General features: G+C 43.0%; 1 long non-coding RNA gene across 1 annotated transcript; it reads right to left on the minus strand.

Moving 5' to 3' along the window:
* Nucleotides 1-21394: 21394 nt before the first annotated feature.
* Nucleotides 21395-24743, minus strand: LOC146895823 (uncharacterized). The gene is made up of 2 exons (XR_015001636.2): nucleotides 24542-24743; nucleotides 21395-22532 (listed from the first exon to the last, which is right to left on the minus strand). It is a non-coding gene; the product is annotated as an uncharacterized LOC146895823 (long non-coding RNA).
* Between the last annotated feature and the right edge of the window lie 47346 nt (nucleotides 24744-72089).

The raw sequence follows: 72089 nt of genomic DNA on the forward strand, positions 1-72089 counted from the left end.
CCCTTGTTGAATTAAAAGCATAGAGACACGTCTGACCCAGGCTAGTATTTTCTTATAGTTACAGTAAATAGGTTTTCCAGTTGCTTTGCAGCTATGTCAAAATGTCTTGAAATGCACCACTATTTTTTCAGCCACGTAATAAACAAGCATGTAATAATGTTCTCTGTGGTAGTAGAAGAAAAATTATCTGTAGCATCTTAGCTCTTTCCCTCCCTCCCTTCCTTTGGAAATGTACCCGTAAGTGACAGTTGTCATCGAAAGATAGCAGTAAGTTTGGTGTCCAGGTTTCTTAACACTGGAGACACATCTGAATGCTTACATTTGGTTAAGTCCCAGAAAAGAGGCAAAAGTACCTCCGGGATTAGGACTAGAATCTTGACTGCAGTGCAAAGTCTGCCTGCTGCACAGAGGATAACACATTCCTAAGCATGTCTGGGCGGGATGCTCATTTGCTGTGAGAGACTGGATGTTTGTGCTCAACTCTCCACTCTTCACAATTGCTGTGTTGATGCCCCATCAACCATGCCATGAGGTTCTCAGACCCAGATGAGGTTTCAAGATGAACCCATCCACGTCCTTAGGAGGAGAAGAGCGAATGCTCACTCTCTCAGGCTCAAAAGGACACAACAGGAAGGCAGAGCCGTTCAGAAGGCAAGAAAAGGACTGGAGTGGAGGACTGAATAGGCAGCCACCTTGATCTTAGACTTGCCTGCCTCCAGAACTGTGAAAAACACATCCCTGTTGTTTAAGATACTGGGCTAAGGGTATTTCGTTACCGCAGCCTAATCTAACTCAATTCTTCAACACCGCTCAGCCGCTGAGATGACAATTCACCAGTTGAGCCGGTTACTCAGTGTGACTGTTTGCCTTGACGGGAGGATGTCTTGATTGTGATCTAGAGATCTCATCAAGGCCAATGCTCTTGTTGTTCAGTGAGACAGTCGGTGATCCAACACTTCTAAGTTCAAAAGCGATAGAGCGATTCCCTAACTAGGAATTTTCAAGTTCTATATTACATTCATAGTATTGAATCACTACCACAATGTTAAAATCATTTCTGTTCTACGTTATGCTGTGAGAACATGACCTCTAGGAAGGCTGAGATATGTCATCTTTTCTCATCCTCATATTTATTTAATTCAACAGATGATAAACTGCGCAAGGAACTTGTCTAAGATATGATGATGGCTAAAATATACAAGGACCTCAAATTCATTGCTAGTTTACACTTTGAGATGAGCTAAGTAAGCGCCACATATAGCCCTAAAAACAGATATTTATAGCGGCTTTAATCCTAAGTCCCAGAGTTGGAGGCAACAAAGAGGTTCTTCAGTAGATGGATAGATAAGCTGTGGCATGTCCAGACAGTGGAATACTATTCAGCACCAAAAAGAGACGTTCATTGATCTATGGAAAAACACAATAGGAACTAAAATACAGACAGAGTAGTAAGAGTTTGCTGTATGATTCCAACCATGCAACATTCCGGAAAAGGAAGTCAGAGAGACGTAAAGCAGATCAGTGGCTGCGGGGCACAGAGGAAGAGAAGAGTGAACAAGCGGAGCACTGACAACCCAAAGAGCCCTAGATGCTGCTGCAGTGAGGACATGGTATCATGCATGCATCTGACCAGATCTCCAGAATATAGAAACTGGAGTGATGAGCCCTTGTGAGCTCTGGATAGGGCAATAATGATGCTCAGTCTAGGTTTATGGATTGTGAGTAAAGTGTACCAATCTGAATGGCTATGTTGACAGCAGCAGGAGGATGGGTGAGACATCTCAGCAATCTGTACATTTCCTCTCAATCACCTCTGAAGTTAAAGATGATCTCAAAGTTAAAAAAAAAAAGTTAAGGAGTCCTTTGATATTCTTTTCCCGAGTGTCTTTTTCATTTTCCTCTCTATTCTTTGTTTAAATGTTATACAAATTTGTTTCATTGCTCTGTCTGAAGCTGACCAGCCACAAGAAGGCTGAACTAGCAAGGCGGACTCCTTAGAGATCTCAAGGAGCTCATGGAGGTCGCAGGAGAACTTAGTGGCTAGATTTGTAGTTTCACATAAGGTGGAATTGGTACCAAGAATTCAGACTCAGAACCAAGACTAAGTCCTGCTTAGATCCAGGAAACTTAGAATCTGATTATCCCATTTAAGATCATTGAAACACTATGTAGAGAAGAGAAAGAAAGGATTTCTTTATTAAATACTTACTAGCTTCAAATACCTTATGATATTTGTAAATTTGTTTGCAGATAGAGAGAGAAGTAGGGGTAATATATATATAATTTTATATTGTATAAATATATATATATATATGTATTTATATACATATATATATATAAAATTTTATATTGTATTTGATAGTTCAATTTTCCATGGAGTATCTTGGGGAATTTCTCATTTCTTCTGGGAAAGGAGGCTAACTACTCACAGTTGGGGAAGTGAACTTAGATACAGGGATGAAAGTTAGGGAAGGGGGATGGCTTCATTGTGGAGAAACAAAAGGAACAACAGCCAAACTCTAGGTTTAACCACACTCTCTATAAATGACTTTTGGCTATTAGGAAATGGACATTCCCTAAACTTGTGATTGACACAAAATTTTCTGTGACCAGGAGACACACCAAAAGATAAATACAGGAAAGTTCTACATTTATACAAGTGGGGCCAAGAGTGCTGCTCAGGAGGTTTGAGGGAATAGTAAAAACTGATGTTCATTAACACAATCCCATCTACCACCTTTTGTTTTAAGTGTTTGGCTTTGGTTGGATGTTGTAGTACATGCTTTAAATGCCATCACCCAGGAGAAAGAAGTAGGTGGATTTCTGCCTTGAAGGACAGGTTGGTCTACATAGTGAGTTCTAGGTCACCTAAGGTCTACTCAGTGAGACAATATCTCAAAACATCAATAAGAACAACAACAACAATAAAAAGCCTTTAGTACTTGGCATCCATTTTTTTTTTACTTAGCTTTGTAACCACCATATGAAATTGAAGCCCGTTAAATCTTCCTTTAGTAAGTGATAAAACTGATACCACAAAAGGGTAACTTCATCAAGTGTTGAACAACAGAGTCTGATTTAAACCTAGGGAGCCTGACTCAGAACTTGTGTGCCTCCTGACTCCCCATGGGGCTTGGTGAAACCCAGAGAAGATGAAGGGAATGGAAACCAAGAAATAAACTAAAAATCCAGAACATGGTTCAATAAGGGAACATGAATCAATGAGGAAACCCTTCTAGGAAAAGCCAAAACACAGCAAAGTAACACTGAATACCGGGAAGAATGTAGAAAAAAAATATAAACATTGTCCTGCTGGGGTATAATTAGGATGCCTTTTACATTCTTTACATTTACATTTATGGGTTGTTCAGGTCAAAATATTTAGAAAGAACCTAGAGAGAGGACTAAGCTGCACAAATGACAGAGCAGGTGAAAACAGGTTTGGGAGAAAGTCTTGCAGAATAAAAGTTAGTTGATAGAATAAGGAAGTTAAGAGTCAGTGTAACTAACGTGGATGTAAAAGTTACTCACTATTCATGAAAAATAACAACCAAGATGCAAAAAGGAGATAATGCTGAGCTCACACAGTAATGAATTTGGTGCGGGAGAATTGTCTGTATTCTGTCAATCATGTTTTAAATAAATGCTTATTGGCTGGGCAGGAAGTATAAGTGGGTCAACCAGACAGGAAGTAGAGGCAGAGCGATGAGAACAGGAGTATTCTGGGAGGAAGGAAGCTCTCTCCCGAGTCCTGCCCAGACCACCAAAGAATTAGGATGTGACCTGCCTTGCTGAAAAAGGTACTGAGCCATGTGGCTAACATAGATAAGAATAATGGGTTAATATAAGCTACAAGAGCTAATAAGAAGCCTGAGCTAATGGGTCAATACGTTTATAATCTTATGGAGATCTCTGTGTGATTTTCTCTGGGACTAAATGGCTGGGGCACCAGGCCGGGGCAGAAACTTCAATGAGCCCAGCCCTCATGTTACATGGACTCATGGCCCCACCCCCTCAAGAGTGACTGTGGAAAGAATTTATATCTTCCTGTGTTTAGCAAGTTCTTAGGAATGAGGATGAGTAACTCTTAGATACATAGAACGAACCTGACCCACCATAGCAGTCCCGGTGATGGTGGTCATGGCCTTGCCCAGATCAGTGTGTTTATAGAGGAACTATGTGGAAGTAACTTCTTCTGGTCTTAAAGTCAGATCCAGGTCCAAATTCCAGCTCTATGGTTCATAGACTAGTTACTTCATCTCTGTGAGCTGCAGTTTTGTCAGCTGCCAACTGCAGGAAACCATTCTTCCCTGGGCAATTGGGCCTGGCACATAATTGGCACTGGAGGAGAAGTTGACTGTTATTATAATGAAGATGACCCGGCGTGTGTCTGCTGGGCGAGCTCAAAAAAGCTGAAGGATGTGGAAGGGTTCAATTTGATTTTGCCCATGAGCTGCGCTCCTCAGACATGACCCTGAGATGTGTTTTTATCTCTGTGTACACAATGAGAGAGGGCTGTGACCTCTTCTTGTCTACAGAAAACACATACTTCTGTAGCAGCTTGCGTATTATTTCTGGGTTACCTTTTGAAATGACTTACAATTATCTAGTGATCTCCTCTGTATTCCTTTTGAATTCTCTCTCTCTCTCTCTCTCTCTCTCTCTCTCTCTCTGTCTCTCTCTCTCCTCTTCTTGGTTGCTTGGTTTGTTTATGAAGAGCCCTCTGTGCCTATGACTGACTGTTTCCCTTTCTTCTGGAGTAGGTTCGTTTTGGACTCAGTTGAGAATCCCTGAGTCCAGGGCCCAAGCATACCTTAAGTAATGACAGCTATGCAACGGTTCTCAGGCAGACCTTCTGCAAAGGAAATAACAAGTTGATAAGATTGGATATGTTTGTTATGACTCACATATTGCCTAGAACTCGAGTTCCTGTCCATTTCATCTCACCTAACACGTCAGATGGTCTGGTCACAGGGGCTGGCTGTGACACTGGTGTCTATTTTGGTGCAGTAAAGGCCAACAGTTGTATCTGTAGAGCTCACCCTGGTGAACGTGGCTACGAGATACACCCTAGTGAACTCAGCTGTCATGGTCCCCCAAAACCTACTGCTCCAGAAATTATTATCCTTCTTTTCTTTTGTATTTTGAAACAAAGTATCTGTATATAGCCCTGGCTATCCCAGAACTCACTATGTAGACCAGAAATTATTATCTTTTTTTTTCTCTGTATTTTGAGGCAAGGTCTCTCAGCATAGCCCTGACTGTCCCAGAATTCACTCTGTAGACCAGAAATTATTATCCTTTTTTTTTTCTTTTGTATTTCGAGGTAAGGTCTCTCTATATAATCCTGGCTCTCCCAGGGATCTCTCACTATGTAGACCAGACTGTCCAGGAACTCCCAGGGATCCGTCTGCCTTTGCCTACTGAGTGCTGGGTTTAAAGGTGTGCTCTGGAGAAAGCTCTGGAAGGGAGCACAGAGAACAAGCAGTCGGATGGCATCTGACATTGTAAAAGAGCAGGCTAAATCCAGATCCCCTCCCCTAGCAGGAAGAGCAGAGTCAAAAATCTAGGTTGGTCGGTTCAATGACTTTGTTCCAGGAACTGGGTGACCACAAAGTTAGTTTATAATCTTAAAGAACAGTCTTGAGAAATAGAGAGTTACCCCCTTGTGATTATTGCTGGTATTTTCGGAATCTTCCAATAACGCCCTCCCTACCCCCTTTGGATTGTGATTTTTTTTTTCCCTTAAATACCCCTTCTCCCAGCTACTCGGGGTCGAACTCCTCTACCCCTGTGTGGGATATGAGTCTCAACCCCAGCACTCTGGTTCCTGTCAATAAACCTCGCGTGCTTACAGCAAGGATGGTCTCTCGTGAGTACTTGGCGGGGGGCGGTTGTGTTATCCCAAGACTTGGGTGAGAGTCTCCCAACTCCGGGGGTCTTCCAATTGTGTCACTCTTATTTTTATAAATCGTCATTCAACTTAAAGACCTTGATTGCAGGGAGATTGTGTAATACAGATCAACAGCAAAATGTGCTCTCTTTACCATCCTTCCCTTCAGTTTTTCTGGCTTCAGTATCAAAAAAGGAATGGAAGGCCGATCTAACTTCATCTTTAAAAACCTGGCCAGAAGGATCTTAGCTGGCTTCTCAGCAGTGCTTAGGCCCCTGACATGTGGGTGTCTTTGAGTTACATGGGCTGAGGTGGGATCTACTCAAACATGTCGTCAGTGTCCAACCAGGTACATGAATCACAGTGCATTTCAGTTACAAATGAAGATGTGTTTTGAAAAAGACACATGACAGGGACAGAGTGAGCTAAATTTCAGTCAGGTGACCACCTTCCCGTCACAGTCCCCTCCACAAACTTGAATATGCGAATTTGCCTTTTCTTATTCTTCCCAGTTATCAGTGAAATAGCAAAGGTCATCTGTTTGTCGTTCTTTCTTTGACAGTTAGCCCTGTCTGGTTAAAGTTGGTTGGGAGGCATTTTTGGAGTGAGAGAAAGGGGAAATGTGGAGAAAAAGGAAAAAGGACTAGCATTCCCAGTTGAGTCTAGCTTCACCTGAGTTGTTCATTATGGGGGAAACCTTTGTAAATGGGGACAATTGTACGATTTACAAATAAATGGTTAGGCATTTGTCTTAAAATGTTCTATATTTATTGACAAAACTGACTTTGAATTTGGAGGAGATAAAATTATTAATAATAACTCAGCAGTGAAGGGAGTTTTCAGAAGTGTGGCTAGCTGCTTCTACCAAGCACACACTGGCTTAGGATGGTATGCTGGTTCCTGTAACTTCAGTCCAAAGTCCCTCCTTTCTCAATAACACACAAGGCTTGGCTGCTAAGGCTATTCTCTGTTTTGTTTTGCTTTTAGCCACCTAATTAAGAATTCTGGATATAGATTAACTCTCTCCCACTCCTTCCCTTAGCTCTTTTAACTGACAGGTTCTAAGCACCCTGCGCTTTGAAGGGTTTCCTATTTTGATGGTTAAAAAAAAAATCCTTGTTTATCTTACAAAAAACCATTTTCTCTGTATCTGTCAAGGCTCTAATCTTGCCCTTCTGACTCCCGAGGCCGACATCCTTTTCTTCCACGGTTCAGGAAGGAACAATTAAGCAATCCAGCAATGTTTCTTCTGAAAGTAGGAAAAAAAAAAAAGCCAAACCCTTCAAGAGCCCTTGTGCTGAGTCATTACCAACCCAGATACTCAGGCTGCACTTCCCCGGGACAGTCAAAGCAGAAAGCCTTTGTCTAAACTGGGAGAAGTAAAAGAGAGAGTGGAGAGAAGGTTGAAAGGAAACCTTTTTCTGAGCATAGCTTTATGGCCTTTAAATTGTGGACTTTGTTGGAATGAATTTAGGATTAGCTTGCAATTTGCCTGTAGTCGATTGTGGGATAAACTCATCTAATAAACCCCTTTAAACCCGAGTGACAGGCAAGTAGGATTGAACAGTTTTCGTTCTTCCATAATAATCATTGTTGATTGGTCCTTTTGCATCCCCCCCACCCCACTCGCAACTCCCAACTTCAAGCTCATGGACGGCTGTGTGGGTTGCACGTTTCCCTGTTTTGTGCCCGGGTGTACTGGGATGGGCAATATGGTATGTCCAGGGAAAGCTGTGTTCCAGTGAGTGCCAGGTCACACACTCAGACTGCATCTTCCCAGCCCAGTGAAGCCAGAGGGAGGTAGAGACAGGAACACCAAATCCAAAAAGAAACTTGTGCCTTCACCGGCGTCATCTTCCTCAGAAGTGCAGTTGAGGAGCTGACCATTTTCTATCAAGAGGAGCTTGACCATCCGCTACTGTCTCTTTCATGACTCACACAACAGGGATGGGAGAAGAAGTTTCTTCACATTCCTTCCTATCTAAACTCTGATTTCCCAACTTCCTCCCCAGTGGCTACTTTTTGTTTTATTCTTCTGTGGCCCCTAAAACTCTTTGGTGTCACATCTTCATCAACGCCTCCTTCACAATGCCAGACCCCGGCGAGTCTTGGCGCTCTCTCTAACTTCCTGTTCAGTGCTTAGTGGTAGACACCTATCCAGCAACCGAGGAAAACTCTGGCTTCTGATTCTGTAGAATGACACTTTTATGTTGCTGTTGATGGGTCAGACCCAACAGTCTCAGTGGAGCAAGACTTTGAGGTGGGGGTTGGGGAGGAAACCCGTGGTAGAAGCCTGGTAAACAGAACTCGGAGCCCGTGAAAGATCTGCACGTTGAAGAGCAGCCTGGAATCTGTTTTGCTGCACCCTGGAGCCCTCTGACCTCCTTATCAGTGCGGGCTAGTCACAAATCCAGTTGTGTGGGTTTCTGCATGGAGCTGGGTTTTTTTTTTCTTCTTCCATTTCTGTGGTACAGTTGAAGCCATCGAAATTCTAGTGGGTTTTGTTTTGTTTTGAGGTGGTTGTTTTGGCCCTGTTGCTGAGGGAATCAAGCTCAGGGCTTTACACATGCTTGGAGAAGTCTTTAGCTTTGCATTCTTAGTACAAGATATAAATTATCTGCATATATACATGATAACAACTAATGGGAAAAAAAAGGCCCTGAGTTTGAAGGAGTATGTGAAAAACCGGAAGAAGGAAAGGGAAGGGAGAAATGTAATTGAATTGTAATCTCAAAAATAAACACTTTTTTTTTGAAGTTACCTGCTCCCCTCTCTTTCTGTATAGCTGTCAATCACATTCGTGGGCAACTCTCACAATGCATTATGCACAATACAAAGTAATGCACATACAAATAAAAATGGTGTAGATTATTAATAGAAATTAAAGTATTTTCTCCAGTGCCTGAGTAGGTCTTTACTGTTCGCTAAGGCTTGGCGACCGCTGTTACAGGGATAGTTTCTCTTACTAGACTTAAGAATTGGGGGGAAATCAGCTCTCTTTCTTGAGTTCTCGGTGGGGCCATGGGTGAGGGAGATGCAGTGATGGACTATTTACTGTTTTTCTCTGCTCGAATTTACCTTTCTGATAATAGAGCCTTTTTCACTTTCCAGGGAACTGTATTATATCATTCAATCGTTTTGATTCTAGCATACAGGGGAGGTGACTTGCTACCTTTGAATTACAGAGTTTGGATGTCGGAGGGGATCTCTAGTCTAGCTCTATGACGTGAGGCTGCTGAGTCAGGAAGAAGACAGTAGACTTCTTGACGTGGAGGGTAATGGTTGTTTTCCACAAAACTGACCTCTTACCTCCTCTGATTTGTTTATCCCCTTTAGAATGCCCACAGGCTTGAAGACAGCCCCTGGGGCTGTGTGTCCTGAAGTGAGCTAGGCTGAATCCATCTGCCAGCCCTGCTAAATGGTTGGGCTCACACTTTGGCTTGTGATGGTTTGGCCAAGCCCTTTAGAAAACTGACTTTCTCTCTCTTTCTTTCTTTCTTTCTTTCTTTCTTTCTTTCTTTCTTTCTTCCTTCCTTCCTTCCTTCCTTCCTTCCTTCCTTCCTTCCTTCCTTCCTTCCTCCCTCCCTCCCTCCTTCCCTCCCTCCCTCTCCTCCTCAGATACAAATGTTAGACATTTTCTTCTGTGTCCTGGACCTTATCCTTCATGTGCCACAGACACTTTAGGAGCCATTTAAGGGCCACAGGAGAAGCAGACTCCAAGGTCTGGCAAAGTACAAAGATGGTCAGAAGGCATGGAGTGAAATTTTAACCACGGTGGAACTTTTGAGACTTGGCTTCAAGCTGCACACCATAGAACGTGCGTTTATTGTTCCAGCCACTTTCCCATGTGTTTTCTGTTGTTTTCAGCTAAACACTTCCTAACCTATGTACGGATACGAAGGCAGTGGGAGTGGCAGAAATGAAGCAAGAACCTAGAACTTTCGAATAACAGATACTCTGTGACAAGTGGTTCTCAACCTTCCTAATGCTGTGACCTTTTGATACAGTTCTGAAGGCTGTAGTGACCCCCAACCGTAAAATTATTTTCGTTGCTACTTTATAGCTATAATTTTGCTACTGTTGTAAATCAAATGTAAATATCTGTGTTTTCTGATGCTTTTAGGTGACCCCCGTGAAAGGGTCATTTGACCTCTAAAGGGTCATGACCCACAGGTTGAGGACCATTCTTAGTTGGCTTGGTTTCTAGTTGCAAATAATGGTTTCAAAGCTGCCATCTGCTCAGTAGCAGGAGCTTGTTTCTGCCAGGAACTTCAGCCCCTGTGCATCTAGAAGGCTCCAAAGGAATAAAAATACTTGATTGTGAGAATCTTTTGCTTCCTCACTTCTGTCGAGTCTTTAGCTATAATGCCGTCTCTTCGGGGAGCACGTATTTCCCTTTTAGTGTGAAGTGCCTCAAACAGGCATAGTCAGTAATGTTCTGCTTTTCTCCTTTTGTATATATTTTTTTTGCCAACACAGGCCTGAGTCAACATTTGTGAATCAGAGGTAAAGAACCTGTGTGTAGAATCAGGGTGGTCCTGTGTTCAAACCCAGGCCTCTCCACTTTCAGTTTAGGTCGTCTCTGAGCTGGGACACTCAGCAATAACCTAGGAGTGTATAAAGGTAATGAGTGGTTTCAAATAACCCATAGACACCCATAGTAAATGGAAAAGCTTTTGTCAACATCTTTAATGGTTTCAGTTGGTAAATTATTAACAGACTAAGTGTGATGTCCTCAGCATTTCAAACATGTTGTTTTCTGAGCAAGAACACTGAAGAAAACTATCTCCTGCCAATTCCCAAGCTGTAGATGGTTCCTTACCTACCCTGCTTTCTTCCCTGATCACCTCCCCTCCTCCCTCTCTCCCAGGGCTGTGCTAAGAGCCGCTCCTTACGAAGGAACCTTTTCCACATGACTGAAGGCTCCTGGTGCCTTATGTAGGCCCTGCCATGTGACTGTCTTGATTCAATTCTATTCCTCCTCTCCTAGCATGAGGGAAAAAAAATGAACAAAATAACAAGACTCTTGATTCTGCTAAGTGCTCTAGCACTAACTAACTTATTAACCTTGGGTAAATTCCCGGACTTCCCTCCGTCGGACAGCCACACTATTTACATTGTGTGTATGAGGGGTTTTAAGAGAATCAAGTGACATAAGCCTTGTGGATAGATTGTGAGGCTTGTAGTTCACACCATTGGGTATTGTTTGCATTGGCATTTCTCCTTCATAGGAGACAGACACACATCCATTCACGTGTTCCAGTTCTGACTGACTCAGAAGGCCAGAAGAACAAGTCTTCATACCAGTGAGTAGAATGACTAGCGGGGCACACTGACTGGGGAACCATGTGGTATTTTCATGTTAACACCAGATGGTAGAGCCTGTCATTATTTCCGATATCTGTAGATCATCAATATATTCCAGTGTACTATTGGCGATAGTATTTAAGGGAGGAAGGACAGAGTTCAGAGGGGCCAAGGAGAATGGAGAAACAGGCTCTTTGAAAAGAGCAGGAACTGTTGGATTGTTAGGATTACATCTGTAGCATTTGCACTGTCCTGTGTTAGTGACAGGGAAGGCTCCGACCTCATGTTCCCACTAGCGCAACCACCCTGGGAAAATATGTAACATGAATTTTCTGCATTGGTTTAAAGGAAGTGAGGTGGGAACCTACCTTCCATGGTTACTGTGATTTTTCAACGATACCCAAAGTAACCATTCCATGGTGGTGGCTCTGGTGCTGTTGGTGGTGGCTGTGGTGCTAGTGCTAGAGTGTGTATGCACACATGTCACTACATGTCTGCTTCACTACTACTCTGTTTCTGCCCCTTGTAGTGGCAATGTATTTCACTTACCACCCGCTGAATACCTGAAAATCACAGCACCGGGCTGCAGAGCAATGAGGTCTCAATGAGCTCAGAGGCCAGACCAAAGAACAGAAGACAATTCACAAAGAGTTTCCAGTTGCAGAGGAAGTCACCTAAGATGCCAGGGACAGATCAGTTATCCTAGTGGGTGCTGAGGGAACCTGAGGGAACTGTGAGCTCAGAGAGACCAGTAGAAGTTGCGTTTCACAGGTTGTGTTGTGAAGAATAACTTTGTTTGAAGTAGGGGGAAAAACTTTCACCATAGAATAGGCAAGAGTAGTGCCATGCCGAGAAAGTAGGAAGACACTGGGACTGGTTCAGACTGGCCAGCCAATGGGAACCGGCTTGGTAGTGAGAGAGAGTCAGACATCCTCTTCGTGATTGCCGCCCTGGCTCCAGATAGAGTCAGTCCATCAGTCATCCCTCAGGAATTCTTGCTACTTCAGAGAGCAGCTGTGATGAGCTTGCCTGGGGATACTTCACTAACTCCTGATAAACAGTGCGACTTGTTTTTCCTCTTCCTGAAGAATTGCCCCTTGGTCAACATTTACTCAAATGGCTAAATGTGCTAGGATTTAACAAAGATCATGAAGGAGTGGGGATCAGAGGGTTGGAAATGGCTCAGCCGGTAAAGTAGGTGTCTCATAAACACAAAGTTTTCTTAAGTCCAGTCCCCAGAACCTACGTAAAAGGAGAGCATGGTGATATGCAAGTACGCACGTACGCACGTCTAATCTCAGCTCTGGAACAGTGAAGACAGGTGGTCCCCCGAGGCTTGCTGTCCACTCACTGAGGGCAAATCAGCAAGCTCCCGCTCAGAGACTCCATTTCAAGAAATAAGGTGCATGGCTCCTGGCGCCTAGATTGATACCTCTTACCTCAAAACATGAAGCTTGTGAGGAACACAGAGACCGTGAAAGACACCAGGCTAGCAGCTGGTTCTAGGTTTGGAAAGGTGATGAGATACATATATGAAGATAAGAAATGGGCACAGAAAAGGAGGACTGCACATGCATGTAAAGAAAGAGTGAAAAACCAGTACCCTGCAAATAGGCAAGAGAAACATGCGCTGTCCCTGACAGAGGCGGGGTTGCCATGGTGTGTGCAGAGCAACGTTCAGATGACCCGAAATCACGGTTTGACTGTGCTTTGCCTGACATACCAGAGGCCCTTTTAGCTGTGGAGAGCACTCAGCATGCCACAGGGTTTCCTGTTTGCCTGCCATGGTACCCATCACATTTTGTTCTCACTCCATCAAGGCACCAGTGACAAGTTTAGCACCCCCACCGCCCTGTTTTTAAGCTTAATTCTCTTCTTCCTTCATCATGTGGCTTCAGGTATTTGTCTCAGCCTCCGTGTAAGTTAAACATGCCCTCCACCTTCACTGTTGTGCACAGTACCTACAATTCTCTCTCTCTCTCTCCCCCTTCCTTTCTTCTCTTTCTTCTTCTTCTTCTTCTTCTTCTTCTTCTTCTTCTTCTTCTTCTTCTTCTTCTTCTTCTTCTTCTTCTTCTTTTTCTTTTGTTCTAGACAGGGCTTTTTTGTGTAGTCCTGTCTGTTCTGGAACTCACTCTTTATAGACCAGGTTGGCCTTGAGCTCACAGAGATCCGCCAGCCTCTGCCTGGGATTAAAGGCATGTGCCACCACTGCCCAGTGACAATTCTTTCTTGACCTGGGATTTTTCTTTTTTTTAAGAATTTTCTAGAGAAGGCCTCTTGGCTGCTCCCTGCTCTGGGGTGAGTATTGGACTAGTGAGAGCCTGAGGGGTCAGTTAGTTGTACTTGCAGTTTAGAACTAGGATGAGAGAAAATGTCCAACGGGTGCTGGTGGCGCACACCTTCAATCCCAGCACTAAGGAGGCAGAGGCCGGTGGAGCTCTGTGGGTTTGATGCCAGCCTGGGCTACAGAGAGGGAGTTCTAGGACAGGCTCTAAAGCTAAACAGAGAAAAGAGAAATTCTGTCTCAAAAAACAAATGAACAACAACAACAACAAAAAAAAACAACAACCAAACAAATTAAGACTCCCCCAAAACCAAAAAAGAATGAGGAAAATCGTTAATACAGATACAAAAGGATGCTGTTAGTCTTGGAAAATGAGGTTAAATCAGAACTAGAAAGAAGGCTTTTTTTTTTTTAAAGATATAAAAAATTGTGTGTGTATGCTCGTGTGTACACATGTATGGTACATGTGTGCGGGTGTCTCTGTAGGCCCCTATAGGGCACTGGATCTTCTGGACTGGAGTTCCAGGCAGTTGTGAGCTACCTGATGTGGGTGCTGGGAATTGAACTCTGGTCCTCCGTAGGAGCAGCAAGCAATCTTAACCACGGAGCCATCTCTCCATCACCTTATTTAACGTTTTTTGTATCTCAAAAGCATAACTGATAAAAAATAATAAGAGCCGACAGTATTGAGTCAGATGCCTATCAGGTTTTTGAGAAGCTGAAAATAAATAAATAAATAAATAAGCAAACAAACAAACAAATAGGAAAATAAATAAGTAAATTGTAAGTCCATGGTGAGAGCTCTCAGCAACCTGAGCTGCAGGGGAGCAGGGACCAAGACCCTTGTTCTTCTGAACAATGCAGAACTGAATGAACACACTCATCTAAAGTTTTGCGTGTGTACACAAACTCCCCAAAGGTTTCCTGATGAGAAGTTGCTTTAAGAGGACACAGCCCGATAGTGTGGAGGGCCTAGGTTTGGCAAGAATCACGCTCACTCCATATTGTCCTTCGGCTGATCCCAGGTGTTGGTAATTATTATTTATTATTATAATTATTTTATTATTGTTTGACTAAAACAGTCTTTGAAGCTTGAGCTCGGTAAGTGCCCGTGCAGTATTTCTGAAGAATACTACTCACAGGTTTTGTTCCTGGAGCTTTCTTTCTCTGACCTCTTGCCATCATTATTCGTCTTAGTTTTTAAATAATTTTAAAGTTTCACTTGTATGGTACATATAACTTATAACATTAACATATAAGCACTCAAATTTTTACTTATTCACTTTATTGTTAAAATATACATAATAATTTCTCCTAGGTGGAACTATTACACCCAAAGTCTATGGTGTCGCTTTATCATAAACATATCCTTGCCCCATCCTTGTTTTCTTTAAAAAAAGATGCTTGGCTTACAGTCTGAGTGACAATGGGTGGGGAGTACAGATGTCTTTGGCAACAAAGGGATTAGATTTTGTGTCATTCATTCATCTTTTCCCGTCTCTTTTTTAATACCAAAGAAGAGAGTAGAACAAAACACAACCTCCGAAAAAAACAAAAACAAAAACCCAAAGCAACAGCTACAGCAATAACAACAAAAACAAACCGGGAGTCTTGGGTGAGCTGGTAAAACAATTAGATCTGCAAGGGAGATTTGGGGATGCGATGTGGTTTCTTTAATACAGCAGAACTGTGTTATTTGTTGTTATGAAGAAAGCAGGCATCAGCAGAGAGAGAGAAAGGGCGATGAAAAGGATGAAAAGCCCTGGGTTAGAAGCAGCTTCTCAGCAGGGCCCCATTAGCATGTGGGGCAAAGCGGTTAGCCACAATTCTATAAATACGGCAAAGAATTCTGATAGCGTTTCAATATGGGTCGGACTACTCTTAACTAATTGTACATTTTATTTCCTCTTCTAAAATTTAAAAAAAAATTTTTTAGACTTTTTTGAAAGAGGGTGTCTTCCTGCTATGGTTTATAAATGTCTCAAAGTGTGGGTGTCTGGCAAACCACTCCAAATTTACCCTCGAAGAAGCATCCTTTACTTCTGGACTGTTCTGGTTTTCCCTTTGACTTTTGCATAAGCATCCATAGCTCCTTCTCCTCTGTTGCCTTTAAACTCACTCTCTCAGGTGAGCTAATTAATTCTTGCAGCTCCGCTTGCTGTTGGCCTAGTTTCTACACCCATTACTGACATTCAACAACTCTTGGCCCTATGAGTTATGCAAGACCAGGGAACCTGCATTTAGATCTGTTTTTGTTATCTAAGAAAAATAGGCTAAAAACTGAACTTACCCAATTCACTTTTGCAGTACCAGTGGCATCGTCATTTATCGAGTTTCTTAATTTTATAAATATCTGAGGGGCCATTTATTCCTTCCTATGCTAGGTTATAGTTAGTGATACAAAGGTGATTGAGTAAAATACTTTGAACTGAATTGTTAATGTTTCATATGTAAGTGATAATAGCATTTAACATATAAGCCCTGAAAATTCATGGGATTTTTGTAGTGTAGGGTTAGAAAGATTTAGTAAAATAGGTACATAGTGACTAATAGGGATAATAACCATGACGAAAAACCTCAGATTCTTACAGCAATATGATATAAAATATTGCTCATTCAATCTGATTACTTAAAGTTAATCTTTCTTTCTTTTTTCTTTCTTTCTTTCTTTCTTTCTTTCTTTCTTTCTTTCTTTCTTTCTTTCTTTCTTTCTTTCTTTAATTCTGGGGATTGAACCCAGGGCCACATGCTTTATGCAAGTGCTAACCACCAAGATACATCGCCAGCCTTTGTTTTCTTTAACTTTCATATCCACTGGATTGCTAAGACCCAGCTGTACCCCATGTTGCAGCTCTAGTGGGAGGGGCCGCCACTTCTGAGATGGTCCAGCTGGATTCCTGGCCCATTAGCATATGGCCGTTGCATCAGTATTTGTAAGTGTTGCTTTATCTAATCACTCCTCTACTTAGAGATGCTCAGTGGTCCCCAATGGCAAGTGATCGGACTTTAGGCAGATTACTTTGTGCACATGCTCTCATTGTGCTAACTGAAAATCTAGCATTCAGGCCCTCATTCATCCTTACCCACGCTGTTCTCCATGCCAGAGTGCTGCCTGCCTTCCTTTTCGCACCCCACACCTTCTTTGTTTAAGTGGCTTTCACACTGTGGACACTTGGGTTGTACTGGACAATAGTGGAAGGACAGAAGAGACAGAAGGATGAATGGGGTTCCCCTCTCTTTTCTCACTGTATTCCGCATTGGATTTCCACATAACCTGTCACTCAAGCAAAGGGTGGGTTCAAGACAAGCAACCACAGCCACAGCAACAAAGGCCTTGAAAACCTATGTGTCATTGGAGCCTCTGATTAGGATGCCCCTCCCTGCCACAGTGACTGCTCTCCTACCTGCAGATTCTTGCTGGAGCATGCATTCTGCTTTGAATGCATTTGCCTCCTTGAGCCGTGGTTGTTTTCTTTCTAATTTCTTTTGCATTCCCTAAAGTGCTTTGCCTTTGCATAAATGAATGAATAAGTTGATGAACACATGAATTTCCTGTGTGGTGGAAAACTCCTGCTTATAAAATTATGTTTTAAACCTGCCCTTCTCCATTTCTCAGCAAGGAAATCACTGGAAATACTCAGCACATCCCTGTGACTGACCTTTTTTCTTTTCTTTTTCTTATTCTACCCTCTTCTTTTCTTCTAAGGTTTCCATTTGTTTATTTGGGGCACAGAGGTTCAAACCTGGTATCTCACATCTCTCGGGGCAGAATGGAAATCTCTTTTAGGAGCAAGGCCTATCGCCTATGCTAAGTTGTCATGATGTGAGTTTAATTGGATCACAAATATTGTTAATACTTATTATTCTAGCCTGTTCCCGAATGGTAATGGGACATTGTTTTTATCCCAAATATCCAACAGGGAACAAAGAACAGAGAGAGCAAGTCCCTGCAGTGGTTTCTCCACAGAGCCCAAAAAACCACATCTGATAAGCTATGTAATTTGCTGTAGCAATTTGTGCCAAAAATAAAGGCACACTTCTGCAGAGTCGCACATTTCTAAGAAAAACCAAGCCACGCCCCATGCTAATCTAGCTCCCTTTCTTTCCTTTTTGAATGTGATGTTTATGGACAGAAAACACCAGGCTGCATATTAGGTCCTGTATCGTTGCTGTCTCTTGGCCAAGTAGCTATGCCCATCACCCCCTGGTTCCTCCCTCCAGCCTCTCGGCTGGCACACTGAAGCCTACAGGGGAAGCGCCGGCAACAGCAGTGGTCTGTTTTACAATGCCCCATAACATGATGTCTTTAACAGCCCAGCAGATTCTTGGCTGAGGGCCCTGGTTAAGGAAGAATCTTCGAAGTCATCAATTTCACCGAGCCCTGCAAGTGTTCCAGTAAACTAGATCCCTTTATTTCTGTTTGCTTGACAAAGAAACTTGAGACATCCAAGACATTTACTCTTTTTCAGTTCAGCACCAGGACAGGAACTCACTTTTTCACTGACGATATTAGGCCCCCAATGGTGATAAAAATTCCCGGGGAGCCTTTAGCGCCAAATAGTCAAAGAGGCTACAAAGAGGGAAAGGCCCACACCACCGCAGCAAAACCTCAACTGCACAAACACAAACACAGCAAAACATCAGGCTGGGTTTTTTCCCCGCCTTAGAGGAAATAGTCAGTGGTCCCTTTCCAAGTCGACCTTAGCATGACTTCACATAGATGGCTTGCTCTGTAGAGGAGAGACAGAAATACGTTTCATCAGAAGTAATAAATTGTAACAAACGTAAACTGGATCTATGCTTTCAAGTGTAAGGAACACTAAGGTGGAGGGGCAGGCATACAGACAGATAGAGACAAAAGAGACGGATGTTTGGTTGTTTTCCAACGATGAAATAAAATTTGGGGGAGGACTATTTCTGAGCACTCAGAGAGAAGGCCACACTGGAGGTTGCTCGGTGAGGTCCAGGCTTCCGTGAGATAAACAGAGAGGAGTTGCTTGGAATGTTTCTGTACCGGACAACAGCAGCTCAGACTGCTTCTAATCTGTTCCATCTCCCGGCTACCTCCTTGAGCTCTGAAGGCAGGAGGCAGGCATTGGTTTTTGACTTTTGAAACAGGACAAAGAGCAGCTGGATCGGTGGTTGTGGGGTGCGCCGAGTCACTTATCAGATATTTGCATTACAATTCATAACAGGAGCAAAATTACAGTTGTGAAATAGCAATGAAAATAATCTCATATTTGGGGGGGGTCACCACAGCATGAGGAACTATACTAAAGGTCACAGTATTAGGAAGGTGGAAAACCACTGCACTAGATCACCTGCCTCACAGGAAGGATCTCCTAAACTCTGTCCTTGTTTTGTTTTGTTTTGTTTTTCAAGAGTTCTCTGTGTAGCCCTGCCTATCCTGGAACTCTGTAGACCAGGCTGGCCTTGAACTCAGAACTCAGGATCCATCTGCCTCTGCCCCGGAGTGCTAGGATTAAAGGCGTGTGTCAACCCTGCCCAGCAGACAGTGTCATTTCTAATGAACTTTTTAATTTGGAGAAATTCCTATTTGTTTTGGCTAATTCTTTTTACACGGAAAGAAAAGTACAACTCTCTTTTGTTTCTGTCACCCTGCACCCTCAAACAGCAGCCCCAACAGCAATCAACCCTGAGTCCGGGATTATGCCAATGGTAAGGTAGTGGCAGATCTTGGGAATCCCAAACTTTTAAGTGCCTTGAAAATATCACTGTTTAATCATGATTGGGTGGCGTTCAGAGGCTGCCGCACAGAGCTGAGGGAGAGCAGGGCTGCTAAAATGGCTTCAGGGGGCCCTTGCTTTGCCTCCTCATTGGTTTTTAAGTAAGCCATGAGCACAGTCAGATGAACGCTGTCGTTTTGAATTAGCTTGGCCTCTGTCAGGAAGGCTCTTCCATCTTTCCCTGTCAGTACTCAATTTGTCTTCATCAAGTCCCCAGCAGGAAGATTCGGCTCTTATGACTCTTTGTTTTACAGTTTGGTCTCTTACAGGAATTCCGGACACAGAAAGACAGTGAGGAATTTACCCAAGTTTTTAGTTAGTTCCATCGCTACTTGGGGCCCAAAGGAGCACGAACTCCTGGAACGTGGTGCCACTGTGCCGGGAAGAGTGGGGACTGGAATGCGCTAACCCTTCAGGCGTCTTTTTGTTTTTTTGTTTGTTTGTTTGTCATTTTTGCTTCTTTCAGAGCCCTGTAAAATATTCGCTCGTGGGCTGTGTAAATCTCAGACCGTGCACCTGGTGTTGTTATGAACCTGGATGAGAAAAACCAAACAAGTGAGGAAAAGCAGTCCCAGATTTGTAATGACTGGGTTAGATTTCAGGATGGCCAACTGTCACCTTCCAGGTCTTAAATTTCACTCTGTTTTCTGTCACTGTGAAGGCTAGAGGAAACGACAAGTTCGGTTTCCTCGAAGTCTAACCCAAATGTGCTTGAGTAAAAACATCACAAACACAGCCTTGTTGAGGTGAGACCCACAGCCTAAGCTAGAGAGCTTTTTTTTTTTTTTTTTTTTTTTTTTCCAAGACAGGGTTTCGCTGTAGCTTTGGAACCTGTCCTGGAGCTCGCTCTGTAGACCAGGTTGGTCTCGAATTCACAGAGATCCGCCTGCCTCTGCCTCCCCAGTGTGGGGCTAAAGGCGTGCCCACCACCACCACCACCACCACCACCACCACCGGGCCATTAGGGAGCTTCTTTATGGGCACAGAGGCCGAAAACAATCAACGTTCACACAGCTGGTCCTTTACTCGGAATCTTTCTGCTTCCTCCAACGCTCCACCTTCCTTCCACATCTTGCCCTGTGGGTCTTGCACTGCTGGGGGAACACCACTTGTTCTTATCATCCAGCAGTGGGCCCAAGTGGGAAGAGGAAGAGTTACGGAGCTTCAGTGAGGAAGCTTTCTGTTTGTTCCTTATTTCTTTATTTTTTTATTTAAAGGTAGACTTGCCGGCCTGAGTTACAGCCTGCCATTCTCTCTAATCATCCTTGTTCTTTCTGAATCTGCGTTTCCACGCACTGTAGATAATCTCCGTCAGCGTCCTCATTGGCTCAGCTCAGCGCCTGTTCCCTGAGGTCTTGCTAACTGTATAAACTTTCAGCTCCCCAGTCCAATGCTGGCTCAGTCAGGAAAGCAAAAAGCAAATTGAACAATTAAATTCAAGCTGTAGCTTCCGTCATGACTCAAGAGCAGAAGAAATGTTTTAATAGCCAGTGGCACATAAAGAACCATTAATCACTCAGAATTTATGATTTCCCATTGGAGGCTCCAAACAACATCATTTTGCCCAACTCTATTATGGTGCTGGGCTGGCACGCTTTTGAAAAGAAACCATTTGATTGACTCTACCCAGGGCTGAGCAGTTTGAGAAATCCTTTATTAAAAAACGAAAGAAGCGTGAACCCTCTTTCTTTTTCCCAGTCTTCCTCATGCCCACGCCTTGCTTCCCTGACTTGGCTTAGCTGCCCCTTTGCTGTGTCAGCATGCTGAGATCTGTGGAACCCTCCCACCTCAGGAATTTGAAGCCCTGTGCTGAGTCCTTTTCTTTCTTTGAGTTCAAGCTATCGATTTTTTGTATTCAGAAAGACTTGGAGGCTTATGCTATAGCCCCAGATGTTTATTCTTGGGGCTGTATGGGTAAATTAGGCCACTTTGGGGAAGTCCTTTGCAGTCTCATTACCATGGATACTTGATTAGAATATCCCCGGAAACATTAAGTATTATTTGGGTGTTCTCATAATACACAGAGAGGGTCCCATCCCCCATTCTCTCTCCCCCACCCGCCCATGTTTCCTATGGAGTAAGAAGTTGAAAGACTATTGTCAATTCATTTGTTGGTAATTCTAAGATGAACAGAATAATTGGTTTGAGTGCTCCAAGTAAATATTTATCATCCCAAATTCACATCTTTAATTTCCTAAGAAGAGTCCTCCATTTTCCCTGCTGCCTAGAAATCATTTCAAAAATCTATATGCAGTCAAGGCTTTCAAAATCTCTGCCGAGTCTTGGGGATGTAAGTTCTTGGGCTAGTTGTATTGGAGTTTAGTTAAAATAGCTAGAATGTAAGAATTATTAAAAGAATTTTTTTTTTCTCTGTTGGGAGTAAGGACGTTAGCTAATGCAGATGCTCCACATGAGTAAGAAACTGTCATGGAGAATGCTTTTGTTGTAAACTGCCCCTCGATGTTTTATCCACAGCCCCATGGTGTGAACAATATTGTCCCAATAATATTGTCGCCATTACACAGATGAAGAAACAGAGTCTTAGAGAGGTCGATGGTCTATAGAACGTGAAGAGTGCATCGTCATCATCATCGTCGTCGTCATCATCATCATTGTCATCAGCATCAGCATCAGCATCTTCATGATCAGTAGCATCATCTTCAGCATCCGCATCATCATTAGCGGCAGCAGCCCTAGGAAGGTAGGCGTGACTCTAAGCCTACCTTCCCTTCTGTTCTCATCTGTTGCTTCTGTGGGCAGCTGACTGAGGAAGCTCAGTTGACATACACCCTACTGCTCGCCCTGGCAGCTACAGTACCCCAGAGAAGTATCTCCTCTAGCAGTCTGCCAACAAGAGGGGTGTGGAGAGCCATGGCTCTTGACTCGAGCATCTCATCAGGAATTCTGATGATGAGCTTCTCACTGCTGTCTAAGGATGCTGGGAGGCTTAGAGAGGCCACTTCAACATTGCAGCCAATGGCCAAGTATTTGAATTGAGAGGAAGGCCGAGCACATCCTGGCATTGTTGTAGCCGGCGTGGGGAAACGGGCAGCACCGCTGGAGCTTTCCTGTGACTTTCCAGGTTGTAATCATTCCGCAGGCCGCTGAGAGTTAGCAGCTTCAGAACAAGATGGCTGGCGAGAGGTTCTAGACCTCTGTGTGCTTATAAAACAGAAAGGCTTGTCCTCTGGAGTTTGGTCCTTTCCTTCGGAGCTCCTGGCTCTGAGATGGGACTTATTCTTCCCTTAGGCATCGGGGAGCTTTATTCTCCGCCACTGGAGTTCCCTCTGGTGAGCTGTCACTAAGAAGGAATGTAGACAATTACTTCATCATTTACAGCAGTGACTCTGCCGATGGAATCTCAGGAATCAAGCAAGGCCAGCCTGGGAGGAAGAGGATTTACCTCAGAAAATGGAGGTTTCTCTGCCCCTCTCTTGATGTGTTGAACCCAGACTGTTAGGACAGGCTGCTCCTGAACAGAGCGGGTAGGGAGTGAGACACACGGACAGACGACAGTAGGGATGGCACACGACATTGAAAGAGATGGGAAAAGGGGCTGCACCAGAGTGTGTCTCCAGGAAAAAGCACCAGAACAAAACCAGGAGTTCCCTGATTGGCTCTCTCTCTCTCTCTCTCTCTCTCTCTCTCTCTCTCTCTCTCTCTCTCTCTCTTCTTCAACTGTACGTTTTCAGCGAGGTTGATGGGGTGTGTGTGTGTGGGGGGGTGTTGCTACCAGTAGGAATAGTTTCTTTTTTGTGTCTGGGTTCTCAGCCTCTTAGTGCTAGACTAGAATTATGCTTTTAACTGTTGCCTCTTGGTCAAACATCGTTTCTACGGAAGAGTAATCATAAATACTAGTATTTCAAATGCTGTTAGCCTAGGGAGTGCAACCTCCAAAGATGACATCTTTTTGAAAAGTCTGCTGACTGGCAGTAGTGCCAATAGAGTCTGGTGAAGTTTTACTAAACCTGTTTTCTGTGCCTGTTGTTTATGAGTAGCTTTTTTGAAGGGTCAAGTTGCACAACTTATTTAGGAAGCTTCCTGTAGTGTGTGCAATCTACTTCTCCCTTTATGTACAGTGGATATCCACTGGCGCACTCATCTCAGGATGGCTTGCCGGATTTGCAGATGCTTTGTGGAAAGGATGCTCCTTTCACAGATGGCTCAGAAACAGCGTGGATTATCCAGGGTTGCACAAAACACTGAACGTTGTTTTCTATGGTTGGATAGGTAGATGGCATGTTTTTTTCCCTCCTCCTCCTTCTTCTCTTCCCCCAGTCTCTATGTCTCTCTTTCTCTCTCCATGTATGTTCAAGAAATGGCCAAAGATATCTGCAGCTATTATAACTAGTTTCTCCACATTTTTCTCCAAAGGACAGGGTCAAAGGGCTTGAGAAAATACCTCTGAATAATTCATCTTTTCAGAAAGATATTCTGGAGAACATATTTGGGGTAAGTCAGAGTCCCCCCTTACACACACACACACACACACACACACACACACACACACATGAAAGAAAAGAAGCTCTGATTATCCTATTTATGTATTTTTTTCCTCCCCCTCTCCCTTCCTATTTACCTACTTCTTTATCATGTTGCTTTCTGGTAGTTCTAGAATTATTTCTCAAAGTCTGACTATACTCACTAGACTGTATACTACCTAAGGCACATACGTCTGCAGTTTTGTGTCCTTAGCATCAAGTGAGAAACTGGCTAGGTGTCAAATTTGATTATTGAATGACAAATTATTTCCATATTATGAATTTTTGATTGTTCAAGAAGTTGCTTCCCTGGGAATAGGATATCACTCTGAGTCATCTCCGATAATTTTAGGTGTAGTGGAGCCAATAATGCGATCCAAGTAAGGCTGGATTATGAACTAGGGTTAGATGTCAATTTTTCTTACTGTAAATTCATTGATCTGAGGCACAAATACAGTCAAAGATAGTACGAGAAGCACAAAGTTGAAGAGTATTAGAAGAAAGGCAGGTGCCTTAGCAGGCTCGCTTTCTGGGAAGGCGTACCTGTGTAATAACATCGGCTGCTGCATTTAGAAGGCCCATGTTTGGGTTAATGCCGTGATGTTGCTACTTTGAAATTCATGGTTTTGTTTTTTTTGTTTTTTTTTTTTTGTTTTTGAACAAAAGATCTGTGTTTTCATTTGTCCCTGGTCTTATGAGAGAAGGAGTGAAGTGGCTGATTAGCAGAGAACATAGGACAGTGGGAGCCACAAGGGCCAGAGAGACACTGCACACAGCGCCTACGGACAGAAGATCACTAGAGACAGGCTGGGCTGTTAGTAGGGCTCACCTGACTTGGCTGGATTGTGCGTCAGTCACGACATAGGGTTGTTTCTCCAGAACTGGAGAATGACAGGACCATGGTCTGAAGAGCAAGCTTTCTCAAGAGGAGTTTCCAGGGAGCAGAGAAAACAAGATCTTTTCCTTCTGAGGCTATGAGAGAAGATGTCTTACCAAGCTAGGAGACTGGGCAGGCTGGGGGAAGGGTGAGGACACACCTTCCTATTCAGAGTAGAATAACCTGAAGGGCAGGAAAGGAGACTTTAGGTATTTCTAATCGTGTCCTTAATTAGGGCCTTTATAGGACAGCCAGAAGCTATTCTATGAAGCTTTCCACATATTTTATTTTAACCAAGGTTGGAGAAGACACTACAGATTGACAAAACCTTACCCTGTTTCCCAACTAGACCACTAGATGAAAAAGGTGTCAATAACTATATATATATAACTATATATATATAAAACTATATATATAACTATATATATAAAACTATATATATAACTATATATATATATAATCAAGGACAATGATTAGAACAACATAAATGACTTCATTTTTTTTTTTTTGGATAGCTTTAACAGGTTTACTGTTACCCATTACATCTGATTCTCCACATTATCTTCAAACAAATGGGCCAGAATGCTTCTAGGGTGTAGAGGGAAGGGAGGAGGTGGGTGACTTACACTGCACCCTGACATTGACTGTGGGGACATGCCTGCCTTGGAGAGAAAAATAATTATAAAATGTAGAGGTAAGAGGGAAGAAATTCTCTTCAATGTTGAACATGTAGGGCCCATACAGACAAAGATCTTCCAGAGGGTTGTTTAAATGAACACCAGGAAGGAATTTTTTCCACATCCAATATATTTAACACTGATAAATTTGCCAAATGATGGAACTACGTTGTCCCAATAAATATATAGAAACAGTGCTTTCTCATGATGTACCCCTCTTAGTGGACTGGGTGAAGGAAGGTGCAGTCCCCACTCCCTGGAAGTAGGGCATACCTTGTCTCTAGATCTGATAGAGGACCATCTCCACTACTCTGATGGCTCCCGTTGAACCAACACCAGTCATCAGGAGGGTGGGCTACATCTCTAGGACTGAACAGGTAAGTGGGAAAGGTGGGTAGCTGGTCTAGGATGCTTTTTGCTGCTTCCAGTATGTCCCACAGAATGTGGAGGAGAAGGGAGAAAGGTAGACAATACTTCTGAGCTGAGCATGCCAGCACAGTCTTTATTTCCAGTTCTCAGGAGAGAGAGACAGGTAGATTTATGTGAGTTTGAGGCCAACCAAGTCTACTCAGTCAGGGCAGCTAGGGCTACATAGTGAGATTCTGTCTAGAAAAGAAAACACTGACAGAAAGAGAGAGAGAGAGAGAGAGAGAGAGAGAGAGAGAGAGAGAGAGAGAAGTATTTATGACATTAGCAAGCTACATATGTGATCATGGAATGAATGGTACCAGAATAAATTCAAAGAAAAAGTAAATTTAATATTGCGGAAAGCATTAATGAGATATAACTCAGTCTTGAAAAAGATATCAAGAGAAAAGTTTACTTGATTAAAAACATATCTGATTGGAGGGAAAACAGTAGTGTTGCGTGTAAGTAAGATGTACATCTCGGCGAAAGCAAAGGCAAGGGTGTAAAAGTCAGAAAGACATTAGGTGTTCTGCTGCATTGGTGTCTGTCACACTACTCAAGAAGGGGAACATAAGATATCGTGTTCCTGGGGTTAAATTGGGGTATAAAGTAACCCTTTGCAGACTTGGGAAAAATGACTGTCATTTGGAAAATGAAGTCTGCTAAAACTATAGTATTAGACAAACACATAACTTTTATGTTGACATTTTTATTCTAACCCCAGTCTGGGTCTGAATGAGCATGTGATCAAACTGGACTCTCTGATTGTGACTGACAATGGGGGCTGACTGAGAAGCCATTGATAAAGGCAGTGGGACTTGTTTTTACGGCATGTTTTGGCTTTTTGGGACCCTAGTCTATATGGATGCACAACTCCCTAGACCTGGATGTAGGGGAGAGGGCCTTGGACTTCTCAAGAACCCTGCCCTCTCTCAAGCAGGGTGGGAGAGGGAGGAGAGGGTATGGGGGAGTGGGAGGGGATTGGAAGGAGGGAAGGAAGTGTAAATAACTGAATGGAAAAGTAAAATATATAAAAAAGTAGAATATTAACCAAAAAAAATAAAATTAAAAAACCCAAAAACAAAAACAAAGAAATCTCCCCCACAAAAAGAAAACAAAACTCTCCCTCCCCAGAATATAAGAAAAGTAAATGTCAACGTGGCCATTCTAAGAGAGCGGTAGTTTTGGAGGCCCGGCTGCTAATAAAAGTCTTGTAAATGCCCTTGGCCATGGGCAGGAGGTTCCACAGATTTGTTCTTGGTTTGCAAGAAGATGAAAGCCAAGCATTGGAAACTTTCACCGCCACTCTTTATCGCCACGACAGTTTTGTTTTCTTTTACACAATTAACTCTTATCCTCCACCACAGGAGCTTCGATAAGCACTGTCCTCGTCTGGGACAAAGTGGAGTTAAACAAGTATGTTGTTCTTTGTCCTAAGCATGAATGCAGTGTGTGAGGAAAAGGCAATCTAAGGAGGAAATGAAAGAAATGGAGAATTTGAGTATGCATTTGAGAGTCATTCTAATAAAGAAAATAGTCTCAAAATGAGTGTGCTTGTCCTTGAAGCTCTCCTGAGGAGAAGGGAGAGAAAGGGGAGGGGGAAAACCCTCTTACTGACATTGGGATCACTTTTATTTAGATAATTTTGTTCAGTGTTCATCCTCAAGATAAATTATATTTTAAATTTCAGGGTGGGTAAACTGTGACTTGGGTTCAGAGGTTTCAGCAGATTGGACCGCGACTCTCAAAATATGTGCTCATATCCCAAACCCCAGAACCCAAAAGTATGACCCTATGTGGCCAAAGTTCTAGGTCCCAAGAAGAGAGGCTTGTCCTGCAGGAATAGTGCAACCACACACATCTTAGAGAAGAAGATGGAGGAGAAGACGTCTGGAAAAAGAGGGTGCTGTAGAAGACCAGGTTGCAGTGATGTGGTCCCAAACCAGGGATTTCTAGAACCCCCAGAAACTGAGGGACATAAAGTTCCAGTTCTCCCCTCTGATCTTCAGAGGGAGCGTGGTCTTCCTGACACCTTGACTTCAGCCTCTGCTTCCCAGAAGCATGAGAGCATCCGCATCTATTCTTTTAAGGCACCCAGTTTGTGGCAATGCAGTGATGTAAAGCGACCGCTGGACAGTGAGGATCTGGTATTTCAGTCTCTTACTACGCCCTACGACCTGTTTCCTAGCAGACGGATTGTATGGCTCATGCATCAGATGGTTGGAAATAAGCTGAAGGGCTAGGGAGAGCGCAGAAGAGGCGAGAGGGCTATGGTGTTGCCTCAGAGCCTAAGTTGGAAGCCCAGGTCCCCTCCCTACATTGCTCGATTTCTCAGAGTCTCAGACACCTCAGCTGTAGTTTGGCCACAAACCAAACTTAACGGGGTAATGACAAGACCCGAAGAAGATGCCATGGGTATAAACTTCTGGTAAATAGTCGAGCACTATTCAAATTACTAGTGACTGGGACTTTTCCTCCTAGAAGAGACTTCATGCAGGTGATATACTGGTGAGGTCGTCAGGCAAGTCTACCGTCCTGAAGCTACATGAGCCACCTCCTCTGCACGGAAGACAGCAAAACGAACATCCTCTTCATTCTCGCCGAACAGTCCTGAAATCACACGTCTGCAGAAGCAACAAGAAGCCCATGAACCTGTTGGGCAATTTCTGTTTGAAAGAAAAGCCTCAGCAGCTACGATGCCAAAACAAAATTGTTGATTTTGGCAGGCATTATTTTTTTTTCAGGGCTCAGACAGACAATACTAAATAACTCTATTCAACAGTCCAGTTCATTTTAACTTGTTTACTTATACCCAGCCTTGTTCCAGAAAGGATTTAAGGTGGATTACCTATTAATACCACACACGATAAAATAAAGCGAAGAATAAGTGGTGGTGGTGGGGGGAATAGGACAACAGGAAAATGAGATTCAGAAAAATGCACCAAACGGGGAGCAGGTTGGACACAATGTGATCTGTAAGCACTGTGTTCTTACCAGGCCTGGCTTCAAGTTTGTGGCGAAGTTTTCTTGCTATTCACACAAAAAGGCCTCCAGGACAAAACCCCCAGCAACATTCCCTTTTGGAAGTCATTTGTATCTTCCTTGATGTGGGAGACCTCTCCATTGACTATGGCTATGCTCCCTTAAGGTAGATAAAGGATAATGAACCTTCCAGCAAAGGATCCCTGATGTGCGGTAGACTAGCTGTCGCGTTTATGTTTACAGAACCAGTGATGGGCTCGGTGACCACGGCCGAGGAAACAGCTAGAGGGCTCGTCTTCCCAAAAGGAGGACTTTGGTTTCAAACCCGTGTTTACCTGTTGTTCTCTTTTGGCAGCTATCAGGACAAACTGAGGCGCATCTGCTTCCTGCTCCGAGCAATTAAGACAGCACTTGCCCATGAAAGAGTGTCTGTTTTCTTTAGAAGACTCTGAGTGTGTTCAGCTTGTGTGTGGGGGTGGGGGAGAGTGTCATGGAATTCTTAAGATTCAAGTTCAAAGTGTAAATGGAACACAGGAGTCTCTAGGGCAGCACGTCCCGCTACATCAATGCCTGCACACTTGCTTACTCAGCTTTTCAGACGATGTTTTGGTAACTTATTAATAATGAAAATTGGTGGGGAAGTAACTGTGACCATCCAGACTCTATAGGATTAAATGAGCTTCTTCTCTTGGCTCTCTGGTAAGAGTTGGCAAACTTCTTCTATGCAGCAGTAGATAGTTGAAGTTTTCCAGGCCACGAGTTCTCCACCGTAACGGTTCGACTCTACCACGGTGAAGTAACGCTGGTGTACAGACAGTTGATAAGCTACCAAGGACATACAGTTACATTCTGCTGAAACTTTACTTACAAAAAACAGTGGCAAGTGAATTTGGCCTCAAAAGAATAGTGTGTCCACCTCTGCCCATGATGCACAGTTGCTTAAAATTTCCTTGTATCCAAAACTGCTTATAATGGAAATTTTGGCTTTTGACAGTTTCTCTCTTCAAAGGTGATAGGAAGGCCCTCCTGGTAAAAAAAAAAAAATGGCCTTAGTTTGTGAAATAGTCATTGCCCCCTACCGATCAGCTGTCTACAGCACAGTGCTCCCTATATTGCTCAAAGAGTAAAAGATGACATTCTCCACTCTCCCATGAAGTCTCAGCCTAATGGTGACCTAGTCACTCACCGAGGTCGGGCTAAAATGCAGGCGGAAGGTACAGAACTCAATGGTCTGACAATAAGCCACTTCAGACATTTTAATTTTCAGTCTTTATCAAGCCCCGTTACTATGCATATTTATGCACACACCATGTTACTTCCCCTCCTCCAGAAGTTTCCTCACGGAACTGCGTGGGCTGATGTGCCTCCCTCATCTTATTTAGGCACCGTATATAAAAGTGATCACTTGGGCAGTGTTTCCTCCTTCGAAAACTTGCTGTTACAGACACCGCCCAAGAGACTCTTGTGCCTCCTTGCAAAACTCTCCTTGTGATCTCTTCTCAGAGTTCAGTGGGGGCATCAGAAGTGTATCTGTTGTTGCGCCTCCTGTTATTAACCAGGGTGTCCATAGCTACCCTGAGCTGCTTCCCGGTAGTTTTGTCTTCTCCGACTCCCTGAAATGCAGAATACGTCCAGCTACATGGATGACATGCAGCTTAGTTGTCTCACCCCACCAGATCTTTCTTCGCACTCTTTTCTTCGTCCTCCCTTTCGAGAGTGGATTGCTCTGACTGTACAGGTATCTTAATGTGGATATATAAATACTACACTGGGTGTAAATAGCAAATAAATTAATTGGGCTGATTGAAACTTTTCAAGACCACAAAAAAAAAAGATATTTCCCTTTGTGTTTGAGAGTAGAAGAACAAGGAAGTGATAGCCCGGCTGCCTGGGGCAGATGGTGTCATGATAACAGCCAACAGAACCATTAAATTCAGACTTTGTTTTTGAAATCTGCAGCAAAGAAAGTGGTCGGCAGGACAGAGGAAGAAGAACAAACAATACTTTCAATGTGTGTGTTTGCTTTGTTTTTTTTTCGGGGGGGGGGTGGCATGTTTTTCACACTTCACCTCATTTATTTTCACCCTGTGAGCCAGCCACAGCAGTTATTATTACCCTATTTTGTTGGGGAGGAAATTGTGACTCAGCCTTCTATGACTTGGCCACATGCACAAACAATGCAGAGAGGGGGTGGACTGCGAGTCCATAGCGACGACCGGACAGTCCGACAGAGCCTGGCTGCTGGAAATGAGCTCCGTCAGACTCGGGCTCACCCTGGGCCCAACCACGGAGAACACTGGGATGTTGGACAAACAGCACACACGCGAAATATTCTCAGTGCCTGGGTGGATGCGAGCTGAGGGGTGATCTCAGTAACTACTGAAGTCCCCCAGAAAGCAAAAGATGAGCGGGTAACGGAGATGTTAACTCGTTCTTCAAAAAGGAGGAGAGATTCCAGATCCCAAAATGGGTCAGCCGCTCTCTCCAGTGAGTCCAGAAGGAGCCATGGGTGGATTTTCTAATGGAATGGTTCTTGAGAATGAACAGAGGAGCGCAGTGGCTTCTGAAGCATGAACACAGGTTCACTAGGAACTGAGGGCGTTGAGAGTTATGTTTTGCTCGCTCATGCGAGTTTCTTGCTTTTGAAATGGAACAACTTCATAAAATCAGATGGTGGGCTAGGTAGTAAAATGTCCTTTTGGCAATACTATCAGAAAAGAAGAACCACCTATTGAGTGGCTGTTGTCAGCTCAGCAAGTGACCCTGTTCCCCTGTTTCACTTACCCACAGACTCCTCTGAGTGGGCTGGCATTTTGTTTGCCTCCTTTGTAGAGGATAAGAAATGGGGATTCCATGAGATCAAATAGCTTATGCAAATTGCTGAGCTAGAACTGAAGCCAACTATGTCTGCCTCAGAGCTGTTGGGCGCAACAGCTACACCATATTACCTTGACACACAGCCAGGCTCAGTGAGGTCTGTGGCTAAGGTAAACTATTTCCACACTGGGCCATAATAGCGTCAGACAGTCATCCAGGTTGTAAACGAATTCAAAGCATGTTGGTAAATATTTTGGTCTTTATCTGCTTGGTGCTTAAATCAAGGAATTGGCTAAAGACAGAAAACACGGTTAATCACCTCTGCAGTTGACAGAATCAAGAAAAGCCAATAACATCCTTACTATGAAGTCGCATTTGCACAGTGCGTCTCATTTTACAAAATACTTTTGCCATGTGTACCTCAGTGGATTCTCACGATGGCCCCGAGGAATGTGGCTGGTAGTCCCCACCCCCACCGCTGTTTTTCCAGTGAGCAGAACTGAGGTTCATGAAAAACAGGTGACCCAATGAGAGTCGCCTGGTGAATAATTTGGGGACTTCTGTTTTCTGTCACAGGGTAGCAGATGCAGAGTCATGACAAGAACCCCCATCAAGACATGTAGTTATGAGATCAACACTAGCAAGATGGTGGTTGATAAATGTGGAATTCAACACTGTAGAAAAGTGTCTGTATTTGGGTACTCAATGCAAGCCGGCATTGTATTTTGATCTTCAGTCCATGCCAATTTAGTGTTGGCTTGGATTAATGAAAGTATCATGTCTGCCTCCCACTGAGCAGTGTTTACACTGACCACAGCACCATTGAAATCATCTCTGACACCTCTGTTCTCTGGGTCCAGAATTTATTTCGGGAATACTTGAACTGAGTAGAGAGTTCTCACAATGTTACCACAGAGGCAGGTAACATCTGAAGAGATAATGGACTATGTTGCAAAGCGAAGACTGTGAAGAAATGAGAAATTCTATTATTTTTTTTGTTTTATAATTCCAAAGTAATTATCACTTGGAGGAGGAAAAGCATTTGCTCTGTGTGTAGGTTAACAGGTGTTACGTGTCAATCAGGTTTTACCTTTATGTAATTATTAAGCCACAATGGAGCTTCCTTCCTTTGTTTTTCCGCAGTTAGTCAGTCCCAGTCTATGGCATACAGATGAGCTTTGTAAAGTTTTTCTTTTATTTGTTTAATGTTTTTCTTTTTTTTGAGACATTTTTGAGACAGCCCTGGCTGTTCAAGAACTCAAGATCTGCCTACCTATACAGGGGTTAAAGGTATGCACCACCACTGCCTGGCAAGTTTCATGGAGTTTTAATGCCTAGTCGCTCCGCCTATTAGAAGTCAGTTGAAAAGTGAACTGAAGGACTGAGGATGTAGCCCAGTGGTAGAGGTTACCCAGCATGCACTTGGCCCGGCGTTTGATCCCTAGGACTTCCCAAAACAAGAAATCACAAGAGTGTAATAAAACGAACAGCGACAAGAGAATTAGCCTCCAAAGATACACACGCTAATTCTTGGATTCAAAAATTTTCCATTTTTCCACAACTCCGGCTTGGCATATAGTTGACATTCCAAAATATTTATCAAGATGAATCTCTAAAGGACTAGAGACGGGTAGTAAAGCATCGGGGGAAGATGTAAAATTAAAAGTGCCTCGCAGCCCTCTGAAGAGGTCAAATCTGCTGATTCCTTGCCTTCAGACCTCCGCCCCGAAGAAGTGAAGCACTTCTTTTCTGCCGCTTATAACATTTGGTATATGATACTTTGTTATGCTAGCTCTAGCAGGTTCGTAGTCTGCTCTCTTTCTCAGTCTACAACAGAGACTAGATAGAGTAAACATTCAATAACTATTCTTTGAGTGAATGTTGAATAAATGAATAACTAGAGAAGTAAATGAAAATTTGTTACCTCGGGAAACTCATCTATTGCTTCCCCCCTAGTCTCTGTTGTCATTTGTAAAGTGACATCTACTACACTCTGGAAGATTTATCCTGTTCTCAGCTATTCTACCGGCCATAGAAAAAGAGTGTGCATGACATAAAAATTGATCATATATTAGAACTTATCCAGGAAGCTTATTTAATCTAAATCTCTTTTTGAAAAATATAGACAGACGTGGGTTTTAGAGATAGTTGAAAATTTAATTTGACCCGAGGCAAACATCTGAAACGAATCATTTCCTGAGATGGCTTTTAGAGTTTGATCCTGTGTTTTTCCTTGATGAATTTATCTATTTATGGAAATCAGGTCAGTGAGACTGTGTGGGTTATAGGCAATGTGATTTCATTGCACCTCAGGCCCAACTATATATCAGGGTGGAATCATCTTCACTGAGGAGGTGGGCTGCCAGGAAAGAGATGCTAAAGGAATCAAATCGAAATGGAATGCGGAAAACTAGCTCCATGGCAGGGCAGCTGAGTATAACATTACCTGAGATGGTATTAGATTTACTCAGGTTGCCCTCAAATGCTGGACTCTGAAGAATAACCTGGATGAAGGAAAAATGAACAGAACTATAGAGGCCTGTCTGGGTCTGACTAGATTCATTAGCCTGGGTTTTCTCTGGAAAGTCCCAGCTGTCCAAACGGAGCTCGAATTTCCTCCAGTCCTTCAAGATGGCTGTCCAGGCCGGTCCGCAGAGAGGTTTTCCCCAGAAGTGCAGGTCACCTTTTAAGAGTTCACTTCTCTGATTAGTTTAAGGTCTTGCCTTCCAATGTTCTCCATCTCCTCCTATTCAGATGAGAGATTGGGCATGTTTGGGTGGCCACAGATTTGTTTCCTTGCCCTTTGAGGCTGTTGACTCCTTCTGTGTGGAACTCTCTGTCTTCTTATAATTTTTTTTTTTTTTACCACCTACTTGGCCTTTCTCCTACTTCCAAACTACTTCACATTTCCTGAGCTGGATCATTAAGGAAGTCGGTCACAGTGTACACAATTCAGATTCCTAGGGAATGGATGAAGAAGGCAGAGAATTTCCAGTTTCAGAGAGGGGTTAGCTACATACCCTTTGGTGGTCTGTTGGGCTGAATGAAGACGTTTGAAACTGAGAGTTTGGTCCTTTGGTTTTTCTACATCTCATCTTTCTCTTGCTACTTATATGAGTTGCTTTGCTGGTTGCCGAGATGAAATAGCAACTCAAGGAAGGAAAGGGTTAGCTTAGGGTCCAGGGGACGCAGTTCATTGCAGCAGGAGGCAGCTGCTCACACTGTGGCCATGGTCAGGAAGCAGAGAGCGGCACACCCTGCTCCTCAGCTAACCTTCCCTCTTCAGTGTTGTCCAGGACCCCAGTACAAGGGATGGCATTTCCTATGTTTAGGGCTGGTCTTTCTACCTCAGCTAACCTAACTTCAAAAGTCCCTCCTAGACTTGTTGGCCCAGTCAATCTAACTCCTTTCAAATGGACTAACCATCAGATGACCTCAACTTAGCCAAGATCAGAAAGTTTAACATAGTGTGAAATATATGGACTCAAAACCAGCAAATGCACTTTCCAAATGGCTAATGTCTGAATAACGGTGTCTTCCCAGGCCCGGGTTGGAACTTCACACACAGTGTGATAATATTAACATGGTAATTAGCTTTATCTTGCTGTAACAAGTACTAAGAAACCTAAAAAAAGAAGTCTTAGGCCACGATTCTTGGGCTCATTGCCAAGGTCATGTTGCATCAGAGAATTGAAGGGGACAGGGCTTATAGAGCAGGCTGGCTCCCCTCATGGCAGCAGAGGAGAGGGGTTCAGAGGAATGGATCAGAGACAGTATATGTCCTTTAAAGATATCCTAGAGACCTACTTCCTCTATCTGGACCTCACACCTCTCTTTGGGAGCATTTCTTGCTCCGAGCATAGCATGAAGTGTTACCATGTGTTCTTTCCTATGTGTGAGATAAGTGCCTTTACAAAGAGGGTAGAACGTGTACCCTTAGCCCTTCCAGGGCATCAGGACAGAGCTTCAGGGCATCTTCAAGGCCAAGACCATTCACTAGACATTGAATCTGCTGTCTCTGTGATCTTGGACCCTCCAGACCCCAGAACTGTAAGATACAAATTTCTATTATTTATGAATTACCCAGGCTAGGACGTTTTGCTATGGGAGTACCAATGGACTAAGCTATTCCTTCCACCCCCATTGTTGCAAATAGCTCAGTGAAGATTGCAGCCTTGGTGAAAGCAACTGTGTAAGTCAGTACAGTGAGAATTCAAATGGAAAAATCAATTTCCAGAACAGAGATTCTTCATATTTCAAATCTTTGGATTGCAATGAACAGTTAGATGTCTTAAATATCATCCATTTTAACTCAAGAATATTACAGATTAGGAAAAAAAAGTATCCGGCCAAGAGATCAAATAGTTTTTCATGTCGAGACCCAATTTTATATCTGTATGCTTTAAAAAAGTTATTCCTTTTTTGAATTATATCTGGTTGATGAAGGGACCAAAAAATGTATAAAACAAGATAACCGATTTAACCATGATCACAGAGCTAAGAAAAAGAAAGGACTCAGACAAGAAAGCATGTCCCTTGGGTTCCTCATTCAGAACTCTTGTGGTTTAGCTGATCATGAAAGTAAATTAAGTCTGATTGAGAATTAGAATGTTGGTCCCAAAACTTTTGGGTAAACAAGGCTCTCATTTATTCCCTACCATCTAATGGCATCAATCTCTGTGGTTTATTCTAATATCTTTAGAGAGTAGAATAATGGTCTCGGGTTGAAGGTTTAAGGCCTATTGGGGATCTTCTGAGGACAGTATATGCACTCAAGTACAACTTCAAGTAAGAGAAGTCATCAACATGGAGACAGCACCCTAGGCTATAGACCAGTGTTCTAAACATTAAGACCAACTAGGAGGTGTCTTTTATTTCCTGAGTGTTTGCTGTATGACAGGAATTATTCACAGAACTTTACATGGTCTGATGTTGATAGTGATTGCCAATTTGACAGAACCTAGAGTCATCTAGGAGACAAGCCTCCGGGCATGACTGTGAGGGAGTTTGTAGATTGGGTTAGCTGATGGGAGAAGCCCTACACTAAATGCAGCTAGCACCATTCCTAGGCCGAATAAAAAGGAGAAAGTGAGCTGAGCACCAGCATTCTCTTCTCTCTCTGGTTTCTGACTGTAGATGCCATGTGACCCTCGGCCTCATATTCCTGCTGCTGTGCCTTCCTCACTGTGATGGAGACTGAGTTCAAGTAAACCCTTGCTTTTGTTATGACAATTAGAAAATTGCTAGTGCACACTACACGATTTAATCTGTGCCAAGCCACTTGGGTTAGTGTCCACTTTTTATCTGTAGTCCACAGAATATAGATAAATGTCCCATTAGTTTTTTTTAAATATTTATTTATTATGTATACAATATTTTGTCTGTGTGTATGTCTGCAGACCAGAAGAGGGCACCAGACCCCATTACAGATTGTTGTGAACCACCATGTGGTTGCCGGGAATTGAACTCAGGACCTTTGGAAGAGCAGGCAATACTCTTAACCACTGAGTCATCTCTCCTACCCCCCCCCACCTATTGGTTTATTTAACAACTATTTCCTTAGTGACTGATGCCAGGCATGATGCTTGGTGCTGAAGATACAGAAGCACCCAAAACGGAGCTAGTTCTAGCTTTTGTCAATCTCAGAAGCCAGTGTGTGTGTGGGGAGAGATAATGGTATCATATGTATTCTAAGGAATGTGTCATGAAGGAAACAGACAAGGGGTAAGTGTGTTAGGCACTGATAATCACATGATCGTGTAGAATAGTTGAAAGAAGTTAAAGAAGGAAGTCGAACATGGACCTCCAAAGAGATGAGTCACACAGTGAGAAGCTACAAAAGGTGTCTGCAATACCAGACAGCATGTCGGAGTTCAGTCATTCACTGGCGGCTACTGCCATTGGGCAGAGTCTGAATCCAAACAGACTCGTTTGCTCCCAAAGTCTACCTACCCCAGTCACCCCCATCCAGTTCTTTACACCAGAGTGACTCTGGTGATCCTGGGAGTCACCCTTGCTGATGTTCTCCATGTCTATGAAGTGCTTCTCTCGAAAGTGTCGAACTGTTGTGAGGGTCCCAATTTCCCCGTTTTCAATGTGCCATACCCATCTGTCACCCAATTCTCAAAACCTTGGTCATAAGCTTGCCACTTATGTCTGGGGTGGGAGGTGGGGATGTGGGGGTGTGGGAGAGGAGTGGGGAGTTCAAGGTCGAAACACAGGGAATCCTGGCTAAGCGCTGAGTCATTTGTATTTGTATTCGTATTCTGCCTCATTCTAAATATTGAGAGATTATGAATCAAATTTGGTGCCTCAATTTGCAGAAAAAACAGCAACAACAATAACAACAAACTTATAATTTCTACTTCTGAAAAATGACCTATACTTCTTAAGAGTTCGTTATTGTCTGACATCTACGAAGGCCTGCCCATCTTTAGTTGACCTTTCCAGAGAAATAGCCGGGTGACACACGGGATTACTGCTCAACCTAGGGCTGGCCTCCGGCCCAGAGAACACGGTTAGGTAATCAGGTTAGCTCCTTCTAGTTATCCAGCCATGGGGCCACCCTGGGAAGAGATGCCAGACATGACAAGCAGAATCACAGCGCTAATTTCAAGGTCTGCTTGAGACACAGGGCCCTAGAAATAATGGTGGAGAGGCAGCAGTGTCTGAAATTGGCAGGTTCAGAAGCCCTGTTCTAAAGACTTCTGGGAGATGTCAACAAACAATGGAAATAAATAGATAAAGCTTATGACAATAGAATGGGCTTGACAGTGTGTTTCTGAGTGAGGACAGTGAGGGGCTGGAGAGGACAAGATGTGACCATGGGTTTTGGCCCACACCATGCGGAATGGCTGCTCGGGTCATCAAGCATCTGTGCCTTCATGTAATAAATGCAGAGTGTTCCCAACAAATGCATTAAGAACTTTCACCAGCCTTCTTTTCTGGACATGGTGGAATCAGTTCTCGAATCAGGGAAGGAAGAGGGTCTGCGGGTCTGATAGTTTCATTTGAGAGCAAGTGGGAAGACGAAAGGAAACAGGCTTCTTGGCTAGCAGAGCAGGGGTGACCTCCCACGTAAGGAATTTCAACCAGGGCTTTCAACTTCGGAAGGGAATAAAGCTGGGGAAGCTTTGCCTAACAGAAACTTAATGGGGACAAACACTTGAGGATGACATAGAAAGTCCCCCAAGATCCTGTGAATGCACCCTTCCTCATTACACTTACCATTTTCAAGGGTCCTGATGTGCCTGCCATACTTTCTAATTCTTAAGCAGGGAAAGATTATAGCTAATTGCTTTTTTCCTTCTTTCTTTCTTTCTTTCTTTCTTTCTTTCTTTCTTTCTTTCTTTCTTTCTTTCCTTCCTTCCTTCCTTCCTTCCTTCCTTCCTTCCTTCCTTCCTTCTCTCCCCCTCTTTCTCTTTCTTTCTTTCTTTCTTTCTTTCTTTCTTTCTTTCTTTCTTTCTTCCTTTCTTCCTTTCTTCCTTCCTTCCTTTCTTTCTTCTCCCTCTATCCCCCACAACAGAGCTGGCATGCCAACACATGCTTGAATGCTCTCACAGTTACATATAAACTTTAGAAAAGGGGCTGTTTCCCCTTCCCTGATTCATGCTCCACGCATCATATAACTGAGCCGGCAAAGGCTGGGGAGAATGCACGTTCTAACTGGAGCAATTTTGTTAGATGGTGGGAACAGTAAGAGCACGGTGGGGGGTGGGAGATGGTGGTGGTGGAGCAGAGCGAGCTTGCCAGGCTGGGGATGAAATGTGCGGTGAGGATGGGTCCTATAGTGTCTGTCATAAGAGATTTTGTCCTCCGGACGCTTTGTGAAACAGATCAGTGTGTTTTTAAAGATGGAAGAGCACCGAGAAACCTTTGCAGAAGAGTCAGAGGTAATAAAAACCAACGCAAAGGGATACAGAAAGGGCAAGCGGAGACCACTGAGTCCCTCTGAGAACGGAATAAGGACTATCAGCACTTTCTGCTGGGCAACAAACTCCATGCAGTATTTCCTGGCCCATGTCAAAGGACTCATGCATGCAACAGAGGGTTTGATGAACTTTCTGCTTTGTGACTGCAGGCTGAACTATAAATAGCATTCAGCCATACTAACTTTTAAACCCACCTTACTTTCTATTTACTAGCCATCCAAGCCCAACAAGCATAGGACGTTTACTGACCTCAGTTTCTTGGTATATGAAACCGGTAGATTATTAGTACCTATTCATAGGTTATCATGAGAGTAAGGGCTGATAGAACACAAAGCACAGCCTCAGGTTACTGCTGCTGTTTAATTAGTTACCACACTTCCCCCTCACTGCCCCCTCCCCCTGGTGCTTTGGTGGCTACTTCAGAGGTCTCCTGACCGTCTTCCTAGCCTTTGCCTTTTTCCTTTCTCCTGTTCCAGCCTAAACCTATTTGCTTCCTGGCCATTCTCCTTCTCTTAAGGGTCTCCATCTCACCACATGAAAGGCAAGCCCGTGTTCAAGCGTCCCAGTGAATTTGTTGTGCAGAAGTCCATTAGCAGGAAGTGCTGGGAAAACAAGATTGCATGAGAAGTCGGTATGGCTGTGAAGTGCTTCCTTGCTGTGGCCCAGATCAAAGGGTGGCAGGGACAAGTGGAAATACCAGGTCTACAGGAGTGACTCGGAACCCATGTTATTAGCTCATTTTCTCTTTAACAGGAGGGGAAAAGAAGTGGCTTTTTCCTTTTACATAAATTATATTCAAAAAATGTAGACTTTCACTTTGAGATGCCATTTTTAGTATTGAGTTGCCCTGGTTGGTATACATAAACGATCCCCTTCCTCCTCCTATTCCCCTACCCCTGTCCCGCTCGATTTCACTTTTCATTTACTTTTATTTCTTTGAATAAGGGTCATACTAGGCTTGCCTTCCATTTGTGATTCTTGGTCTCAATCCCTCACACAGGCTGTGGTGATGGGTGAGTTGCCACCACGGCTGGCCTACTAGAAACTTCTAGCTAGTTTCACTTCACCCACATCCACTGCCATCATATCTGTGTTGAGGACCAGAAGGGAAGAGGTCGGATGCTGGAGGCTCTGACCAGAGGAGACTGCTGCCACCACCCTGCTCGTGGTTCTAGTTATTTACTCTTTGGAGAGGTGGGTTCCTCCTAGGGCCTTGCAAATTTGGTGACAGCCTAGAAACCGAGTCTGCAATGTTGTTCAGCAATACAAGACACCTTTAAACTTCTAACCCTGGCAGGGTTAGATCTGAAGAACGATAAGTCCTCTTGAGCCTTTTGTTTTTTTTTTTTATTTTGCGCCAATCCAACTCCTACCCACACAGACTTGAAAGTAGGACTTTAAGGTACACTTTGCCACAGAAACCAGAAAGCAATCTTTAAATAGGCCCCCAACAGCAAAAGCCTGCATTCTCATTAGCCTAAGTACTGAGTTTAGGTTCGCCCACACAAGAATGATATGATTAGAGGCAGGAGAACGAGTCTCTGGTGTTCTGATGCTCTGCCCTGCGGGCAGTCGTTCACTCTCTTCTACGTCCCTTCCACACTGGCTGGTCAGAGGTTCAAGGCAGTGCCGGTGCTGAGCCTAGCCCCCAAGTCTTCCTCTTGGATTAGGGATGGGGGGGTCATGTGAAGGTCACCGAAAGGGCTGCCATCAGGGGACAGAAAGTGAGGCTGCTTTGCAATGGAAAGTAAATCCTTTTAAAGGAGTTGTTTCGGTCATTCTGTTCTGTTTTTAGATACACGTGGGTTCAAAATTCTCCTTTATTATCTTCGAACTGGGGCTGGGGCTGGAAAAATTACTGCCAGTTCTGTCATCACTGTTTCCTTCTCTGTAGCTGGAGACACAGAGTCATACATATATTTGCATACACACACACACACACACACACACACACAGACACACACAGACACACATTTACACATACACCCCTCCCTGCCACACACCACACAGTGTATGGCACGTCACATTTATTTCTTGGTCTTCAGACAAGCAGTGTCTTGAACAGTGATAAGTTCTACTAGAAGATGAGAATTTGTCTTTTGCAAAATCGTTTAACATATAGAGTCAGCAGAGATTGTAGGTTTGTGACCTAAAGAGGGTGTGTGTTTGGGGGAAGGCTAATGTTGACGTGCTTTGACGATAAAGAATGCAGGTGACTGACTGAAATACTGATCGTCCACGTCATACTAACTGCAGCTATCTTCGACAGTGTCTGAACTGAATGCCACGAAGGGACGAATCTACAAAACAAATTCGTATTCATATCTACTCGGTTCTAAACACTTTGCGGTGTTCTGTAGGTGCAAAGGTTAGAGGGGTCAAAATGCCATTGCCAAGTAGCCTAGAACAGCATCTGTCAGGGAGCAAAGATTCTAAGCAGTGCTAGGTTCCAGAAGAATTCTTAATATTTTTGTATTCTATTTCAGTAACAAATGTTAATGGTCATTTTATTAATCATAAATTATTTATTGATTATAGTTATTCTTATTAATTATACACAATATGTTTTATATAACTATACAAGTGTTCTATGGAAATAACCTCAATGAATGATTTGTTTATTCAAAGATTTAAGATTATTATTATTCTTTTTTAGCTTAATGACTAGCAATGTGCTTTTATATTCTCACAGTCCTCTGAAGTTTCCTCTTATCTAGGGTCCAGATAGTAGACATGAGAAACACTGGCAGCAGAGTCTGACTGAACTTTGTGCTCCTCGGCTCTCAGCTCGGTTTGTTGTCTTACCCAGGGTACTCGCTGGGACCCAGCAGGCCTTAGAAGTGCACTCTGAAACAGTGTGCCTAGGCCCCGTGGGCTCAAAGGTCCTCCAGCTGGAGCAGTTTCCATCTCCTTTACCGTCTCTTTCACTGGATTTGGAATCTGGATTTTTTTTTTTTTTTTGTGACTTCTGGGTCAAAAGAGAGAACAGAGGTTGAACATCAGACTTAGTCTGACTCTGTCTTTGTGCTAAATGCCGATGGAATTGGTTCCTTTCTTTGGGGATTCTGCTTCCCACTGGAAACACAGGAATAAGAATGTGGAAAACAATAACAACATCAAAATCCAAATGAAAGCTAATGGTTCTTCATGTCCACGAAGCTCTGGAACACAGTGACGATGCTATCATGAAGAGGCGTCCTCGGATGATGCTAAGTAAAGGGGATTAAGCTATGTTGTACAGGGTCAGGGCAGAGCGGCAAGGGCTCTGCTTCTTACAGTTCCTGGGGGGCTAGGTGAAGGGGCTCTAGGAGGTCCCAGCATGGCAAACATGGCTCCTGCAAGTCTTGCCCTTCCCCCATTCCTGTTCCTTGCTTAAAAAAAACATCAGATTACATTCCTAAAGCAAGCCACCAAGATCTAATCCCTTATTTGGTCACTTCCTCCTCCTGAGGCCGACTACAGAGGTCGAGGTTCAGCTATCAAGTATTGAAGTCCAGCAATCAAAAGTCCGCTTTTGGCTGCTCTAATTAACTTGCCCAATTAAAATTAAATCCCTTATCCTAACGTGGGTTTCCCCTTTACTTTTATCAATGCCGTTTGCAAACTTGCCTGTTTCCCTTTCTCCTTTGTCCTCTATCTCTGGTCTTTGTCTCTTATTGCTTGCCTTTTGTCCCTCTGGGGCCAATAAATCTCCTCTGTGGTGAGAACTTGGTCTTGGGGTGTCTTGGGCTGATGCTGGTCCTTTCACGAGGGCTCCAAGGTCCCAATGTCACCAGAGAAGAGAAAAGACCTTAATGGCAGTGCTGCTCAGTGTTTATAGCATTTGGATTTCTAATGAAAGGAAACTTCTTGAAAATTTTGTGACCATACAAGGAGGAGAGTATTTTTGTGTCTCACATTTCATTGGCTAATGGAGGTCATGTGGCTAAGGAAAGGGTAGGGCGGAGAGTTATAATGATATCTATGACCATTCATTAGTATGTTCCTTAAAAAAATATTAGAAACCACTGCACTGTTTATAATCCCAAACAGCGATCATTCTAAAACATAAAAGCATCACCAGACTTGAGCTGGCTTGAGATTTGACCATACGCATGTTTCAAAACAGGAAGTCCTCCTGGGGAAGGAAGGAGAGAGAACCTTGGGCAATTGCTGACTGGTGCACTGCCGACAGAACTAGCAGGCAAGAGCGCCTAGCATGAGACTATGCGAAAGGAATGAAGTTCACACAGGCAGACCTGTGAACAAAAGAGCAGGGCCTTAGGGCAGAGTGTCTTTACCCTGGACTCAGAAGTCAAATTCAGACTTGTGTTTAATATGGAGGATCCCACGTGAGACAACAAGTTTGGACTGAAAGAAATGCGTTCGTATTAGGAGAGATGTGACAAACAAGAGTGAGTGTAGACATAGGTTCAGGTCCTTTTGCGTCTATGGTGGCATGCCTTTCACACTGGATAGTTGGTGAGATTGCCGTTACGCAGGTCAGTTTAGAAAATTCTTCAAGAGAAAGTGATATTTTTACTAAGACATGATTAGTTGATTGCCTGTCTCATAGCAGCGGTAATATTGCTGTTTTAAAGTGTTCTCTTGCTATCTGTTGTCTTGGAGACAAGGGGTCCTAAAATAGTGGGTGGGTTTACTGCTTTGAATATAATAGTCTGTCCCCCTGCCCCCATAGCCCTGGCTAGCCTGGAACTCATAAGCTGTTGAAGATCACCTTGAACTTTTGATCCTTCTGCTTTTACCTCAGGAGTACTGGGGGTTCCAGGTATGTGCTACATTGCCCAGCATGCACGGTCCTGAGGATCAAATCCTTCTTGAACACTCGCTAGGTAAGATAAACGGTGCTATATTCCTAGCCTTGGATATAATACTCTTAAAATAGCTTCACAATTCAGGCTAAGACATTAATTACCAAATCACCAAAAACATATGTTGGGATGAAGGTGTAAAACATTCAATATATGGAATATATCTTCTCTCTCTTATACACATATGCACAGGCATATACACACAGATACATACTTATACACACAGAGATAAATACATTAACAAGTATGTATGTATATATACATACATTAGCTTTTCTGTGTAGCTTTCTGGCTATATTTTTACATACTTCTATTTTATATTATTATTACGATTTTCAAGACAGACTTTCTTTGTGTAGCTCTGATGTCGTGGAACTTGCTCTGTACACCAGGTTGGCCCCAAACTCAGAGATCCAGCTTCTTTGGCCCCCCAAATGTTGGGGTTAAAGGTGCGGGAAGACACCTGCCTGACTCATTTTATATTATCCTACAGTGCTGCTCTTGACATTGGTGTGTTTGGAGAATTGGCTATTGCGTAATTAAGGATGCAAGGGGGAGAGAACCTTCCTTGAATATGCTATGAATCTTCTGAAATTAGTTCATCATTTCTGGAGAGCAAAAATTAGAAGGGCCAAAAGACATGATATCTTAAGAAAGTTATGCAGCAATATGTAAAGATTTAAAACATATTGGGAAGCCAGGCAGACACAAACATGGCCATGGAGAAGGAACAACTCGGTAGATTTGTCTGTCCTGAGGTTGGGGAGATGCCTCAGTGAGGGAGACCGTTCACTACTCCAAAAGCAGAAGGACATGAGTCTGAACGCCCAGCACCCACATAAAAAGCCGGCTGCGGCTACAGGTGTCTGAAATCCCACCATTGGCGAGTGAAGAGAAGGGGATCCCAAGAACTCTCTGGCCTGCTCTCCTAGTTGAAACCAAATTTCAGTTCAGCAAGCCACCGGAGGCAACCAGGCAGGGAGCAACAGGGGACCACACTGAAGTCTTGTTTGGCCTCTGAATGCTCGTGCATAGGTGTGTTCACCTGCACACACATGTATGTACCACATACATAGAACACACACACACACACACCCCTTACTCCTGGTCTGCACATACGTTTTCATGTCATGGATCCATTGAGAAACCACTTCCATGCCGGAAAGAGGCAAGCTACACATTAATGGGATTAAGCTGATGGCAGTGGCCTTGTCCACACGAATACGTCTCTGCTGCAGCGGCCGTTATGGGCTCCACCATCTGTAAACTGGCCTTTAGGATTGGTGAGAATGTTCTCCAGGTTCTGCATCTGAGCTGAATACAGCCTTGACTTTAAGCCCCGCTTCTCCTGAGCTACAGAGTCATTGTTGGGAAAGCTGGCCACAATACCAGAAGGAATTAGTAAAATGGCAAACTGAAAATCCTGGGGATGGGGGTGGGGGATGTCAAACCTGTGCTAGTGATTCTCCAAGGATGTTTGGTTGATTTGAGCATCTGCGAATGTGGAGCGTTAGAATGTTGCTTGTGGGTCTGGAGCCTTATCTTGGGCTATCTGTCGCCCCCTCCATAGTAGCTTATGCCTGCCTTTGTGATTGATCTGGAACCCTTGGGACTCAAGTCCCTTTGGAATGTACTTACAGACCACTAGGTTCCAGGAGCTGAAAATTCCATCTTTAACTCCTCTTTTGGTGTTTCTTTAGTGTGTATCTCCACTGAGGATGCTCGGTAATGGAGGAAGAGTAAAATCCCAACAAGAAAAGTCGCATGTGGACAGAGAAGAGAACGCACAGCTCCCTTTCTGCTCTGCTTGTTGGTACCAAGTTCTGGTCCTGGGGGCTCCGATCTTTTTTTTATGTTGCCTAAGGTGGCGTAAAGGTGTACTGTCAGTGCATAAATTATGGGCCCATCCCCATAAAAGCATTTTAATGAGTGGGAACCTGACTTTTCTTAGGGTGACATTTTTGTGTGGGAGCCAGGCAAGTTTTGCTTATTGTGCGTGCATGCATGGACGGCCACCATATAAACAAAGCTAGCCCAAGTTGTGAGCCCTCAGAGTGACTCCAGATCATGGGACTGGACGGGTCAGGGTGCTGACTGTGGGAAGGGCCCTTTCTCCTGGAGCCCGAGAGGGCCTGGGATTATTGCCTGGCAACTCCTAGAGATTGAATTCAGGTTATTATATAACTTGTTTTCCAAACTTTCTTGTGTAGTGGGAAGATTGCAGCTGTTCAAGGTCCCTCTGGCCTTTGAGGGCCTGATACCCACTGCGGCAGGGCCGGCTCGTCAGGTTGGCCAAACTTGTAGATCCTGTTGTCACAAAATATTTTCTTCTCTCTCCACTTTTGTTGTTTACTTAGCAGAAGGGGCTCCACCCTCCCAGCAAGTTTTGACACTCTCTGATACACTGGATGGCTACTGTAGCTTAGCTTTCAATTACAATAAATCCTATCATAATCATTTTCTTGCAACAAATCCTCTTTAACACTTGAGAAGCTTGGCTCCCAGGGACGTAATGTTATGCTGTCAAAACAACCTCCCCTACCCCCGCCCCTGTAGAATTCTACTGCAAATGCAGTAGCCGTGGCAGGCACTTGAAAATAAGGCCAACACCAGAGCCCTGCCCACCTTTACTTTCAATTCTGGTAGCAAAGAAGAAAGTGGTATTCCGAGCTATTCAAATATGCTTTGACCTATAAACCAATGGCCTTAATTCTGTGACTTCTAAATCATAATATCATGTTAAAGTACTTTCTGTGGGAAGGTATTTTGTTCAGAGGTGAGGACCAGAATTGCTAAGTGTTAAATATTGCCATTAGAAAGACTCACGGAGGACAGAATACCACCAGAGGAAAAGAGCTCACTCCACTGCGCAGTTTTGTTTGTTGGCTCTCTGGCTTTGGAAGTTCCAGTCTTGCTAAGTCTTAAGCATGTTTCCGAATTTGAGGGAACAGAAGGGGCTTCCACCTCTCCAATCTTATTCTTCTTGGCCAGTGTTTCTAGGTGCTCTTCAGAAGTCCATCGTATTGTTCTTTTTTCTTTCTAAGTTGTATTCCCATGGCCTGCGGCTCTTTTGGGACACAGTCTGAAGACTGCTTTCAGGGTCCAAATCAAGGAAGTTTTCTAGAGGAAATATTTCTTTTCGGTGTTAGTCTCGCTTGTGTGTGCCTGCGTGCATGTGTGTGTGTGCATGTGCACTTGGGTGGTACCCACACACATTAATGCATTCATGTTCATGTGGAGACCAGCGGCTAATGTATGGTGTCTTACTCCCTCCTCTCTCTCTCTCTCTCTCTCTCTCTCTCTCTCTCTCTCTCTCTCTCTCATAGAGCTTACTGCTAGACTGGAAAGTTAGTGAGCCCTGGAGATCCCCTTTTCTCTATCCCTCATTCCCAGGTTCTGGGGTTACCGGTATTTGCCATGCTGCCTAAATATTTTATATGGCTGTTGGAGTTCTGCATTCAGGATCTCGTGGAGGCATGGCAAGCACTTCAGCTCCATTTGTTGACTCTTTACACTGGCACTCTGAGATCCACACTGCGCAAATGACAGTCCTTTGTGGAGGGCCTGCTTGGGGGACGCTTTATCCTCAGTTAATGAATTTGACACAGCATATATCATAATATCATAAGAATGGACTTCTTTTTAATTTTCCATTGAATTAATAAAACAAATTTCTCAACGACTTTGTGTGAATCATAGTTAAAAGATTTATTCTTTCTCTTTTTAAAATATGAAGTTGATAGGTTAGTGATTTTTGTTTTTTGTTTTTAGACAGGGACTCACGTAGCTCAGGCTGGCCTGCAGCTGCGGTGTAGCCAAAGATGATTTTGAATTTCTGATCCAAAATCAGAGACATTTTGCCTCTGCCCCTCGAGTGCTGCTATCACCATCATATGCCCCTCTGCCTGGTTTATGAGATGATTCCAGACATTAACCCCGGGGCTCTGTGTATGGTAGTCAAGCATTCTACCAACCAAGCCTCGTCTCCTGACTTAGTGGAATCCTAAGCATTCTGGCAATGAGCATAGATCACACTGAAATCTACTCATTTGAGGGCCAAGAGTAAGATCACTGGTGATTCTGGGCATCTAGCACAGCAGTTGGATCTTTTACCTTAACCTGGGAAAGGTGGAGTTCTCTGCTTTCATAATGTAGCTTCGGTTGGCCCATCTTTCCTGCCAAAGGTAATGTGAGCTGGAATTGGTCACAGAGGCCCTGGCAGCTGGCTCAACCTGTTTATATAAAGATGGAACACAGCCACTGATTAAGAGAGCCACCTCCTCCTGGTTGATTTTGGAGTACAGCCCAGAATTTTCCATGGAGAGAGCTTTTAAAAGTTGGGTCAGCATCTCAGTGAAGATAAGGACACACAAGAAAGCCCTTGTGGGCTTTTCTGTCTACAGAATCCCTACCGTTCCACAAGGTCAGAGGAGATATGATTGACCAATGAAATCCTTCTGTTAGTTTTATCTCCATGAGTGGATCCCTCTGTCTGGAGTGGTCCTCACCGACAGTGGATTAAATAGGTTAGGTTGAGCCAGGCTTAGCAGTTAGCTACCTCTTAAGCTCTGAGACCCTTCAGTGTCAGGGTGGTTTCCATGGAGGATAGTTTTTTAATGGCAAGGATAATGTTATAAACAAGGATAGACTACTGCTTCTGGGTTTAAGTTGGGGAATAAGCTCTGAAGAAGAAAGGAGGGCTGGGCAGGAAAGTGGGGTAGGGGGTAAGGACTCAACAGAAGAATGCCGCACAGGGTCCGAGAAGAAACTCTGATGCTACCACGATCACATACATGCCACCACTTTAGCACTCATGGAGTATGTATGCTTGAAGGAAAAACATCCCGTCCATGCTGAGAAAAGGTGATTGCAGGGGGTTTAGAGAAGCCCAAGTCTCTGGACACTAAACTGGAGTTGGATCCCATAGTTGTACTTCCTTATCAAGCATATGCTGTTCCCTTAGGAAATTGCTCGCCTGTGCACTCTGAGGCAAGGACGCGTAGTAACACCAAACACTACTCCAACAGTCTTGAGTACGGCGGTGTGTTGAACTTAGCGTGGTGACTGGATGGTGTTCCCACCTCAGTTTGCAACTTCCAGAAAAAAAAAAGTGCTTCACTTTTACAAAAGGCAAAATTCCCTTTGCATAAATGATTGTTATATAAATAAATCTTAATAAGAACTGCAGTCTCTTTCTTCCTTTTTTTCCCCCCACGAAGCACAAAGAGTTATTGTGTGATTTATGTGAAAAGGTTACATAACCGTACCCTGTTACTTTAAATAGTGTTTTTTATTTAAACTGCCAACTTCTTCATCACCAGCACAGGGGAAAAAAAAATGCGTATTTGCTAAGCACAAAGGTAATTTTCAAGGACTGTAATTAGCTCAGGATAACTCTGTCTTTTGTGATGTCTTTGAGTGTGGCACCTGTGGTGTGTCACCTCAGTGAGAAGAGGAGGGGAAGCAGGCATCACACAGGGACAATGTGGCTAAAGTAACATAGCTCGCAGCTGTCATTTGCATCTCTTCCTTTGACAAACATTATTTGCTTCCTTCACCCCATCTGTGGAGCACAAATGACCTTCTCTTACCAATATATGAAGTGATCAACTTAAAAGCCAAATCAAATACACGATGAAATTATGGTTTAATGAAGAAAAAAAATTGTACGTAAAGGCCAGAATGGTAAGTCCCTGTGTTTTAAAAGTGAACAATAGGACAGAATGTCAGTAACAGAGAGAAAAAAAGAAAAAAGAAAATGAGGAAAACATTTGAGAATGAGAATGCTAACTAATTTTGTTTATCCGAGAGAAATGGACTGCTAAGAAAAAAAACCTGAATTCCTTGAAGAAATTCTCCCTTTAGTGAAGGCCCGAGTGAAGACACACTGGGGTGGTTGTGACGCCACCAGCCGTATTCCTGTTACTCAGTAAAACACTATGGAGGAATTCCCAAAGCTGGATCAGAAAACCATCCCCACTACCTTTAAGGAATATCTCCACTGAAAAATCTAGAAAATTTCTTTAGTAGGAAAGTAATATGTTGTAAATGTGCAATTCCTTGGAAGCCAGAACTATCCAACATCCTGGGATCTGAGGGACTGTTTTTCTCTGAAGTCAACCCCACTTTGGAAGCAGAAACCCAGGCATGCAGGGTTGCTTCTTCTCAGCAGGCTGATCCACAACAACACAAACAACAATGAAATATAAATCACCCGAAGTCAAGGAATTGCAGTGTAGCAATGTTTAGGGCTGGGCGTGTTCGCTGTGGCGCTGTGAGAACATTATCACCTGTTTAGTTACCAACCTGGTTGCCCAGGTGGCAACCTGGCACAAAACCAGTCTGAACAACAACCACCTCCCCACAGTGGGTCGGGAACTGCCACAGCCACCGTCTTTCTCAGGCAACACTGGCCCTTTTCAGTTCAAACATTAGGTTTTCCAATTTCAATAGGAATGAAAAGCAACTGTTACGAGACTGAAACCACATAAACACATCTACCGTTCAGTCCTCAGGTACTCACTTCAGGCAAGGCTGCACCGGGGGAGGACGATTGATTTTTCAAGAGTGCCCTGCAATTGGCAGAGAGAAATGAGACAATAGCAGGCTGTTTCAGTGTTATGGGCAGCCACGTCAATCAATACACTTTGCGGGTGGAATTCAATCGCAAGTTTGATGGCCGTACCTTTAAAAGTAATGCAGGACTATGGATCCTCTCCCGGGCCGAGTCTTTGGGTTTCTAGGATCTCATTAAATCTTGTTGTCTGGAAGGGGTCACATGCCCTGTTTAACAGATCAAATAAGAGAGGGGCAGAAGTTAATTTTCTAGCCAGGAAGGGAGAAGTCAATTAAAAACATACATTTAAAGAGTGATCAATTCCCTTTATAGGGTCCTCAAGGGAAGTGTTTGGAAGTGTGTATTTAAACTAAGGAGTACATATCCAAGAGGAAAGAGAGGTTGACGGGTGAAAGGGGAACACCCCAAGTCAGCAGTCACAGCAGATGCCATAACAGTTGCAACCCTGTCGAAGTTCACAGCCACCTTGCCTGACTCCAGCCCGGGATGGGTGACTCTCATTAAACAGGACGTACTTTCTCAGAGACGGAAAGGCTATCTTAGGCTTCCTGCAAGCAATGGTGACTAATGGAAGTTCCTCCATGTGCTCCACTTGAAGATCAGGCTAAAATTAACACCGCGGGTAGACGGAGGCTTGCCAAGATCACACTCACATCCATTACGCCGCGGAAGAAAGCCTTCTCTTGAAATCTAGAGGGAACATGCAATGACCAGAGTCCTTCCAGGGTACCGCGCGCCTAGTTTGAGCTAAGCTGGGTCCTTTGGAGAGATGCCTCTTTATTTTTGTCCTTTCGACGGGCTACATTTAGACTTTAAACAATCAGCCTCTCTTTAAGTTTTCTTTCCTTTTCTTTTTTAAAAATCACCTGCTATAGAAATTCTAGTATTTTGTATTTTTAGAAGCTGGGGTTGGAGCAAGTACAAAAATGAAGCCTCTCCACCCCCACCCTCCTTACATTTTTTTTAGCCTTTAGCAGGGCATGATAAAGTGAGCACCGAAAAGGTCGAGACATGGCGTGTTAACTCCTTAGGGTCAGGAGCACAGAATCCTAATCCAACGTGGGAGGCTAGCCCCAGTAGAGCAAAGCGGTTTAGGAAGACAAGTGTCCCTCACGGCAAGCCTCCTGAAGTCTCCAGAAACTTCACAATTAGGCACATTTATTTCTCCATCTGTTGCCGTTTAGTCGCAACCATGAAAGTGAGGCAAGACTGCTACTTTCTGATTTGATTCTTTTGTTCCTCTCCCTGACATTTCTAAATCCAGCGCTCTGTGAACTGTTTAGTTTCTTAAGTATTTTTCTCCTTCAGAGAGAGGAAGTGTGTGTTTTGCAGGACAGAACCTCCTGTCTTCTCAATTGCACTAAAAAAAAAAAAAAAAAAATTCAGCCCAGAGCTCTCAGAATAAATCACCTAAGAAAGAGGGGGAGGAGGGCTGGAGGGAAAGAATGGAAAAACACGCTGAGCTGCATAAACATTTTAACTTTCAAATGAATGCAGGCGACCCCTGACTGTGGTCCAGGCTCTATTTGTGAACTGCACTGGGTACACACAAACAATACCTTTCTTTGAACTTCCCTCCACACTGCAGAGGGGGCGACTTTTAAACCCCTCTCAAGCTACAGTCTGAGATCTCCCTCTCCTCATCACATCTCATTCATTCATTCATTCATTTGTTCGTTCATCCTTCCATCCGTTTACTCACCCATCCGTTCACTCTCTCCTGTAACCGTAGCAAATACCTGTTAAGTGCTATTGAGCAGCCAAAGCTAATAGAACCCAGAGGTGAGTTCTAGGTGGATCTAGAGTAAAGTCCTGGGTGCCGAAAGTCTAGTTTTTAGAAGGAAAAGAAGTGTTTAAGCAAGTGATTCCATGGACAGATGTAAGATCACAGCTTTGGTAAAGGCAGCAAGGGAGTAGAACCTGTGCTATGAACACAGTCAAGAGGTGAAACAAATCCAGCTTCAAGGTGGACTTTCATGAGGAAGTAAGAAATGTGCAGGTTGAGAAGGAGTCAGTTCACTCAAGAAGGAAATGGAGAAACTTCTGGGTTAAGTAGTATGTTTTAATTGTAGAGGTAAGACGGCTCTGGGAATGCTAGAGGGCGGGCCAGAGTGGCTCGGGACAGGAGGTCAAGGGCCAGCTAGTAAACACTGTAGGGGGAAAGGAACCAGACAAATGGGTGTAGAGATCAAAGTAAGGCTTCTGTCTTTCTCTTTAAATAAAAATATTATATTTATTATTATTACTATTATTATTATTTATTACTTTCAGAAGAAACTCATGTCTGATACTGTAAATCTGGTCAAGAACTCATATTTGGGAGTTCATAGGTTCCAGCGGTAAACCCACCACTATTATTCTACCAAATCCACACAGTATCACACTGCCCTCTATGTTCACATCCTTACCGTGAAAGAATGCTGCCAATTAATGAGGTTACTTTGGTGTGGTATTTGATGTAGAAATTCACAACTTTTCAAATGAGAGAGAATAATTATCCGTGGAGTGTTCAACCACAAATGGGGCGTCTATATTACACCCCCTCTGCAAGGTTCAAGGACCATTATAGACAAGGTGTGATCATAACAGCCAGGGGGAGGGGGCAGGAGTGGGGGTGATTGAAGGGGACTGGACCAGAGTATTATGTACAAATGGACTTACACAAAGGAAATCTCGAAAAAAAAATGCATTTGGATCGCAAACTGCTATAAATTGCTTGTTAAAATAGTCTTTTCAGTAGAAACAATACACTACAGGATATAATGCCTCATGGTCAGCCTCCCAAGGGGTCCTAGGTACAAGCCAATATATGGCAGTCTGACATGGTGTTGGGATCACCTCATGAGAATGTTTGCCTATATATCTGTGCTGGGAGTGGGGTTTTACAGCCAGGGGTTAAAAGGGCAAGGGACCAGCAGAATGGAATTTTAGATCAGGAGCAAGGACTCAGGCTGAGAAGGACCAAGGAGTGGGGTAAGCAGAGACAAGAGAGAGAAAGAAAACTTGACCGACATGCTGTGATGAAGGTGTGGTGGTAAGGAAAGGAGCAGGGTGGAGCAATTAAAGGGAGAGTGCATTCTCTTTGGATGCTGTCTGCCAAATTTCTATGCTCTGGGAAGGGTTGGAAGGAGAGCAGGGAGGAGTAGGAATGATGTAAATACAGTATTCATATTGGAAATTCTCAAAAGAAACCATGCTGGACAAAAGAGAGAAAACCATTCCCATAATCTCTACCCTCTTTCAGATAGCTACCCTGCACTACACAAAATTCTTAGATGGCCTCTTAGCTCTTTATGAGAAAGACAGGCTTGTTCTTATGCAGGTCTTGTGCAGGCAAACACAACTGCTAGATGGCCCTGAGGAGTCCAGTTGATTTTAAAGTGTTCTCCCTCCAATCCCCTGCCTTCTTACCTTGTGACTAAGAGGGAGCCACAAAGAGTGCATCTTAGTTGATTGTGCAAGACGTTGTAATAGGGTAGGGAAGAGGGGTAAGTCTGTTCGCTAACGGGTTCTACAGCTGGCAGGGCTGCTAAGCCCACAGAACTTTTTGCAGTGATGGGCAAGGTGTCTGTCCAACTCAGTACTCACTAGCATTTCAAATGTGGCATTGAACCAGAAGTTGAATCTTTTTTTTTGGTATTTTAATGAATTAAAAATAGCCATAGGAGGTCATCAAATTGGAAGTTCCAGTAGGGTGGGGTAGGCAGGAGGAGACAGGCTTAATGGGATACAAAGGAGATAAACAGATAGGGCCTGCTAAAAATAATCTAACAGAGCAGAAGGGAGAATATTGGGAAAGGGAAGGGAATGAACCAGAGGGGACAGGGGTGTCAGCAGGATGACAGTGGGGGAGGTGAAAGATTAGCATAATGTATAGTAAATAGCATATTAAATATATATATACATATAATACATATGAATATACAATAATGAAACCCATTAGTTTGTATGCTAACTTTAGAAATTAATAAATTTTCATTGCAATAGCAAAAGGGCAAAACCAAAATAAAACCAACGAGTGACATTTTTTGGAGCTAAGGAAAAAGCAGTTAGATTCCAGATTAATGTCATTTTAACATAAGCAAAATGTGGGATACGTGACATTTATATAGTCTTCTAGGGAAATAAGTTTAAAAGTGTTAACAAAGCTAAAAGTCACCCAACGAGGATGACTGGTCATTTTGTAGCTCTTCTCAAACCTTGTCTATGCCTTCTCTTCTAGAAGGACCCTGTGGACATTTCCAATACCAAGTTCACAAGCTCTGTGAGGTCTTTGAAAGCGGCAAGCCTGCCTGACTCTATTCACAGCTAGCAATCATTATTTTATCGAGCTTCCCAATGGGAAGAAAGTTGAGCTTTTAAGGAAAATGGATCTTGCCATGATTTAAAGCTCCATCAAGGAAATGCAGTATAAAATTCTATGTTCCAACAAGATGAACATCACCCATTTTTGAAAGAAATCAGTTCAGCACAAGTTTCTGGAACATCTTGTATCAGATTGGAGTTGTTTGGAGGTTTGGTGCTGTGTTTCTGGTGGCAGTGGGGTCCAAAGATATCATCACACCTAACTTGCAGAGAAGGAGTTAAAGGGAGAAAAGGGGGTGGTGGTGGAAATGTTTCCTCATAGTCTGGAAAGAACAATTCTGGGAGAAAACTTTGTTGGGTTGGCAAAAGTTAATGATGGTTTCAGAGGGGTGATGTAGGAGAATCCTGAGTTCCCTGGTGATAAAAAAGAATGCAAAAAAAGTCTTTCCCTGCTTGTGACAGTTAACTTCAAATAGACTCCCTAAGACACCTATAATTTACCCCTATATTTCAGACCCCTCATTATTAACATTCAGTAAACGGTATTCACCTCTGTCTGCTTTACAGGGGAGATAGATAAGGCATCAAGTGTAAAACTCTCGGACAACTCCAGTATGGAGGAAAGCATAAGCAATTTTATTTAGTATTTAGGGGCTAGTGATCTTGTCAAAGGGTGCAGAGGGATTGCAACTGTTAAATTGTAACTGGTTCTCCCTCTGGCGAGCCGAAGGGCCGTAGCAGCCAGGGAAGGTGCTGAATTGCTATGTCCAGGGTCTAACTGTGCTCCATAGCTGGGCTGAGAAAAACTGCGTGGGTTGTGAAGAGAAAAGCTAGAATGTTCTCACTGACTGAAGCCGAATCTTTTTCTGCCCAGTGTAATGGAAATTGGGAACATGCAAATATTTTCATCACAGAGTGTCTTCCAATGCAGGCATCCCATTGGGTGCAGTCTCTTGTAGAAGCTCTTGTATGTTCACAGTGGGGTTCTTGACCACAGACTCTCAAATCACATCTGAACCAACACACATGAAGTCCCAGCCCTGTGCAGATGAGCTACTGGGCATTTTATTTTACTTATTTTACTTATTTTTTTTTTTGAGACAGGGTTTCTTTGTGTAACAGTCCTAGCTGTCCTGGAACTCACTTTGTAGACCAGGCTGGCCTGGGACTCACAGAGATCCTCCTGCCTCTGTCTCCCAAGTGCTAGGATTAAAGGTGTGTGCCATCATTGCCTGGCTTTCATGTTATTTTGTTGAAACAGCAAGGATTAGGAAGAGTTTCAGGAAGTCCTTGTTGATACATTTGTCTAAAGTAAAATTCTACCAGGTGGATTCTAATTTCCTGCTGACTCTAATATGGCTTTAGTCATGCTCTTTGTGGCTTTGGCTGCTCCAGTGACCCCTCTTTCCTGGAAGGCTGTCTTCAGATGCTTCTTTATCATTTTCATATTTGTATCATCTTAACTCTAACCCAGTGTACTGGATTGGATGTTGTCATCTAGGTTTTGATCCAAATGCACATGTCCTTTTAAGTGTTCTGGAATTGAAATACTGCTTTCATTTATTTTATTTTATTTTGGCCAGGGCCACATACAAAAAGATTTTTTTCTTCCTTACAAGATTTTAGATTCTGGTCTCAAGCTTTCATATATTTAACGCTTGCCTTTCAAGTTTCCATAGGGAGGGAGGCGCTTCTAAAAGGCCTAGGGAAGAAAGTGGAGTTTGGCCAGCAGTGTGGCTGGGTCACGGGCCTCTGTGGGACCAAAGTCCAAAGCAACAGGCAAGCACTCCTTGCAAGCTTTCATCCCCCCCACTTCCCTCGTAGAGTCATTAGAAGGCTTTATGATTTTTTTTTTCTTTTCTTTTTACTATTTCAGCAACTCCTTCTGCAGGGACATGTTCTCCGCATGCACAGAAGCACTGTTCAAACATTACCAAGAAGACTGATAAGAAGAAAAAGCATGCACTGGTGAGTTCTCAGAAAGAAAGCTTTAGATTTAACTACGGGGCAATACTGCCCTGATTACTCAGCCCAGCTGACAGCAACGTTGCCAGGCAGCACTCGCTCTGCCAAGAATGGCGGTCGAAGGAGGCAACCATGTGGTTTGTATTACCGATTCTTTTTTTTCTTCCTGAAGTTTTTTCAAGGTTCAGAATAGAGAACGTCATCCACGATGATAATTCAGTTTGGAATGACTTACATTTTCAAGGCTGTGTTCAGCAAGCACTGATTTGCTGTGGATCCTAATATCCGTGTTCACATTTTTACAATGTGGCCGAGATAAAGTACAGCGTCTGTCAAGATCCCACTGTATGCAAATAGCTGACTTTCTGGCCAAATTCTGCTTCTTGAAAAAGGAAAGAAAAGATAAAAAAAAAAAAAAAAAAACAAACTCCCTGGCATTTTCTAAGCTTCTGCTTACAACCTTTAAGAAGGCAGCTCAGAAAATAGAAACCGAAGTCAGACTCAGCGCAACTCTCTTCTGTTTATTTGTTCCGCCCGCTTTAGAGTGGGAGTTGACGGAACAAAAAAAAAAGTCACAATTTGCCACCAACCAATCAATCTGTGTAAAAAAAAATCCATAAAATTCAAATGTTTTCATTGGTCTTTTATCATCTGATTTTTTTTTCACTTGCAAGAAGGTCGGCAAATCTAAAATTATTCACACTTTGGAATTCTCTTGGGTCTTCTTGGAAATTCTATTCTCAGAAAGTCTGGAATACTAAATTGCAACAAATGATTCAATTCTTAAGCAAATTTGCACAGTCATATGGTTTGTGAATCTGTGTTGAGTTTAGTAAAAGTCCTTGTGAATTACACCCCTTCTTCACAGAAAAACACCCACCTCCGACTCTGTCCAGTGCACCATCCTTCCCACTGTGTGCCATGCTTCCCACGGTGCGCCATCTTTCCCATGGTGCGCTGTTCTCCCGTGGTGCACCAGCCTTCCTACGGTGCTGAGCTCAGGTTCAGTTCTAAAAGAGAGTTTTAAGAAGTCCTTTTCTTTAAAACAGCTGTAGCAGAGTTCAGATGTTTTCATCTTTTCCAATTTTAAGGCTTCTGGGCAATCTACTAAGACAACCCCTGGAAGCAAGGTCTTTCTCTCAGGAGATGTAAAGCAGCAGGAACCAGAAAAAAAATTGCATAGCTCTGGCAGCCATACATTTCTGCCAAGAGTTTCAAACAAAGAAGAAGAAAAGCAAAAACAAAAACAAAAAACAAACCTCCACTTGTCAGTCATGATGCCTTGGTCTAAGCAAAATGCAGGCCTGTTTAGAGGGAGACTCTCAAGAATAGTCATTTAGACTCCAAAATTATGCTTCGGAAGACACTAACTTAGTTTTGTCAAAACATAACCTTTGTTCTGAAAACAATGTCGGGACTTGGAAAGTCCAATTAAAGAAAGCGGCACCTGTGGTGTAGGTGACATCCTCTCTGTATTTATTCTATGTAGCATCTGTCTGTCTGTCTATCCGCTCCTCCAACACTTTCATTGAGTCACTCAGCAAGGATTACTGAATTCTTACTGTGTTCTAGGCATCATCCTGGATTATGAAAACAGAAAAGATTAAAAACAAAACAAAATAAGAAAACACGGCTATATTCACAAGGCCAGTGTCCTAGAAAGGAGACAAACCGGTTCTAAGAGAGGTAATACACTTGAATAAGCTGCCACAGTCAAGTAAAACAGCCACTGCAATGGCAGGGCAGAGAGAACGTGTGGGAGACTGAACACAAGAGGATTTTGTCCAGGATCCTACGAGGAGCTCACCAGAAGACAGTTTTCTTTCCAGAAGCCTCTTAAAAGCCGGCAGCAAAGACCTGTGTTTTGAGATCTGCATTTTGTTTACAGTCATCTTAAGTTCACAAGTAAGATATTTTCCTTTGCAGGCAAGTTCCGGACTTAGGACATTAGCCTAGTGAGACCTGCAGACACCAGGCTTTTAGAAAACATTAGCGTTTTCCTTTGTTAGTCAACAATCACAGACCCTCAGTATTTACGTCTCAGCTAGGGATGTCTCCAGACCTGAATTCCAGCAGACTTGACACCCTTTTCCCTCCCACATTTTCTGTTTGCTATATAACAGCCTCTGAGGATATAATAAACTTAGTGGTTTGATCAGAAATACTGTCTTGCTGTCATTTTTCTTGTCTCTTGCCCCTCCATTCTTCTCCCCTAGGTTTATCAGGGACCACCGTTCGTATCCCGCAGGCTGGGATACTTAAATTTTGTAGAAAATTTACTGTCTGTGTTCAGTTTATTTTTTCTCTTGAGATGTGTAAGGTTGGTGGTGCTAGCTGAAGGAATTGTCCACCACAGGGCTATACAATTAAGGTGCTCTGCCAGCATTTTCATGACGGGAATAGCCATCCTAGGACAGGGATTACCAAGTAGACAACCTAAGTCAGGTGGCATTACTTTTTTCAGAAGATTTTGAAAATGTAGGTTTTGTCACACCTTATATTTGACATATTTCCAACTGATCCCCATGGTTGTATGGATTCACGGTAGTTGACCATGACTCACTGAGAAACTAACTAAAGACATCCTTGAGATGTTTACATGTGTAGGTGGAGTTTTCTGTCAGGACCTTGGTCAGCTCCGTTCAGACAGTCACCTCCCAAATAACCACACAGAGACATATTATTAATTATAAACACTCTGCCAATAGCACAGGCTTATTACTAATTAGTTCTTACAACCTAAATTAAACCATTTCTATTAATCTATGTGCTTCGCCGAGGCTCATGGCTTTTACCTCTCCTACATGTCCTGTTTCTCTCTGACTCCACCGGCCTTCTTCTCAGCATTCTCTATGCCCTGAAAATCCTGCCTAGCCATCATAAAAAAGCCAGTCAGCTTTTTATGAACAATGGGAGAGATGCATATCTTCACTGTACAAAGATTGTTCCACAGGATACATGCCTCAAGATCAGAGTTGATGTCTTCAAGAAAACACCTCAGGTACACATTACAGGAAGTGGTTTGATTCTGGAAGTTAGGTTCTGATATTTCTGGTGCCATTAGTTATATGAAGGTTGTGCTGGTTACCTTTAACTTGACACAACCCATACTGACCTAGGAGGAGAGTTTTTTTTTTTAAAAAAAAATGTTTATTTAATTTTTTATTATATACATGTGTCTTTGTGTGGCTGTGTACACCCACGTGCCAGTGTGGGCAGAGGCCAGAGGCATTGGCTCCCAGGGAGCTTGAGATAGAGGCCATTATGAATTTCCTGAACTGGGTACTGAGAATCAAAATTCTGGTCTTCTGCTAGAGTAGTATGTACTCTTAACCTCTGAGCCATCTAATTCCTGGGAAGAGAATCTTCCTTCATGAGGAATTAACTAAATCAGGTAGGCCTGTGGGCATGCCTACAGGGGATTGTTTTAATTGCTAATTGATTGTTAATTGGGAAAACCCAACCCAGTGTGGGTGGCACTATTTCACAGGTGTGGCCTTGAACCATCTGAGAGTGAAGGAAGCCATGTGAATAGAAGCAAACAAGCAAAGATCCATACATTTATTTTCTCTCTGCTCTTGTCTGTGGATGCGATGCTTTAAGTTCCTGCCTTGAATGTCCTACAAGAACGGAGTGTAACTTGAAGTTGTAAGTCGAATAAGACCTTTTACTTCTTAATGTTCTTTTTTGTCTGGATGTTTGTCACAGCAACAGAAGTGAAATTAGGAGAAATGGTGACAACCAGAGCTGCTTTCTGTTTTCCTGGTATTAATGTAAGTGAATAAGACAGCACCCAATATTTTCTCATGGCTTTTTAAAAGAGGAATTTAGAAGAGAGATTTACGGTTTCACAGCAGATCTTCTGAGGCTCTTGGAGCTCCAATAGAATGTGTCAAGAAGATGTGGCTGGGTATCTTATCCATTAGATCCAGGAGTTTGGGGCCAGTCATCCACATTCTAGAACTATAGGATTAGGTGATGGTAAAATTAAGAATATGTCAGATAGATCCATGTTCCCTTGATGCGCTAGTTTGAATTGGTTGCATCTGTCCATATAACAGAATAAGTTGTCACTAAGTGCACAGGCAGATCTCTGTGAGTCCAAGGCCAGCAAGATCTACAAAGTGAGTTCCAAAACATCTAGGACTGTTTCACAGAGTAACCTGTCTTGAAAATCAATAACAAACAAACAAACAACAAAAACAAGAATGAAAGAAGGAAAGAAAGAAAATTCTCATAATTTAGAATTTTAAAAAGTTTTCATTGCATAATCCATTAAATAGCAGTCAATTTGGGGGAATAGTTTGCCGACCTTTCTCCATCTCTAACTGCAAGTCAAAACTCTCAATCTATTTTCTAAGTTATTTCAGTAACCAAGATGCCACTGGTATTTCTGTTAATGGTACTAAAGCCATTAAGGGGCTTTAGAGTTTACTAAGCCAAAAGATTGAATGCATTTATCATCCATAATCCAGAAAACAAAATCAAGTCCTTAAATATGCCACCTATGTTAAAATTTTCATTGAATGTGGTTGGATATTGGTCACAACCAGTTTGACTTCAAGTTCTCACTTGAAGCCACTTGGTGTCTTGGTGCTGGACTCAGAACTGCTGAGAGAGGGTACTTCTTTCCTCGGAAGTATAAGCAACTATTTATGAGCGTTCCTAAAGACATGTTTCCATCAATGCTCTCCTTGGCTACTTTGTTCAGAAGTCATTGATCATTATTTACTGATTTGATTATTCCTTTCAAATTGAAAATAATGGATTAACTGGGTTTGTGTATTAAATGTAGAGACAATCCCTACTTTTAGTTATACTTCACATTTTGCATTTTGATCTCTTTTTGAGCTAACAACATTTGGTATGATCTCATCTTGCGATGCTGGGCAGTGGCACTAAGTAACACCTCTCAGCTAGCCACACAATCACTACAAGAAGCCACTGAGAGTCTACTCCATGGGAAATGGCGAAGGGTGGGGTTTGAAGAGTGTAGTGATTTAAACATATTTTGGACTTACAGCTTCAATTTATGATGTGTTTCTTAGGATGTGGCTTACTATAATTTGATGAGCATCTCTGTATACTCTGATTCAGTTCCAAACATTAGTCCACCATGGGTATGGAGTGTCTGACTGTGGATAGTTGCCCGTAGTCAACTGGACAGGATTGCCAGTTTCCCATGACTAATAAGGGGAAGAGCCTCCCCGTACTTTGAGGTAGGAGTAAGAAGCCCGTGAGCCCTAGAATCTCTGAGGAATGGCCCTTTCTTCTGTCACTCACAATTTCTATTTCTCCTCCAGTTTTCTGGAAGCCTGAAGAGTGCCTTGGCTCTTCTGAAATTTGCTATTCATGGGCTCATCAACTTATTTTCTCAGGCCTCTTTTCTCAATGACAGACATTGACTTCTCTTCCTTAACTCAGGATTCTCTGAGAAACATTGCTAGACCATACCCACCTCTGTTATGGACACCCATGACTTAATTTCACTGGAGGTTGAATCCATTTCAGTTTTCCTCAATCAGATCCTTAGATTAGAGGCTTCTGGAATGCGGTCCGAAGCAGCCCTGTTCTCTTTCTCCTTGCCTTCACCTCCCAGTCCCTTCCCTTGGCTTTTCCCATAGTTCTATACCTTTCACTTGGAGTTTCTTTCTTCCCAGAGTTTGCCCATTGCTAGGTCATTGCCTCTGCCTTGACTGACTTCATTTCCGTTGAGCACCGTGAGACTTGCTGCTGATAATAAGGACGTTGGTGTGACTTCCTATTTGATGCTTTGCTGCTAGTCATTAATGAGGTCAAGGTTTTGGAAACTTTTATGGTGAGGCAGGGAGAAGTAGGGAGTCCTCTTTCTTGTTCTTTTCTTCAGGATCATAAATTTAGTCCTGCAATTCAGGAAACTTCAGGGAGAGGACATAGATTATGGGATGTTTTGAGTGCTGGGGGAGGGATGATCTTCTTGGGGTAGAAGGTATGGTCCGTATAAGAAGTTAAGAAGAATGCAACTCAAAAGTACCAGAGCTGTTCACATTTGGAGGGGTGATCTTCTTGCTGGTCTTGCTGTTTCTGAACTGGGTGCTCTCCATGATGTCCATGATGTTCATGCTATCTTCTGTTTTCCCAAATACTGCACATTTGCCATCCACTCAGTCTTGGCAGTAAGATAAAACCGGGGAAACATTTGTATTTGGTCCAATATTTGCCAAGGCCAAGATATCAGTACTGTATACTTCAGGATGATGAAATTCTCATCTTTAAATTTCTCCCTGTATGATGGACTTGCCCTTAGTGCCACTGTGGCAATGGGTGGTCACCACCCAGACACGCGAACCCCAGAACAAGCCTGTGAAGGGAGGAGTCATTACAAGCAAGTTCTTTCTCTTTGGTACTCAGGGCACAAACGTTCTCTGTGGTTTCTGGAACTCTGTGTGCATCTTGAACGAGGGCTTGCTATCAGCCATGGTACGGGAGGACATGACAGAAAAGACCATGGCCTCTAGCAGGAGCACGGAGACAGCACTATCTGCAAAGCCAGGAAGACCCCTTCTGAACAGAAGTAGCAGGGCACAGGCAGAGGGACTGTGGCAGTATAGACGAATTTGACAATTGGTCTTTACACTATTTGCACAAGTTCCGGTTCCTCACTGAGGATGCCAATCTCTCCTGTATTGTAGGTCTTGTGTGCACCTCGTGTTCACCCATTTAATCTTTTCAATAGTTTCGTGATTGTCAATTATGTGATGACTACTATCAGTACTAGGAAAATAAAAGTCAATGAGGTTGCTATGAACATGGATGTGGGACTTACGAGACACTGTAGGGATGAGGTGTGAGATGCTAGAAATGGGAAGGAGGAGTCTGGTGAGGGGGTGGAGAATGGAAGGTCCAAGGCAAACTTAGAAGGGGAAATAGTCTGGAGATCAGTTGGATATTGAAATTGAAGAAAGAATATCACAAATTCTCTGGTTTCTGGTATGTATGTATGGGTGATAGAGCATGCACTGGCTTATAGAATACAATCAGAACATCACTTTCAGCCCATGGGTGGTAGATGGGTGGTCATGCATTCTGTTTGATACATAATAAGTTTAAAATGCCTTTGAAATAACCAAGCATAAGTAGCAAATAATTCCTTGGTTATGAAACTTGAAACTAAAACGAGAGTTTTGAGCTGGAAATGTAAGTTATGAATTATGTATATGTGGAGAGGAAGCAAATCTTTGGGTTTGATGAGATTTCCTGGAGAAAGAATGCCACAGAGAGGAAAGACGGTTGGATTTTGTCCAATTCATATTCACTCTCTTCGTCAGTATTGTTATTCCTGAAAAACTTTTACACATTTGTTAAGATTTATTTGATTTTATAATTCCAAATGTTTTTCCTGCCTGAATGTCTGTGAAGCTCATGCGAACCTGGTGCCCTCAGAATTCAGAAGAGGGCGCTAAATCCTCGGAACTGGAATTGTGGATATTTGTGAGCCACATTGTGGGTGCCGGAAATTGAGTCCAGGTTCTCTGTAAGTGCTCTTAACCACAGAGCCATCTCTACAGCCTCCCATTATTATTATTTCGGATGAGTGACATTACCATGTTCCATCCGTGCTGGGTTTGGCACATGACTGATTTTGGCCAGTGAGGTGTTGGATGTCATGGGAGTGTGACCTTGAGTGGAGCTTCCACTTCAACTGTCTTTCCTTTAACTATGAAAATCTCTTGATTCTGACAGCTGCTGATTCATGGAAAAATCGTTGAACATGATTCAGTTCCAAGTTTGGCCTCAAGATCAAAGAAGCCTCACTTACATAAGCCACAACTTATCCACAGATACCCCAGTATGAAAGAAATGCTAGCTTTTGTATGTTACTAAAATCTCAAGAGCTGTTGTGTTTTAATTGCTCTCCGATACGAGGACCTGGAATCTAGCAGCAATGAAAGTTACGTAAGTTCTCATTGAACTATATACAAAGTAAGATCAATCTGGCCCTTAATTGTGTTTGCTAAACCTAGCATAAAGTCTTGGCCAAATACTTTACATATTTGCATACTGTCCATATTTATGTATGAACAAAGTTGTATTCGGGTATGATTGTTTATCATGGGTGTCTAGAAGTCATTGTAAGCCTATGCTTACAATGGCAGCTTGAGAAGAGGCTTACACAAACCTGGATGTAGTATTATTTCCCAACATCAACCAATGCAGCCCCTCCTCCTCCCTGAGAATATTTTCATTGCATGTTGTAAAGAAATGCTTAAGGAAATTGATGCTCTATTGAAATCCCGTGTGAGAATTTTAGAGCATGTTTTATCGTTGTTGTTAAAGCACATTTCGAGTGAACACATTTTCAAGTTTAAAAGAGAGGTTATTAGAGGCCGTAGGCATGCCTGCGAATAGCATGTCAGGGGCATGAAGACAATCCAAGTGGCTCTTTTGGCTACTAACATTTTCATAAGAGGCCTGATTAGTTATGAGGCAATTGTAAGACTTGATGAGTTACATTCCAAGAAAGAAAAATAGTTTCTCTCATTTAGCAGCTGTGGAATCTTGTGGTAATTGCTGGAACATTCCTTTTCAGTAAACGTAAAGCTTTCTTCTCTCTGTCGCAGTAAAATAAATGCTTAATCTGAAATACATATTTTAACTTTGTCTTATTTACAACATTCTTCCTTGTAACCCTAAATTACAGTTCAGAAACTGGATCTACAGGTTTTTGCCTCTAACAAGATAGAAAAAAAAACAAAAACAAAAACAAACAAAAAAACCCCCCAAAAACCAGCACTGACCATAGCTGACTGTCAGCTTTTGATTATTATTTAAGATGTGTAATTTGCTCTAAAGGGACTGTCGTAATTTGTGTAGCCATTTAAACTTTGTGTCTCTGTGCGCATGCACCTAAGGACAGTTGTCCGGCATTTACAAGGGGCAGGCTAAATTACACCTCGTGTTGTTTGACCACAGTGTGAAGTTCTGAAGCACAAACATGAGGGGAAAGAAGAGCGGCTTGAGAAATATAGAAGCGACAATGCTCCTCTCTCCCAGGACCTTTCTAATAGCTGCCTACAGCTGTCTCCCACAAGCTCTCCCAGGATCACTAGAATCAAACTGGCTCCCACCCCCCACTCCCCTACCCCCACACTCCTGCCTGAAAGGAAAGGGCACAGTCAGTTCTGAGAATGAAATTGCCAAAATAACAAAACTTACTGGAGTGGATAATTTCTCACAGAAACTGACAGTCACTACAAACAGAAATCTGCCTTCCTTATCCTTTGTCCCACTCGGTGCTGGGGAAAACAACTCTCCCCTCAGGAGAACCTTCACCTTTTGGGCGAGGAGTCACACAAATAACATCGCCATCTTGGAATATTTTGCTAGCCCCACCCTTGTGTCTTTATCACCCAGCTCTGTGCACACAAATGCATATCTTTTCGTCTCTTCATTTTGTTCAGGGTGCAAAAACAAGTACTTGTTTGCCTGAAAACACCACGCGGTGGACACGGTTTAAGAACAAATAAACAGTACAGCCTTTAAACGTTTCCCCTTCACCTCCCTGTGCCTTTCTAAATGCCTCCAGACCTCCCAATAGCAGAAGAGTTACAAGCAATGGAGGAGGAGGGAGGAAAGGAGGAAAGAAAGGGGCGGGGGAGTGGCAGAGAGAACGGGTCATAGCACTATCTCAATTTTAATTTAAGGAAAAACACACGCATCACACAAACACATTCTTTCTTTAATCCCCACTCCCTCCCTCAAAATAAAACCAAACAACAACACTACAACCAAAGAAAAACCCACAAAACCTCTGTTGCTCAGATGACCAAGAGAGAGTTACTTGCTGGTTAAAAATCTTTCCGATAAAACTCATTTCAAAGACATTTGCAGTCTAACCAAACAATGAGAAACAGGGCTATCCAGCCAGACTTGGCCAGTGCCTTCTCTGATTAATATAGTTTAATGGTCATTAACTCAAGGAGACTGGAGACGGTCCGTGTAACAACCACAATGTCCCCTTCACTTACTGCTGTTTATGATATTCTCTTTATTGATTATTTTACATGGTAAGTTCATCTGCTTGGGATGGCTTGTTGGTAGGGAAACATTTCTCGAGTCTTGCGTTTTCTTTTTTTTTGCATTTTCTTAATTGTCAAGCCTAGTGGACTGTCTTTTCCCACAGACTCTTCCTCGAGGAGTTACTCTTCCTAGAATATTAGGAGGGTCTCAACTAGGTAAACAATGAAGTCACAGGGTCTGAGCTCCCTCCTTTCCCATCCGAATTGGCTCAGTATCCTTTTTAGCTGCACTACTAGACTAATTTTTAAAACTGATTGAATTTTTTTGTATTCAAATTATTTTTTGTATTCAAATTAATTTTGAATTAATTTGTACTTACCAAAGAGACAATGATTATCAAAATCTGTAAACTGCCATTTCACTTGCTAATCAGTAGCTCAAAAGAAAAACTAAATCTGTGGCTAATGGTCCAGCAATGAAACGCATACCCAGAGGAGGCTCCTTAGAGTCCAAGTGTTTGCCAAATCTTAACATTTCCCTCTCCTTCCTTTCCCCATGCCATTCATCCTGCAGTAAAACAAAGCAAAGGAAAGCAAAACAAAAATGGACACACTTTATTAACAAGGAATTGTATTCCCAGATTCATGCCCTCTTGAACTAGACACGTGAATCTCTACAGCTGGTTTCCTCTCAGTATTTCCTGGGATTTGCCCTGCCAGGGTGGTGTACCACCTGGTGGGTTATCCATCTGCCCTGACTCAGTATCTCAGAAACCCTTGGCTGATGGGGTTTTGTAAATGGCAGAACTGAGGATCTGGCATCGGGGGATCTGGGAATCTGTGGAGACGGCTCAGGAAAGTGTGGTCTCATGAGTATCAAGACTTCCATTCACAAACAAGCTGGGCACAGCCAATTCCAGCATTTGTAGTTGTAGAAGGACTTGTAGTTGTAGAAGGATCCCCCAGACCTTGCTGGAAAGCAGTCTGGCCAAATCAGTGAGCCCCAAGTTCACTGAAAGACTCTGTCTGGGAAAAAAAAGATAAGGTGGAGCCCCTCAATGTTGACCCCCAGGTCTTCACACACATCCACATCCACATAGAGGCATGAAGAAATACCAAACTGTATTGCGAAGTTACTAGCATGATTATAAAGACAGAACAGTAAAATGCAAGTCAGGATTTTATCGTTCTATCCCCCAAGGAAGAAAAGCTTAAACAATAAGACAAAATGTAAAGTGTTCAGTTTTCAAAAAAAAAATTCCCCAAACTAAAAGCAAATTGCCAAGCCTTGTGATCGCGGATAATTCAGCTTTATGTTATTTCTCTGGCAGTCGGCTCTGTGTCAGCTGGGAGGCAGCTGATGAGCCTGTGGGTCTCCATGGCAGTCTGTTGCCTGTGGATGTTATCACTGGAATTCAGACTTGGAAAGAAAAAGGTTAAGTAAGAGACGTTCTATAGATCACAGAGAGATTAGACCAAACGCCCCGGGGGAAAGCGAATAGTCGCCATTGTATTACTTGTTGGCCGGCACTAATAACATGGCGAGTTTTTCTCCTCCGTTTTTAAGTTGGAGCTTACATGTTATTGCACGCTTAGATAGTCTTCAGAGGCACAGAAATCGCGGATTGCTGGCTTTATTAATCTGAAACAAATGGAATCCAACAACAAAACGTAGATCTTGAGGTTATAAAGTGCATCCACGCCTGGGTCATTTCAAATACATTGTGTCTAGAGATGGTTCCCTCACCCAGCCATTCCTAAAAGGCCGGTATTTTCTTTCCTGTGGGCCACGCTCATCAGCCCTATCAGCAAGGCCATAGGTAAACTGATTATTTCAATAGACTACTTGGGGGTATTTCAGGAGCTCTTGGAGGGTATCTGGATTCCTGTGGGGTGTGTGTGGGGCCATTGGGCACCTGAGACCAGGAACCAGGATAAGCAGAGTTACCAAGAAAAGTGGCAGAGGAGAGGAGAGCGGAGGGGAGAAGAGGGGAGGGGAGGGGATGGGAGGAGAAATGGAACAGAGAAGGAAGACTTGGTAACTGGAGAAAGAACCTAGTCAAGGGAGGGCCTCTAACGAATGTGAGGGGTGTGGTGACATTTGCAGGCTGCAAGAGCAAAGTTGGAAAAGGAGGGTGGTTAAGGGTACCTGCAGAAGGGGACACAAAGGCGGAGCTAAAGGACAAACAGCCCCAGTCTGATGCTAAGGGAAGTAGGGTTAGATGTGGGGCTAAATTCAGAGCTGTCATTGATTTCCATTTGATTAGACAATGACTGTCGGCTTTTACGTTAGGGTAAAAAGTTGTTTATTTACTTAGACTTTTCTGCAGCGTAAGAGAAGTGGGGCAAGAAGAAAGCAGAGAAAGGAATTTTATAATTAAATACCTGTTAACTCCTATCTAGACGGAATTAGCTTCAGACTGCCTTCTCTCCTTCCTCTGCTCTGCAAGCTCTGCTTTGTGTAGATGGCAACTAGTGGAAACACTTTATTTTACAGAATTCTTAGTGCCTTAAACACTTGTGTACACACAAGCCAGGGACATCCTTTATGTCATCACATATTTGATTTCCTGCAAGGTTAACGTTTTTCATATTTTTATTTCTGCCTTTTGTGAGTTGTCAGTTTTGGCATTTGAAAGACAGGTTTTTTTTTTTAATACCTTCAAGCTAAAAAAAAATCCAATATCAAGAGAATCTGAGATGCTCTGATCTAGGATAGACAAGTAGGGGAAGCAGAGAAAATATAGCCATAGTACAGGAGAGTCATGGATATACATATGCTAACATGGGAAAAGGCTCAGGTTCAGCCAATACCATGCAACTCCTGTGGGTACTCAGCCAGTACCCTCCTGGGGAGAGGATTCTCATTCATCTGGAAGCTGCCTATTCCATTAAATTAAAAAAATCATTTTATTTTATTTGTAATTATGTATGCGTGTGTGTGTGTGTGTGTGTGTGTGTGTGTGTGTGCGCGCGCGCACATGCTTCTGTGTCTGAATGCTGGGCATGTGCATGCTGGTAAAAATGACTTCAGAATGGGAAGAAGGCATCTAATGCCCTGGAGCTAGAGTTACAGGTAATTGTTATCCCTCTGAGGTAGGTGGTGGGGATTAAACTCAGGTTCTCTGCAACAGCAATTTGTGTGCCCAAAGACTGAGCCATCTTTATAAGGTCTCCATTCCACCGTGAACCCTTCAAAATATCTTTGAGTGAAGAGCCAACACTTATTAATATACACACAAATAGAGGACTTCTTATGTGCCTCATCTCTTTTATTCCCTTTTCTTCTCTAGCTTAGCTGTTCACTTTCCCTGGTGAGCTCATCTACCCTTGTTGGTGTTTCTGATAAGGTAGCGGAACAACCTTTTTTTGGGTCTCCAATGTGGAACAAAGATCAGCATCTCTCAAGGAATCTCCCAGGCCTTCAGTATCAGGTTGGGACTGCTGAGGCTTCCGGCCTGTGGACTGAATCACTGTTGGGTTCTTAGCCTTTCTATCATGAGACACTCATTGTTGGGCTACCCAGACCATAGCGTTAAACCAATCCAATACATCACTTTTAAAATATATTCATTCTGTTGCTTATGTTCACCATTGACTGCAGTGATCCCAGGTGTATGTTATATAAAGTAAGAATATAAAGCACATAAATATTTACTGAAAATAAATCACAAAGAACTTTACTTTAGACGTGGCAAGATGGTTCAGCAGGTAAAGGTGCTTACTGCCCAAACCAGTGACCTGAGTTAGATCCCTGCCACCCACATGGTGGAAGGAGAAAACTGAGTCCTGAAAGTCATTCTCTGACCTCTACATGAGATGTGTGGCATGTGTACATACTTCCCCATAGGCACACCACACCCCCACATACACATATATAACACACACACAAAAACCCCACATACACATTACACTTATACCACACACACACATCACATACACATATACCACACACACACATACACACACAAACCCCTCATATACACATATACCAGACACATACCTCACACACACATCGCACATATACCACACACACACACAGACACACCCCTCACATACACATATACCACACACACACCCCCCTCACATACACATATACCACACACACACATCTCACATACACATTACACATATATCACACACACACAAACCCCTCACATACACATATACCACACACACACACCCTCACATACACATATACCACACACACACACACAAACCCCTCACATACACATATACCACACACACACACATACCTCACATACACATATACCATACACGCATGCATGCACACGCGTGCACACACACACACAGTAAATTTAGTTTAGAACAATTTGTCAGTACATGTATAATTTTACAATGTATTAACAATAAAGGCAAATTTGCATATCAGGGAAATGGATGCACTTGTTTACTTTTACATGAAAGATTAAATCTTGTCTGAATATTTAATATTGCAACGGAATTTTTCAGAGATGACTGATACTTTGATTTTATAGTATCAGTTGCTTTGCATAAGTAAATACAGTACAAAATGACAGAAGAAGGATTAGGGCCATCTCAGAAGTTGGTGGAAATTCTGTCTTAATTCTAAACTGGCCCTCTTTGCATTTCTGGAATGACATTATAGGATATAGTCTCCAGAGGTACCTCTTCTTCTTTTTTTAAAAAAAGATTTATTTATTTATTTATTTATTAAGCATACAATGTACTGTTGGCAAGAAAGGCAACAGGTCTCATTACAGGTGGTTGTGAGCCACCATGTGGTTGCTGGGAATTGAACTCAGGACCTCTGGAAGAGCAGCCAGTGCTCTTACCCTTTGAGCCATCTCTCTAGCCCCCAGAGGTACTTCTTTAAAAATTCTCTCTCCTATGCCAGTGAGATGTCTCAGCAAGTTAAGGCACTGGCTGACAAGCTTGAAGGCCTGAGCTCAACATCCTGGTACCCCAGGGTAGAAGGAGAAAACTGACGGTGGTGGTGGTGATAATGATGATGATGGTAGTACAAGGGAGGAAATTTTGTATCCTC

Source organism: Myodes glareolus, chromosome 1 (assembly GCF_982192425.1).
Source record: "Myodes glareolus chromosome 1, mMyoGla1.1, whole genome shotgun sequence".
Taxonomy (NCBI): domain Eukaryota; kingdom Metazoa; phylum Chordata; class Mammalia; order Rodentia; family Cricetidae; genus Myodes; species Myodes glareolus.